This window comes from Bactrocera oleae, chromosome 4 (genome assembly GCF_042242935.1).
Source record: "Bactrocera oleae isolate idBacOlea1 chromosome 4, idBacOlea1, whole genome shotgun sequence".
NCBI lineage: Eukaryota > Metazoa > Arthropoda > Insecta > Diptera > Tephritidae > Bactrocera > Bactrocera oleae.
The window spans coordinates 23,850,032-23,922,120 of NC_091538.1; the positions used below are offsets into that span (position 1 = coordinate 23,850,032).

The 72,089-nt window shown below is 35.3% G+C and overlaps 1 long non-coding RNA gene and 1 pseudogene across 1 annotated transcript; one reads left to right on the forward strand and one right to left on the reverse strand.

Annotated features, from left to right (window-relative positions):
• Positions 1-21,186: 21,186 nt before the first annotated feature.
• On the reverse strand, positions 21,187-30,449 carry LOC138856931 (uncharacterized; annotated as a pseudogene).
• Positions 30,450-39,293: 8,844 nt separating this feature from the next.
• LOC118682116 (uncharacterized) lies at positions 39,294-40,276 on the forward strand. Its single transcript, XR_004977770.2, has 2 exons — positions 39,294-39,478; positions 39,558-40,276. It is a non-coding gene; the product is annotated as an uncharacterized lncRNA (long non-coding RNA).
• The last annotated feature ends 31,813 nt before the right edge of the window (positions 40,277-72,089 follow it).

A 72,089-nucleotide genomic window follows, 5' to 3' on the forward strand; every position in this document is an offset into this window, starting at 1 on the left:
AATTATTCACAGTTTGATTAATATAACCGTATTCCTCCTAATTATCATACGTTTTCCAGCAATCGGAATGAATTTCCGTCTTTTTAGCAACATGTTTCACTAATAACGACATCAGAGTTTTTTGGCAGCGTTTGTTATCCGGACAAACAGCTAAGCGATATTTCTTCTCACCACCTCTTTCAATCATTCCTAAAATTATCACATGTTAAGTACATTCAATTCTATGAGTAATTGAACCACAATAAATCCTGAAAAATTAGGAGACACTGGGATTTAATTACTTATAGAATTGAACCACAATAGAATCAATAACTCACCAAAGATCCAAGAACTTTCTTTCATTCTACCTCGATTATATTTTCTTCTTCCAATTTTTGCTTCATCAATTTCTACTATAATTCCAGGTCCACCAATCAAACCTTCTTATTCGTACTGTTTATCAAACGCTATCCCCCCATTTTCCTGGAAAATGAATATCTGTCAGCAACAGTTTCTGATGAAATTTGTTTATCTGTTAAACCAGAGAACTTAGAAGAATCCATTCAAGTCCAAGTCCATTTACGTTCTCTGGTTAAACTACCTTCTCGGATGGCTTGTAGATACGTGAAATCAAATACAAATGCATATGTTAGTATCATCACTGCACCAGGTGAAATACGTGAAATTTCAAACCAAGTATTTTGAGCAGCCGATATTTCATGACAATTTTTTTTTCTTTTTATATAACGGCATCGAAATGACTTTTGCGTCTTTGCTTTAAAAAACAGCATTTGCCGTTTATGTTTTTACAATACCTTTCTTCTTGTAGTACTTTCAATCTTCGAAGCCACTGTAAACACTCATGACGATTTCCGATATTTTCTCCAATTGTATGCAAATTCAAAACTTCCATTTTAACTAATTTCTATATAATTCTAACACTTCCTTTACAGCTTTATTGACTCGGATAATCAATAAAAATTTAAGGTTGGAATTGCTATCAATAATTTTTAAAAATGAGAGCCATGGCGCCAGTACGTTCAAATTTGGGATTTAATTTATTTTCAAATTTGAAAAATTTCAATGTGATTATAATTATTCTTAATAAAAATATTTTTTTGTGTTTAGATCTTCTATTTGCACTTGCGGCCTTCGGCCGCGCTTGAAAAAAAATAACCCTGGTCTGTCTAACACTGGGGTGTTCATAATTCAATCGCGTCTAACTTCTTTCCGCACCAAAAAAAAAAGTAGTGTTAAAGAAAGCATATCACTCTCTTTAAACATCATTTTCTATAACGGATTATAACGGATATTGTTACAACTAAACAAGGTACCGTTTATTATTTTTCGATTATTTTTTTTTGTTTAACTTTTCCGCCAAAAAACAACCATTGGACATTGTTTATAACCATATATAGAAGCTCTGTGTAAATTTTCAAGTAAATTGGTGGGGTGAGCCAAGTTTAACTAACATATGTACATATGTATGTGGTTTTTAGACAAATTTACAAATATTTTTCTTTCATATTTCTTTACATGTACACATGATAAATGTCGACGACAAAACACTATTCTGTACTTTTGTGACTCTATAATGGTGTCAAGTACATGAATTATTTTAAGAAATATATCAAAATATTTTTAAATTATTACTAATAATTCACAATAAAGTAAACATGAATTAGCATAAAATATTTAAAAGAAAAAAATAAATAATAGTTCAATAAAAGGGAATATATTTCAAATGGCGTATCAATATTCCCAGTTTGGCATACATATTATATTCTCTTCAATATTCGCCGTTTGGTTATGTTAAGAGAGCGTATGTGTACAGATTCACCACTGTTATAAAAGCGAGAAATGTTATTTGTTTCTCCTGCGTGTGAGGTGAACTCCACTATAGAAATTTTACAATTGTTCGCTGTCGCACCTGCACCTTCTCGTACTTCTACGTTCTCTGGTTGAGATGCTTTTACATTTCTCGCCCGATTTGTGTTTTTTGTTTGCTTGAACCCTTTTATATTATTGTTTGTGTTATTGTTAATATGTTTTGGGCTACACGAACTTTTTCTTTATAGAGTATGCATATAAGTATGTATATGTACGAGTATGGATATTTTCCACCACTGCACTGCGCTCTGTTTCTATATATATATTTTTTTTTTGTGTCTTTAAACTCTTCCTGTTTATGTATATTATTTTGTTTACCACTGCACTGTTTTTTGTTTTATTTTGTTGTTTTTCTTATATTTTCCATTTTTTGTCACCACTGTTTATTTATTGTGTCTTAACACAATGTTTTCTAAATATCTGAAGGTGCCTTTCGGTAAGAATCGAAGGAACATGAATAATAAGGGACCCAGTTTATTGAAGAATACATTCAACACCGTACATAAAATATTAATAATGCACCACCCCTCGCAATTAATGTTTAAGTGAAATGTTTATATTTTCTGTTTATTCGTGCACTATTTTACGATATATGTACATTAGTAATTAAATTAACAAATGTATAGTTGACGAGTAAAGCGGCGAGGATCCAAGTATGTATATCGAAATCACTTTAGTGTTTTCCAATATTACCCATTGAGTAAACACGGAAAAGTCGTTGTTTCATCGCATGTACATATATAATGAATGAAAGTAGCGCGCTGGATCAGAGAACTTAAAACAATGAGAAGGTGCAGGTTCGACAGCGAACAAATTGTAGGAATTTATCAAGGATTTCACCACACATGCACGAGAAACAAATAACATTTCTCGCTTTTATAACAGCGGTGAATCTGTAAACATACGCTCTCTTAACTTAGCCAAACGGCGAATATTGAAGAGAATGTAATGTGTATGCCAAACTGGGAATATTGATATGCTATTTGAAACATTCCCTTTTATTGAACTATTATTCATTATTATTTTTAAGTTATTTTATGTTCATTCATTTTTACTTTATTGTGAGTTATTAATAATAATTAAAAAATATTAGAAATTAAATAGAATTGTGTTTTGCCGTCGGCATTTCACATTCATGCTTCAATTTTTCTTTTCAAATGCATGTGTAAAAGTAATTATGTACGTAATATGTACGTATTATGTCGTTTGCACATTTGTATGCATTTGTATGTACATATGTACACTCAATTCTTCATGTGAAATCTCCGTTGACACATTTTTTGCTTTTATGTCAAAGAGTCTATCTGTCGAAGGACTGACGCGACGACAAAGCGTCACAACATTGTGTTAGTGCCGTTTCACATTGGGATGTAAAAGAGTCTGATGTTTTTCAAATTTTCTTTTGGTGTCGCTCTGGGCATTCACACGGTCAAAAATAGTCCAGCAACTCGAGTATAGTTTTTCTGCATTCCTTTTCACAAAATGTTCGTAAATATTTGCGCGGTTCGCCTGCGCAACACCGCGCAACACTGCGTGCTGCGTATTTCATTTGTATGTTGAGATGATGGTCACACATTTTGCTTGCAATGAATTACCATGAATATGGTAGAACAATATGCATAATACAAGTACCTACCCGCTAAATAGTTTCAAAAAAATACTAAAGACGGGAATTCCCTAATCCACAAGAATGTATTGAATATCCGCTACTAATATTTTCAAGGCCAAATTTATAATAGGAATTTCCTAATCTTTAAGTATTAAAAATTCATAATTTCTTTACTCCATAATCTATATCTTAATTTTTTCCTTATTTACAATTTGTCATAATATTTCTATTATTCTATGCATACGTATTTGCATATTACATACAAAAATAGATAACAGAACTCAAATTTGCGATCGAATTCATTTGAAACCGAGCGCTCTTGCAACCATTCAAAGGATTTGAAAGTGAAAAGGAATGCTGAAAAGGGTAGCAGCGAGCTGTTACGAACAAGAACACAAAGCGTCGTCTTTCCTCGTCGTCCCCTCACCCACAATAAACTGGTATGAGACTCTTTTGCGTCCCAATGTGAAACGGCACTTATTGGTAGAAAATCCGAGATGTGCCGAAAAAAAAACGAACGCTCGCCGATTGTCATCATTTCCCTTGCCGCTCTAACAGCTTTGACTACAAATCATTGTAGGTATGTATGTATTTATATGAACATGCATACATATTGACGAAGATTTTTGCGAGCCGCGGAAAAATATTTTAGAATTGTGAAGTATTTTAAATCGACAAAAGCTTTGTTGTCACTTTTGTCATTGATTTCTGTATTTGCAGGGTTGTCACTTTTCTCTTATAGAGGGAACATCAGAAAGATGTTCAATTTATGATTTCTAGCTTTTGCCATCGTCGCGAAAAGACGCTTGTAGACAAGCGCATGCTCGGGGAGATGTGTAAGGCGTATGCTTTTATAAATGAAACGACTTAGCTTATTGCTTGTGCGCCAGCGTTCATGAATGAAAATCTTGTTGGTGTGTGATTTACTACAAATTTAGGATTTGTCAATTTGGCTGCCATATTGATTTCTGCCACTATTTGAGACAATTGTTGTTTTTGTACAACAATGTTTGTATTTTGCCTATTGGCTGACGTACTTACATTTGTACGCTTAAATGTATGTAGATTTGTGTATGTATTACTTATTTTGCGCGATCGTACGCATATTTGTACATACATACTTACATATAGAGCAATGCGCTCTCATGTTTTCATTGATAAATGATAATATATTATTACAAGTATATTATATAATATAACATATTGATGTACATACATAAATTATTAATTCTGTAACAACTGAAATTAGAAAATTATGAAAATAGTAAAATATCATTTCTTGCATAATCTTTCACATTTTATTAATGTAGCATTTGTGCAAAAAAATCATATTTTATCAATTTTTCATCATAAAAATCGTTTATATGGCAAAAACTTATCATGCATATGTGAGGTGGCATTTGTATTTCTTGTTTTCTCATTCATTTCATTTCATTTTTCTACTTATATTGGTAGATACGTATTTTGTCAGAGAACGTTGTTAACATTCTCATTTCTGTTAAATAACAGCAAAACTGTACAGAAAGTGGTGAACTCCTTGATCTCAAATTTTCAGCCAACCAATCGAGCATCATACAAAATTCAATTTGCACCTTCTCATTGTTTTAAGTTCTCTGATTAAACTATATTACTTCTGTTGACATCTCTGTGTCAAGAAAGGCAGATTTCGATCAGGTGATCTCAGCATGTAACACATATTGAAAAACAGCTGATTCTTTTGTTACTTGTAGGATTATATGTACAATGAAGTGAATGGCCAAACGTAAAGTTAGAAAGTTTTAAAACTATCGATATTCAACTTATCCAAAATTTTAACATGTTAAGCGGCCTTTACACGGTCATTCATGTTTGCAAGCATGTGCGGCGTGATGAGAAGAATGAGCGTGTAAACATAATAAATTCGTGTTTGTCATACATGTGCGATGGTTTTTAAAAATTTTTAAAAACATGATGTTGTTATGAACATGTTTTATGGTGTAAACGCTTGCATCATGCACGCAGTATATTTTTTCAGTCGTAAGCAAACATTGAAGCGTAATGACGTCACGGATAAACGAATAACTGTGGAAGGACTTCTTTGAAATTTATCTAAGCGTTCTGGATGGCTGGATTATAAATTTTTAAAAAGATCATATTGTGACGAACATGGATAATAGAACAAAATCGAATCAACGATAAACTGCCAGAAGCAACTAGTTAGCGAATTCGTAGTTGCCAGAATGTTCTAGAAGCAATGTTTTGCTACAGATTTACTATATAAGGGCTGCCGGACTGTGCAGAAAACACAGTTCTAGTTAGAGTGTTGTCGTGATAAGAACAATTGAGACATAAGCAAGAAGTGGTAAGCTCGAATAACGAGCAATAAGTGTTCAGTTGTTGGAATTAGAAATAAAGATAAGTGTGTAGCCATTAAATTGGGACTTTTATTTATCAATCCAGTGATCGAACTCAAGAGTGAGTTACAGGTAGACGATTTATCGAGAAATCCGTTACAATATAATATAAAAAAAAACATATAAATAAAAAAAAATTATAACAAAGAAACAATACAAGTCATAATAAAATATCATGGTTTTATGATGAACGTTTTAAATTAAATTAGCAAATAAAATTTAGTTGCACGTTGTTAAAAAATATTTGTGTCGTTCCCTGAAATTTCGTTTCGCACTGCTTTTGTTAGCTATTTTTAGCGGGTTTATTTCTGGCATCCCGCCTTTTTTGACATCAGCTGCTCGAATTTCCCTGATTTTAATAATCAGGGAAAGATAATAACAGAAAAATCAGCGAAAATGAGAGAGTCTCGCTTCATGTCATCCTTGTCATTTCATCCTTGATGTTGCTTCGTTCACAAATAACAGAGAAATAAAGTATGATTGCATGTTCGACCGTTTAAATGAAAACCAGTTTTTTTCGCATCATACCAGAGAACTTAAAACAATGAGAAGGTGCAGGTTCGACAGCGAACAAATTGTAGGAATTTATCAAGGATTTCACCACACATGCACGAGAAACAAATAACATTTCTCGCTTTTATAACAGCGGTGAATCTGTAAACATACGCTCTCTTAACTTAGCCAAACGGCGAATATTGAAGAGAATGTAATGTGTATGCCAAACTGGGAATATTGATATGCTATTTGAAACATTCCCTTTTATTGAACTATTATTCATTATTATTTTTAAGTTATTTTATGTTCATTCATTTTTACTTTATTGTGAGTTATTAATAATAATTAAAAAATATTAGAAATTAAATAGAATTGTGTTTTGCCGTCGGCATTTCACATTCATGCTTCAATTTTTCTTTTCAAATGCATGTGTAAAAGTAATTATGTACGTAATATGTACGTATTATGTCGTTTGCACATTTGTATGCATTTGTATGTACATATGTACACTCAATTCTTCATGTGAAATCTCCGTTGACACATTTTTTGCTTTTATGTCAAAGAGTCTATCTGTCGAAGGACTGACGCGACGACAAAGCGTCACAACATTGTGTTAGTGCCGTTTCACATTGGGATGTAAAAGAGTCTGATGTTTTTCAAATTTTCTTTTGGTGTCGCTCTGGGCATTCACACGGTCAAAAATAGTCCAGCAACTCGAGTATAGTTTTTCTGCATTCCTTTTCACAAAATGTTCGTAAATATTTGCGCGGTTCGCCTGCGCAACACCGCGCAACACTGCGTGCTGCGTATTTCATTTGTATGTTGAGATGATGGTCACACATTTTGCTTGCAATGAATTACCATGAATATGGTAGAACAATATGCATAATACAAGTACCTACCCGCTAAATAGTTTCAAAAAAATACTAAAGACGGGAATTCCCTAATCCACAAGAATGTATTGAATATCCGCTACTAATATTTTCAAGGCCAAATTTATAATAGGAATTTCCTAATCTTTAAGTATTAAAAATTCATAATTTCTTTACTCCATAATCTATATCTTAATTTTTTCCTTATTTACAATTTGTCATAATATTTCTATTATTCTATGCATACGTATTTGCATATTACATACAAAAATAGATAACAGAACTCAAATTTGCGATCGAATTCATTTGAAACCGAGCGCTCTTGTAACCATTCAAAGGATTTGAAAGTGAAAAGGAATGCTGAAAAGGGTAGCAGCGAGCTGTTACGAACAAGAACACAAAGCGTCGTCTTTCCTCGTCGTCCCCTCACCCACAATAAACTGGTATGAGACTCTTTTGCGTCCCAATGTGAAACGGCACTTATTGGTAGAAAATCCGAGATGTGCCGAAAAATAAACGAACGCTCGCCGATTGTCATCATTTCCCTTGCCGCTCTAACAGCTTTGACTACAAATCATTGTAGGTATGTATGTATTTATATGAACATGTTCATGAATGAAAATGTTGTTGGTGTGTGATTTACTACAAATTTAGGATTTGTCAATTTGGCTGCCATATTGATTTCTGCCACTATTTGAGACAATTGTTGTTTTTGTACAACAATGTTTGTATTTTGCCTATTGGCTGACGTACTTACATTTGTACGCTTAAATGTATGTAGATTTGTGTATGTATTACTTATTTTGCGCGATCGTACGCATTTTGTACATACATACTTACATATAGAGCAATGCGCTCTCATGTTTTCATTGATAAATGATAATATATTATTACAAGTATATTATATAATATAACATATTGATGTACATACATAAATTATTAATTCTGTAACAACTGAAATTAGAAAATTATGAAAATAGTAAAATATCATTTCTTGCATAATCTTTCACATTTTATTAATGTAGCATTTGTGCAAAAAAATCATATTTTATCAATTTTTCATCATAAAAATCGTTTATATGGCAAAAACTTATCATGCATATGTGAGGTGGCATTTGTATTTCTTGTTTTCTCATTCATTTCATTTCATTTTTCTACTTATATTGGTAGATACGTATTTTGTCAGAGAACGTTGTTAACATTCTCATTTCTGTTAAATAACAGCAAAACTGTACAGAAAGTGGTGAACTCCTTGATCTCAAATTTTCAGCCAACCAATCGAGCATCATACAAAATTCAATTTGCACCTTCTCATTGTTTTAAGTTCTCTGGCTGGATCGCGTTCGTATTGAATGAGGTGTAAAAGCTGCGCGGACCACCCCTTTTGTTAGCTGGTGATGTACACGCGCGGTATTGTCAGAGAACTTAAAACAATGAGAAGGTGCAGGTTCGACAGCGAACAAATTGTAGGAATTTATCAAGGATTTCACCACACATGCACGAGAAACAAATAACATTTCTCGCTTTTATAACAGCGGTGAATCTGTAAACATACGCTCTCTTAACTTAGCCAAACGGCGAATATTGAAGAGAATGTAATGTGTATGCCAAACTGGGAATATTGATATGCTATTTGAAACATTCCCTTTTATTGAACTATTATTCATTATTATTTTTAAGTTATTTTATGTTCATTCATTTTTACTTTATTGTGAGTTATTAATAATAATTAAAAAATATTAGAAATTAAATAGAATTGTGTTTTGCCGTCGGCATTTCACATTCATGCTTCAATTTTTCTTTTCAAATGCATGTGTAAAAGTAATTATGTACGTAATATGTACGTATTATGTCGTTTGCACATTTGTATGCATTTGTATGTACATATGTACACTCAATTCTTCATGTGAAATCTCCGTTGACACATTTTTTGCTTTTATGTCAAAGAGTCTATCTGTCGAAGGACTGACGCGACGACAAAGCGTCACAACATTGTGTTAGTGCCGTTTCACATTGGGATGTAAAAGAGTCTGATGTTTTTCAAATTTTCTTTTGGTGTCGCTCTGGGCATTCACACGGTCAAAAATAGTCCAGCAACTCGAGTATAGTTTTTCTGCATTCCTTTTCACAAAATGTTCGTAAATATTTGCGCGGTTCGCCTGCGCAACACCGCGCAACACTGCGTGCTGCGTATTTCATTTGTATGTTGAGATGATGGTCACACATTTTGCTTGCAATGAATTACCATGAATATGGTAGAACAATATGCATAATACAAGTACCTACCCGCTAAATAGTTTCAAAAAAATACTAAAGACGGGAATTCCCTAATCCACAAGAATGTATTGAATATCCGCTACTAATATTTTCAAGGCCAAATTTATAATAGGAATTTCCTAATCTTTAAGTATTAAAAATTCATAATTTCTTTACTCCATAATCTATATCTTAATTTTTTCCTTATTTACAATTTGTCATAATATTTCTATTATTCTATGCATACGTATTTGCATATTACATACAAAAATAGATAACAGAACTCAAATTTGCGATCGAATTCATTTGAAACCGAGCGCTCTTGCAACCATTCAAAGGATTTGAAAGTGAAAAGGAATGCTGAAAAGGGTAGCAGCGAGCTGTTACGAACAAGAACACAAAGCGTCGTCTTTCCTCGTCGTCCCCTCACCCACAATAAACTGGTATGAGACTCTTTTGCGTCCCAATGTGAAACGGCACTTATTGGTAGAAAATCCGAGATGTGCCGAAAAAAAAACGAACGCTCGCCGATTGTCATCATTTCCCTTGCCGCTCTAACAGCTTTGACTACAAATCATTGTAGGTATGTATGTATTTATATGAACATGCATACATATTGACGAAGATTTTTGCGAGCCGCGGAAAAATATTTTAGAATTGTGAAGTATTTTAAATCGACAAAAGCTTTGTTGTCACTTTTGTCATTGATTTCTGTATTTGCAGGGTTGTCACTTTTCTCTTATAGAGGGAACATCAGAAAGATGTTCAATTTATGATTTCTAGCTTTTGCCATCGTCGCGAAAAGACGCTTGTAGACAAGCGCATGCTCGGGGAGATGTGTAAGGCGTATGCTTTTATAAATGAAACGACTTAGCTTATTGCTTGTGCGCCAGCGTTCATGAATGAAAATCTTGTTGGTGTGTGATTTACTACAAATTTAGGATTTGTCAATTTGGCTGCCATATTGATTTCTGCCACTATTTGAGACAATTGTTGTTTTTGTACAACAATGTTTGTATTTTGCCTATTGGCTGACGTACTTACATTTGTACGCTTAAATGTATGTAGATTTGTGTATGTATTACTTATTTTGCGCGATCGTACGCATATTTGTACATACATACTTACATATAGAGCAATGCGCTCTCATGTTTTCATTGATAAATGATAATATATTATTACAAGTATATTATATAATATAACATATTGATGTACATACATAAATTATTAATTCTGTAACAACTGAAATTAGAAAATTATGAAAATAGTAAAATATCATTTCTTGCATAATCTTTCACATTTTATTAATGTAGCATTTGTGCAAAAAAATCATATTTTATCAATTTTTCATCATAAAAATCGTTTATATGGCAAAAACTTATCATGCATATGTGAGGTGGCATTTGTATTTCTTGTTTTCTCATTCATTTCATTTCATTTTTCTACTTATATTGGTAGATACGTATTTTGTCAGAGAACGTTGTTAACATTCTCATTTCTGTTAAATAACAGCAAAACTGTACAGAAAGTGGTGAACTCCTTGATCTCAAATTTTCAGCCAACCAATCGAGCATCATACAAAATTCAATTTGCACCTTCTCATTGTTTTAAGTTCTCTGGTATTGTATTGTCCTGTGTGGTGTCATCTGGTGTGGTGTATTAAGTATGTGGTGGGCATTATTAGAGTGCGCCAGTTTTCGCCGAGTAGAGTGCTGTGGTTATTTACTGAGGCTTAGCTCATTTAAACAGTTAGAAATATACGTAGTACATTATTTTTTTCTATTGGGTCGTTCACTAACCAGAGCTGATCTTTTCAAATTTATTCGCAGGCGACTTCACACTTAACCGCTTTACCGTTATACATATGTTTGAATATCTGATATAATTAGAAGATTTATTTCTAAAAAAAATTCTTAAATTTTTTGGAATAATTTTTATTTGGAGAATATCAAAAATGGAAAATCGAAAAAAGTGAAAATACTCTGATGTGTACGGAGAAGATGTGTTGACTGAACGCCAATGCCAATATTGGTTTGCAAAATTTCGTAATTTTGATATTGAGCATGCACCACGTCCTGGAAGACGTCTTGAAACCGATGTTAATAAAATGAAGTTATTGCTTGATGCAAATCGTTGCATAACAACTCGAGAGATTGTTGAAAGATTAAGTTTGTGTGCGTTCGAGCTACGAGCTTTTATGAAAAAATTACATTCTTCACTTGTCGAACGTCATTTGAGAGGTAGACTTGAACTGCCAATATTGTCTACGTCGCTTTGATCGATTATTGAAAATTATTACTGTTATTATATTGTAAAAAAAAACAAAAATATACGCATTTTGTCCCCCTGCCAAGCGACGAATAACAAAATCATCCTGTGGAAAATGTCAAAAAAGCCTCTGTAGAGAGCATAAAATAGAGTTCTGTGCCTCTTCCACAAAATGAAAACCATTGTTCCTGCAAACATGTTCCTTTTTTAGTTTATAGAATTATTTTTTAGAAAAAAACACATTATTGAATTTTATGTACAATACTACAAGTTTTTTTATTTTTTATGTTTTCAAACTTACCTTTTTACAACAAGCCAAATGAAACAGAACTGTGAAATTTTTATTTATAATTAAAAGACTATAGGAAACCACTGAATATTGTTTTATTTTGAAAAAAATATAAACATGATAATAAAAAAAAATAACTTTTATAGGTTTTGATGCAGAAGTTAGTTTAAACATGCCTTTTAGAATTGGCATAGTCGAATCGACGAAAGATGTCTTTTACGATAACAAAAGAATGAATTTCCAGGGTTAAATGAAATTCTATAGACCAAACTATGTCTTCAATGCTGTTAAGTTTTCCTTGAAATCGAAAGTGCTGTCGCTTGGCATCAAGTAACTGTTAGTTATTGTGAAAAGGTCGCATCTATCCCAAACAAAACCGTTTCTGTTCCATTTACATATAGTGTCGACTTTACTTCCTGGGGGTAGCCATATAACGGCGGCTAAACTGCTATTTTTCAACCAGGTTCCGCCTTCTTCATTTTTGGATTGTTCGTTCCACATCACTATTTGAGAGAGTAGTGCTTCAGCAGTTTTGCAAGTATGCGTACTAGCCTTCTTCTTTTAGATTTACCCTTCTTCGAATGCTCTTTAGGAACTCATCGTAGCTATTGCATTCTGCTGACTTAATGATATCGGCCTCTGATTGTCGCTTTATTTTATTATTTTTTCTCAGATTTTCAGCTGTGGTTTTCATTGTGGTCTTTCTTTTGTATTTTTTGGTGCTTTCAGTACTTTCCTCGATCTGCATGAGGATTCTTCTTTCTATTAGGCAAAACTTTTTGCCAATGGCCATCTTTTTCGTTTTGTGGTCTCACTCATTCTCCAGGTAAGAATTGTTGTGCTTAAATGTTCCCGACTTGGGTCTTTTTCAGCGATAAGCTAATTTCTACTGTAACTCTTGAATATGTCAAAAAGTTCATCTAGCTGTACCGTTCCATTCTTGAAATCCATGCTGACATTCTTATGTTTTGGAATTCTCCATTATTTGCACGATACCCTTGAATTTTTTTAGAGATTCCTCTTCTACCCGTCTCATTCGAGTAATAAACTTTTTCGGTGAGTTTTGAGTAACCCGAGAGAGCAGCTGGGGTGCTCCCCATTTCTGTTTGTTTTGCGGATCCTACTTGTGTAGCATAGTCTCCATTAAGACTGTCTTTTCTCCAGCCTTGTCCGGATATTTTGGTGTGACAGAGAGTATAGATAACCTATAATGTCCTACAACTTCAACGGAAAACGGTGCCGTATTCCTCATTTTGGCCGCCTTGTTTTGAGGTATTTTTAAGTGTTGTTTTTGCTGTTAGGGTTTTTGAGTTTCAGAGCAAGTTTCGGGCACGATTCAGGAATTCGTCTCAACTGAACCTGTACGGCCAAATTTGTGGCGAAATGTATTGCACGTACTTCAATACGTGCCAAGATTTTAACGAGACGTAAATGAGTACAGCATTTGTTTGCCAGTAATTTTGGTCAGATTTCAATTTACGTATGTTACGGTGTGTAATCCCCTATAAGGGGATAGGGTAGCGTAGATCTAGAATTTGTAGTTTTATAAAATTCAGTTTTGTAATAACTCACAAAAAAAGCAGTAAGAACCAAATGGAAATGTGAGTGCTTGTTTAAACTTCAAACTTTTATGTAAAGTAGATGACTAGAGTGTTAACTGACCTATTCAGAACCCAGAAGAACTAACCGAAATGGTTAGGGCAGAAGTAATTCACTGACGGCGCAAAACGTGATTTCGTCTGGAAAATAATCGCATTTCAGGGCCAAGTTATTTTAAAGAAAACGAAAGAATAAAAAGTTGCAAAAGTAGCCGTTAACCCTTTAATAAGTTCCGAAATTACTTTAGACACAATAAAATCTCTTCCTGAATTTTATGACTACTGCACATAAGGCACCTATGTGTCTTGGCGTGAAGCTACCCACAATAGATAAAATTATTATTAAGATAGTGAACGCCAGTATCAGGTAGTCATTGTTTTGAGGTAAAGGAGCTGCCAACGCAGTTCTCGCAGCGTTCAAAACCGTAAGTAGGAAAATAACCTTGTCCACGTAAAATCGGAATATTACGAAATCTCCCTGAGACCACCACTCTTAGGGGCTGCGGTCGTTTTTATGTTCAGTGGGATACTACAGGTTTTTATAAAGGACTTCACTAAGATCTCATATGGTCAAACGTCATTATAGGTGAGAACAGTCGAGTTACTGCGTAGCAGTCCAAAAAATCAGAATTTGTTTGGTTGATAAACTAGAGGTTATATACTCATCACAATGATCTGTTCCGTAGCGAAAGACTTCTTAGTGACATATTTTATTAAATACAGAATCTATGGAATACGAAAACAAATAAAATTAAACAAGTAACGAAAGTCTAAGTTGGGCAAAATTTTATTTTAAAAATGTTGCGAAAGAATTCAACATTCATTGTTCGACGCAATCATGAATGGATTACAATCAAATTTGTATCTTAATAACATATACAGGGTGGCTCACGAATCGTGCCACAAAAATAAACCGTAATAACTTTTTATTGTGTGAGTAATCGACTTACTTTTTTTTAATTGGCAGATTACTATTAAAATATTTTAACAATGAATGCTTGGGATACCGAGAAGCTTTGGATAGTGCAGCGGTACCATGCTTTGCAGGGACTTCATACGGAATTTTGGCGGAGCTCCCCTGAGCAGATGGACCATTATGAGGTTGTTAAACATGTTTGCAATATCGCAAAAAGACCGTATCATCAAGATCCGTATGTTCAGGCCAATCCAAGAGTTTCGACTCGCAACTTATCAGCGTAACTTGGAGTTAGTCCATACAACGGATAATTCATGATTACTTTAACCTGTTTCCGTACAAAGTTCAAATAGCAAGCCGTTTAAACTATCTAGATTTGAAGGAACTTTACCCAGAACGAGACTTGTTTGATGAAGTTCACAAACTGTTTTTCGGTGACTCTTTGAGCGTCGATAAATGTTTAACCATTGTTACCCATTATCTTCGATGGAAAACCGCGTCGTCCGACGAAGCGAGCAAATGCCGTAAGGAAAGCATCCTTTGTCAGATTAGTACAAAGCTCAAGGTGCACTGCTTTTGTCGTAAGACAAAGACATCCTTAGATTAGGAGACATTAACGCCTTTAGCTGTCTTTTCAGCTGTGATAGAGAAAGGCAGAGCGAAGTTGCAGCATACCGGTGAAAGTGCTGCCATAATCTGTGTTCGTATCTTCTGCTTGTACATTGTGTAGATTTTGCACAGCAAAATGCACTTCTTTATTTGTGGCTTAAGTCGGGGAATATACAATTTCTGGCGGACTGATGATAATGTGGTAAGTCGAGACTTTTCGGTACAATTATGAGATGGCGTTCGTTATATTTTAGGCATGAATTGACAAGCCGACAATCACACGAAGAAGACCTTTCGTGTCTAGGAATGGGTTTAGAACTAAGAGGGGACTCCTTTTTTATATCATATAGGTTTTGATTCTCTTAATAGGGATATATCGCGACTGAAGTAGTGCGCATGAGTATCTATGATAAGAGCGCCCTTTGCTTTTTGTAAGGTTAGGTGCGTCACTGTATCGCATTGGGAGTTTGCTGATCTTGCACCATCTTGTACCTAGATCAGCTTGATTGTTCGCACTGGCTACGTGTCGCCAAGTGGCTTATCCTACTAGGTCATGTATTTGAGACGTTCAATTGGAAATATAGGTCTTCCAAGCATATGGTAGTTTTTCTAACCAGGCTAGTACCATTTCCTAATCGGACCAATGATATAATTTGTAATTTGCCATGTTTAAATGCATTTGCACCATGGCTACTAGTTTGGAAAGTAGTAACGCGCCACATAGTTCAAGTCATGGTATTGCTTATAACTTATTGTTTTAATGGAGCTACTTTTGCTTTTACTACTAGTAAGTGGCTTGCAGCGCAGTGTCGCTTTGTGTGCAAACGTATATAGTGGCGCGATACGCTTTTTCAGTGGCGTCACAAGTGCCGTGTAGTTCGACTTTGTGCTCTGGGGCATTATTTACACATCGAGGGATTTGTATCTGTGAGATATCATTTAGACTGTCCGTAAACTGGAACAACTTTTCTAAATGAAGTGGTTTTACTTGTTCGTCCCAGTCGGTTCCATCTAGCCACAATTCTTGTATTAGGATTTTGGCTTGTATGATAATTGGCGAAAGCCATCATGCGGGGTCGAAAAGCTTTTCCACAGAGGATAGAATTAGTCGCTTTGTTATGGCGGATAATGCAGATATTGACTCGGTAATGTATGAAAACTAGTCAGATATCGTATACCATTGGATCCCCAAAGTTTTTCTTGTATTTTCCTTTTCAAATGTAAGGCAATTAGTATCCAACAAATTTTCATTTGGTATTTTTTTGTGAGCTAGTAGATCTTGAGGCATTGAAGACAACTCTTAACGTGTTTTACGTAGGTGTGTTTTACGTAGGTATCTGCTGCCGACAGCCCTCCCCACTGCGCTCAAAAGCACAGCGGATCAAATCAATGCGTTGATCAGCGCCCTAAAAATGCTAGACATTCTTCAGTACCGATTGGTAGTGTGGAATGGACACACTAACCACCTTGGTAGGGTTCGAGGCCTATTTAAAACCTCTGCCGTACCGTGGGTCCGGCACCCGGTTGCAATGCTACTCCACATTCAACTGACAAAACGTTAGTTCTTCTATATTTTTAGAAAATATATAGAAATAAATTTAAAATTCCTCAGTGTCGACCGTTGGCATTCAAGCAATATTTTCGTATATATGAATGTGTGTACGAAACTCTTTAGAGTACATATAGTTTTTTAATTCCGATAAAATTTATTTTAAATTCCGTATTTGTGTATAACCGCGAACTCTTTTGAGTTAATAAGAGTTTTTAATTTGAATTAAGTATCTGAAATACGCGGGTCTAGTTTTTTATAGTTATCGATCGTATTTATTTTTTAATTTATTAACAATCGAACTTTTATTTATTTATGGCTTTTTGTCATTATGTAGGGGTATGTAGGTACACCCTAATGCGTGGACTTGTAGGTACATATGTTTTTATGTACTTGTGCAATTGAGAGTTCGTTAAAGAGATCAATGCACTTTATGTCATGCACGAATTATTTGTGCTGAAATGTTTATGCGCGATCCTGCATGTTTTTGTTTGCTAAAGAACAAACGGTATTGTGGGATATATGCCAAAATGGTCTTTGAGATATATAAGTATGTATATTTGATTCATTTTTATATTAAATCGCGTGATTTGTTTTGGCTTTCTTATAGCAATTTTTTTTTTTTGTTTTTGGAATAAGTTTTATTTCTTGTCATAGTTTAACCTCGTCGTTTAATAAGTTGCAAAATTACCCGTTATTAAAATGATAAAATGAAACAAAAATATGTGATTGTACCGACTGTATATGGGAAGCATAGGCAGATCGTATGCCATATATACAAATGTGTATACATATGAGTGTGAACGCTTAATAATTTCGTCGTGAGAAAAGTGTGTGAAAAAAAGTTTTAATACGCAGATATTTTATATCTTATCTGCGCTTATATCAATATATATTTGATTGCGGTAGCCGCATATGTGCACTTTACGTAGAGATGTCAACGTCTTATATGTGTTGAAAACAGGAGTGACAATCGAAAACCCAATAAATTAAAAATTCCTAGCAACTTCCGCTTTTGTTTTATCGGCTAATAAAGTATGTGGGCCTATAAAGCAATATGTATCACCTAGAAGACACCTCGGGCATTAGTAATCACAATCATATACTCTCCTACCACAAACAGAAGCGTGGCAATTGACCACAAACATTTCAAGTTTACGTGTAACACTTTAGCGCCTAATCAGGGTGACTTAGAAGGATTAAAGTATTTGATTGCGGTAGCCGCACATATGCATTTTACGTAGAGATGTCAACGTCTTATATGTGTTGAACAGAGGAGTGGCAATAGAAAATCGATGTAAGTATATATGTAAATATGTAAATGAATGTTTAGTTAAATGTGTTTGAATTTGGGTTTTTTTTTGTGTGTGTATATGTATATTCACAAATGTAAGCTCAAATGTCAAGGCAAGCAATAATTTGCTAAAATACTGTATACATATATACCATGTAAATATAAGTATTATATATGTAAGTATATATGTATAAAGGTATATACTCACCCGATTATTTTTGTATATCGGTTTTTTGGAATTTTCCGTTAACGCCAGGAAAAATATAAGTATTGTATATATTACTCAACCTTTAGTTCCGTTTCCGCCTCAAGGGGTTTTTGGGAAGAATGTATATAAGTACCTATGTATTGAATGTATGATTTGGGGTGTTTTTTTGATTTCCTTTTCTTCCTAAAAGCCAGCTGATCCGATGCTTGTTATTATGTGTTTGTGTTCAGCTCTTTCCATGTGTTTTTGCTTGTGTAGGTATATTGTTGTTGTTGATATCGCGCCCGATTATTTGGTTTTATGTTTTTGTAGCACATATAATACGTTTAGCCGTTTCCCTTTTCCACATATGTTCGGTCACTCAACTGCCCTCATTTATGAAAGGAGTGCATTTCTTCGAAAATTATCTGTACAGCGAATCGATGAAAAAAAAGGAACGGGATCCTTCGGTGATCCCTTTTATATACAAGATGATGTCTTCATGGGTGGTGTGATTGTGATGGAATATATGGTAAGAAGATGTGGTGATATGGATGTAAATTGATGTGGTGAATGTTGTGTAACAGTGTCTTATGGTGAGGGGGGACTGAGACTCTTTTAGCCAATATGACATACATTTTAGAAGATTAGAACTTTCCAAAAATGGAGAAGCATCAAACTAAATATTACCTTAAGAAAAAACAATAAGTACATGATTACTTTTTGACCTGTATTAAAATATTTTTGAAATTTGCGATATTACAGCACAATAGTGAACTTTACGCCAATAATGTACAAATACTCAATATGCTTTCAGCTACAAAACCATCTTCTGTAACAATAAAAAGTCGATAAATTAAAGTTATGTGCATCCGGTTTACATCTACATCGACTACCCAGCGGTAACAGAGCCGTGGGCGATTCGAAGCTGAATCGAAGAAAAATCCGGCCATTTTGTTAAGTCAACACACAGCTTACACCCCCTCTGTCGCCACTGCCAAATTGGTGAAATTAGGACACGACTGCTAGTCAGTCACTCAATTATCGCCGTTAGGACTAATTAGAAGATCTCCTGAAAACGTACTATTCAAAATTGTGCCGATTCAGTCAAAATTATAAATTTCATCAACTTTTAATTGATCTATTATATGCTAATAACTTATCGGACCGCCCTCGTATTTAAAAGTTCAATATTCCGAAAGCGTTCAAAACGTCGTTTTGGCAAATCCGTTTTCTTTGTGGCTGATTTACAAATTTTAAAAAGAATTCGGGAAAACTTGAGTATACTATCCCACGATTTCACGGTTAAAATAGGTAAAGTTGGATAGAGGAGACTCTCCAAATTAAGAATATAAATAATTATAACCACCGAAAACCTATAGTTTTCGAGGTATTCTTATTTTAAGTTGAAAATTTGACACACTTTATCCTGCAACTCCTCGATTTATAGTTAATTTTTCATTTATATTATGCACTTTTTATTCACTAAAACTTCACTACAATATTTCTGCATATTGATTTTTTTATAAATTACTTTAATATTTGCTTTAAATCTGCTCTATCCAACTATACCCTTTCAACCCTAAAAATCATGGGATGGTATACTAAAGCCTATCCAGGAATTCTATCAGCTTCAATCATTAGCGAATCATCCATTTTTTTTTTCGAGTTCAAAAGTTCAATTGATAATTACAACAACTTTGATTATTGAATATCTATCAAAATTCAGTGCTAAATTGTCCAAGGAATCTGGTTTCCAGATCGCGATAAACATAACTAAAACAATTCTAGCATTCATATTACATTTTCAATTCGCAGATACTATGATATATACTTGTACTATAGGTACATGCAGATTAATGGAATCTCAGGTGACAGCTCAATACTGATAGTTTTGCTTAATCGCAGTGCGCAGAAACCTTATTAACTAAGCAAATTAATTTCAATACAATTAAGTATATATACACATATATCTATTTATATCACGTACATAAGTATGTACACATGTATTTGTGAACGGGCTTCCGCAAACGATATGAAACTTAAAGTTCAAGTTTCCAAATAAGGCACATTGTGCGGACACCTCCTATGTACAAGTATGTACCTACAAATATTTGCGCTCACAAGTTGATTCTGCACCTCTATTTAATACTCAATCGCATTAACACACTTATATAGGTGTATAAAAGGGTTCTCATAGATTTCCGCTTTCTTGGAATATTTACTTTTCTTAATTCTTCAGTAATCCTATATTCAAAACCCCTCTAGTAAATCGAAGGCAAAAGTATTGGATATCCTTTTTTTTAATACACAACTTCGCATATATTTATTGTTTATGCGTATTCTTGAGTTATATATTTAAATTCTTATAATTTCATAGCATATTTTTTCTCTTTTACTCCGGAAATCGTTCTACTCTCATAGAGGAATTACTACTAGTCTTTTTACTTCTCAATTAAGAACAGGAATGGTTCTATCAATATATAATATAAAGTAGCTCTTGATGAGTATTTATAAAAAATGTTTTAAAAAATCACTTATCCAAGGAAAAATATAAATTACATTGCTTTTATTTCGTTCCTTACCAGGATTATATGTATGGTATATGAGTAGAGGGAGAACTATAGGAATTATTATTTTTTGAATAAATGTTCTCTTTCTAGTATCTTAATTCACATTATGTTTTCGTTTCATTTTTGAAATTTTCTATTGTCTACATATGTCGTTACATTTTTAAAATATTATAAAACTCAGATTCGTAAGATTTGTTACGTTATATTACAATTAAAAGGATTATCATCTGTTGATAATAATTTCGTTTCATTTATGATGTTTGTCGTGATTTTGTCTCCATGGATTCGTCCTAGTTCTTTGCACCTCCAGCATATACTTTTATATTTGTTATAAACAATTCACACTGGGTAGCCAATATGAGTAAGCCTGTAATGCATAATAAAAAGACACCGCAAAGCACCAATACTATCAATTATGAAAAATCGAAGCCACATGCGCCTGCATCGCTTGTATGATTGAATGTATACTTATTGGCACATAAATACTCGTAGTTGTTACAGCAGTTGATGATGCTACTCTATCTTCCATTATCGTAGCTACTTTGGTGATGTTGATACCGCCCGGTATGCGGTATGCGGGTAATTTCGAATATTTGCGCAACAGTTGGCGGCTTTTTGCTAAAAGTAGCTGCCTTTTGTTGTCATTAATGTTTGCGGCTGATGCAGCGAAATGTGGCTCAATAGTGTGAGTTTTCTTGTTGGCATAACATACCAATGAATTTGTTGCTGTCGGTATATCTTTATAAAAGCGGATATATGGATTATTACAGAATCCATACGAAGAAATTAGATTGTAGGGATTAACCTTTTTTATCAATCATTTAAAACTTAACAATTGACAAGCTTGGGCGGCGTATATTAGTATCCACAACATCTGCGGGAACAGTAAAGGGGATGTGTTTCAGTTTCTCAATGGCACAAAATGCATAATGAGGTATATTCACATATTTACGTGGTTATCAATTTTAAAGTAGTTTAACACCAAAGGTTAATAGAATCAGCCCAGAACTTCCCTAGGCAATATACCCAATATAGTGATTGCCGCTGACTTCAAACTATTTACTTTGGTCAGTAAGTGTGATATTTAATTGAAATTAAATGGACATGTTTTCTTAAATACAATGTGGTTTCGCTCTGAAAATTTAATCGAAATTTGTCTAGATTTTGGTCTAAACACCATATCCTAATATTTTGATTTCCGATTCTCTAGTTGACTCTTCCTCATATACCTAATATATTAAATTTAGTTTCTTATTGACATTCTTATTTGTTGTTGATTTTAATATAAAGATGTAAGAAGTTTGTTCGAAAAATAACGGAGATATGAAAATAAAAATTTCGTGGGTTTGGAGAATTCAATTGATAATTTTTTATTTAATATGTTGTTATACTCGTACATACCCCTGAAGTACTATCTAATTTTCAGCTGTATTCATTGCTTACTTTGTCTGTAGCAGCCGCTGAGGTTAAATATGCTTTCATGAATTTGCGATTTTTGTTTGTTAAAAGAAATGGATCAAAGAATTTTTCGCCAATTCTTGGCCAAAAACAATGCTGTAACAATGATGGGTCATCTATATTCGCCAGACATGGCTGCGTGTGGATAGGATAAGAAAAAGCTATTTCCAAAAATAAAGAGAACCTTAAATGGTTGTTATTTTACAAGATAGATGAAGATCGCTGAAAGAGCTAACAGCTATCCCAAAATATGTATATGGTATATCGAACACAAAACAAATTGTTCGATGTTTAAGATAGTGATTTGGAATATTGTCGCATATAACTATGTTTATGAGATATATACAAATTTCGTGTCTTGAATTTTTATTCGATTAAATTTTCTTATTTTATTAAATAAACGTATTTAAGTTTGACTTTGCTTGTCCATTAATTCTTTAAAATCTCATTTCTCTATATTATAATTAACATTAGAAAAAGGGTATTAATATTTTCTGATATGAATAAAATAGACAGAGCTGGCATGCCATAATAGTTATTTTTATGTTTGAGTTCTATACCGAATTTCTGAATATGTTACACACGTTGACGTTTACTTCTTCTTTACTGGCGTAGACACCGCTTACGCAGTTATAGCCGAGTTAACAACAGCGCTAGTCGTTTCTTCTCTTCGCTATTTGGCGCCAATTGGAGATGACAAGTGCATCCAGTTAATTTTCCACCTGTTCTCTGCAGCGGAATGGAGTTCTTCGCCTACCTTTGCTTTCACCGGGGAGTAGTAATTCCAATTGGAGATATATATAGAAATTATCTATGACTTTAAAGTTATGACTGCCAACAGTGATGTGTGAGCCAAGTCGCAAATGCGATGACTGTTATTATTATTGATATTTCGTCTACTTCTCGTTCACAACCAGACCCATACGCTTCGCTTACTTATCCAGTCTGTACCTTCTCCATTTAGCTCTGCATCTCGTATTACGTTCTTCAGCAATATATTAAATAAGTCACACATCAGAGAGTCTTCTTGTCTTGTCTAAAACCTCGCTAGGTATCGAATGACTCGAGATGTCCTTTCCGATCCAGACGGAGCTTTTGGTGTTGCTCAATGTCAGCTTACACAGCCGCATTAGTTTTTCGGGAATGCCAAATTCAGACATGGCGGCAGCTCCTTTTCGTACTGTCGAAGATTTGGCGCATGGTGAATATCTGGTTAATAGTAGACTTTCCAGGTCTAAAGCCACACTGATAAGGTTCAATCAGTATGTTGACGGTGGGCTTTAGTCTTTCACACACTACGCTCGATAGGACCTTGTATGCGATATTATGTAGGCTTATCCCACGGTATTTGGCCCAGATTGTGGGGTTCCTATTTTTGTCGGGCAATGGAACATCTATTCCATCGTCTTTGGTTAGGGAATCGTATTCGCCATCTCCTGATATTGAATTTTCACTGCCTTTCAGCAGGCTGTATAAATTTTCTCTCCATAAATTAAATATGCATGTAGGCATCAGCTATCACCTCTTTGCGTCCTACAAGAGTATGATCTTGAATTGAAACCTTTTCTTAGTTGCCGCATCTTTTCGTAGAATTTTCAAGCACTTCCCTTGTCGGCCAGCTTACCAAGCTCTTCATACTCACGCAGTTCGGCCCCTTTTTTTCTGCATATGTCTCTTGCTCTTTCTTCACCTCTCGGTATCTGTCCCACCCCGCTAGTGTTGTGGTCAATCGCAACGTTGCGCAGTAGGCAGTCTGTTTTCTCTTCACTGCAACACGACAGTCCTCTTCGAACCATCTGTTCTTTCGACCTTTTCAAAAACCAATAGTTTTGCTTGCATAATTCCCTTATACCGAATTGCTGATGAGTGCTCTCAGAAAGCAGGAGTGCAACTCGAGTAGAAAACCGTTTAGCTGTCGGTTGTGAAGGTAGCTTCTAGACGTAGTAACTTCCTTGTGTTTGTTGACGAGCATACTTTGCTTCACCGAGGTGGTCCGAGTCGATATTAGGTTCTTGGAGCGTACACACGTCAAGTACACTGGAGACATGTCGTCATTCTATCACAACATGATCGATCTGGTTGAGTTTTTCAATCCGGATACAGCAAAGTATCCGTCATTTATTCATTAATTTTCATGTGCTGGAATCTAGTACTACAGACAACCACATTTCGGGTCCATTGTGCGGATTGTGGCTAGACGCTCATCCACCGAAGTGAATGCCAGGATTTGACGACTGAGTCTTTCTCTCACCACGAATCCCACACCGAATTTGAACTCCTTCATAAGGCTGCTGTAGTAAATTTCACAAGATTCAACTCGTATCTGTCCTTGTCTCGTCCATCGCATATATTGGTCGGAAGTGCGTCAGGCTTTACTCTTACGTGGACATCAACAAGCTTGGCAGCGGCACCTTTCCAATTTAGAGACCGAATATTACATGTACATGCCCTTTAATCATCCTTAATAAGTTTGCAGTGGTCGTCATCAAGAGTGGGGTTTTTCATCCGAAGCTTTTGTCTCTTTTTTATTGGTAATTTCTACATGGTGGGTCCCAAACCCAGCGCACAACATAGCTAGGCGAGTAGTATAAAGTTTTGTACACATTTATGTTGTTTGTATTACCTAAAACTAATCGAGTTAGATATAGTCTTATATACTATATAAATGGTGAGGATGAAGAGACGAGTTGATATCCGGGTGATTGTCTGTCCATCCGTCCGCCCGTCCGTCCGCCCGTCCGTCTGTGCAAGGTGTAACTTGAGTAAAAATGAGATATCTTTATGAAACTTGGTACACATATTTCTTGGTACCGTAAAACGGTTGCTTTGCAGATGGGCGCAATCGGACCACTGCCACGCCCACAAAACGCCATTAATCAAAAACAAATAAATTACCATAACTAAACTCCACAATAAGATACAAGGCTGTGATTTGGTATACAGACATTAAAATTTATCTCTGGATGGTATGAGATGTTTTGGCGTGATTTTGATTGATGGCGTGGCACCGTCCACTTTTAGGTGAAAACCCATATCTTGGGATCTGCTTAATCGATTTCAACTAAATTCGGTACATAATATTCTTCTCATATTTCTATGTTATGGTATACCTATTCCTCATATAACACCATTTTATATTCCATCTGATTATTTCACTTTCCAGTATGCAAATTAAGCAACAATGATTATATTGGCGTAAAACTTTGCGTGAATAATACATTTAAAGTATGCCACCTTGTGACTAAAAATTGTCTCATCAAAACTTTTCAAGCTCCTAGGTACTGAATATGTGCACCCCAGTGCCTATAGTTGACTTTTTACCGAAAATATCGGTCAACATAGAACAAAGCGGCAAGATCCGCAAAGAAATCTAAAACGAGTATACCATTTGACTTTGAGAGAATATAAAATGTTCGGTTACATCCGAACTTAGCACTTCCTTACTTGTTTTTGGTATATCCTCATATCGGCCTTTGCATATATGTGTTCGAAGAAGTGTATGTTTTGGAGACGAATTGTATATATTATTGTTTTCATGCCAGTCCTCATAGCTCATAGCATAATACAAGGTGCGTTCCAAAGTAAACAGCAAAAAAGTAACAAAATTAACTCTAGTGGCGCCATCTATATGTCGACTATCTATTGGAAGTGAAGAACCAACTTTTTTTGTTTTAAAATTGGTAAAACTTTTACCAAAACTCACTCAAATGATGAAACAAGTTTATGGCGATGATTGTCTATCCCGTAGCCGTATTCACGAGTGGTTTCAACGTTTTCAAAGTGGTCGTGAGGACATAAATGAGAAATGAGCCGAAACCCAAAAAATCGCGACTGGAGAAGTCAAAAGTGAAGACAATGCTGATTTGTTTTTATGATTCCAAGGGTATTGTCCACAAAGAATTTGTTCCACCCGGCCAAAACGTTAATAAGGTATTCTACTTTGGAGTTTTGAAGCGTTTGGTGCGCCGTATTCGACGTGTTCGGCCCGAATATCACGAAGATGGAAGTTGGCGTTAGTTGCACGATAATGCGCCGTCTCATCGATCGACGCTTGTGGCCGATTATTTGACCAAAAATCACATTTTAACAATCAACCACTCCCCGTATTTACCTGATATGGCACCGTGCGACTTCTACCTTTCAAAAGGCTTGCACCGGCATACTGGTGGCCATACCGGGCAACGAGCTAAAACACTCGTTCGACATGCTTTTGGACCGTTCAAAAAGCTGTATTAAAGCAGAAGGACACTGATTTGAATAAAATTAATTGATTTTGACGATAAAACCATTTGTTCTGTTATTTTTAAGTCCTGTTTACTTTGGAACGCACCTTGTACTACTTTCCCAAATTGGACACAATAGTAGTAATCTTTAATCCAAATTTTTATATCTATAAATTTAACTGTTTATAGTGGATTCAGATAAAAAAAATCTTTGCTTTGACCAGTTTTGGATCTTGTTTTAAAAATTAATTTATTGTTAAAGTAACTAATTTATAAGCTGTAAGTCTTATATACAGTAGACTTGACAAGCTAAGCAAAGGATGTAACTTTTTTTGGCACTCACATGAGAGAAAAACCATATCAAATAAAATATCTAGCCTGAAAATAAGAGCAGCAAATTTAACAAATTCAAATTCTAATCTGAACCTTGACAAGAAAGTTCAGACATTTAATTGTAGGGTACAACGTGTGCAACCAACATTGACATAATACAGAGTCTCCGGTCAAAATTTCTTGGAGCAATAAAAGGTTCCTCTGGTAATATTTAAAAAGAAAATAATATGAACTCAAATTTCGGTACCATCAGAGAAAAAAATGTTGTAGGTGTCATAAATTCAGATATTGTTGGTTTGATGTTCGAAACAGAATTTGTATCGGTTTTCGGTTTTCGGTGTCACCTATTTTATCGGGTTTGTTATCAGAAAAAAAGCAACAAGTTAGTCGCTGACAGATTTCATATGTAAGTTAAGATATTACTTTATTTTATTTTTACCAATTAACTTATCTTTATTTCTGTAGGAGAAAATATAAGAAAAAACACAAAATGTGTAAAATATTGGTATATAGAAAAAATTCAGATATTTTAAGTGGATTTACAAAACGTGATAAATTTAATTTAACCCCATAACAAATGCTTGTTTATTCGGTCGATAATGAGATATAAATATGTAAAGTAAGAATTTGTTAGATTTTTTGTACGTTTTTCTTTACAAAGTCCAAGCTGAGGACAATAAATTAGTGGATGACCTAAATCCACTTTTAAGGAAAGGAAATTATATATATTTGCCATAGGTAAGTTGATATACATATGTATTTGGAACAATTTTTGAGGAAATGTGAGGTTAGCATATCTGGACCATAATTAAAAGCCGATTTTAAATTATTTAAATGAAGTAAGATGAGAAATAGTTCGATAACTAATTACAAAAACCGTATAGAGCTCGTGTTGATTGAGACAATTTTGAGGAGAATTAGTATAGAAATTTGACTTGAAGAATTCTGCAAACATGTTGGAAATAATGTGACTGTGACGAAACTTAATACGTCTGGTCATCCTGGTCAATTTCATATACCTCTATCTTTAAGCTGATTAGTTTTAGGGGTTACAAACAACTTTTTGATGTACAAAACTATTATCTGTGTAACAAGTTGTAATAATATAAAAATACACATAACTATATAGCAGTCAAGATTTTTACTTGAACTTGTAATTTGCTTTTATCTATTTTCATTTTATATTCAACTGGAGAACGATATGTTTCTTTCCTTCTCAAATCGACAAATACATTTATTTTACGTTAGCTTTAATTAGCATCACATCAGGTTGGTACGTTAATTACTGATAGACAAAAAATGATTCAGTTTCAGGCCACAGCTTATATTAAACACCAAGAGTCGATATATACATAACTTTGAACTAATTTGTACATTTTTTGTTTTATATAATTTCTCTCCATACATAAGTAATTTCATTTGGGCGGATAGAAATTGTTGTTTTTGATTAACGAATACTTATGTTTTAACTTACTTAATTCTCGTACGTTACGAAAGAGTACTTTTAATTGCATGTTATAAATCACAATCAAGCCTGTTTTCATTTTTTACAACAAACTGACAAATACAATACTAAAGGCCTCCCCAAAATTTCCGTTTGGAATACGATCCAAAATCCAATTAAAAAAATCCTGGTGTTATTGACCGTTTGATCCTGTGGAACGAGTTCATGGTAAACCACAGCCCGGCAATTATGCCGATGAGAAGCACCTTTATTTGTGACTGACTTTAACGAGGTTTTTTGGTTTGGGCTCATTTTTGGAACGCCTTTTGCATCATTGTTGAACGATTTCAACGTCAAAATCATAAAACTCTGTCTGGACCTCGACTCGACGTCGTTGGTACAAGTGCGGCATTGACACGGTTCATTTAGAGCGGATCGATTTTTCTTTCTATAAAATCGCATATGCGGAAAATGTTCATTCTGAACAAGTTTGTCTATGAAACTATGGCTCTCTAAGCCCGGTTTCGTGCCAGCGATTTTCAAGGCTAAGTTTAGCTTTTAAGGATTATAAAAACTTCGTAAATTTTTGAGATTACCGAATGAAATTCAATGCAAAGGTGTACTATAACATACATATATCTCACATTTAACTGAACATTCAAATTCTTTATTTTGCCTTATATACTACGTTTAACTAAAAAACTAAGATCACACAACTATGCAGAATTTTCCTCTAATACATATATACTTAACAATGACAACTAAAATTAAGAAAATCGGAGAACTATAACATATATCTTCCATACAACGAATTTCGACTATTTTCGAATTTGCAATATATATTTATAACTTCATGAAATGGAAATTAATTTTTCAAATTCAGCATCAAAAATGGATATAGCATCGTCTCAAATTTCTTTTCCAGATTTTAATGCTTTTGGACCATCACAAAGTTTTAATGGCCTTGACTTGCCGATAAAACGGGATGTATTAAATTATTTTTTCTTAACAAGTCAAAAAAAAGTATGTCATGTAACAATTGCGATACAGAAGATTCTTTAAGAAAAAAATAATAATTTTTACAGCTCTAATTATTTTAGTATGACTGATTTCGATGATGACAATATTTTAACCAAATTTATGTTTCCGTATAGGAAAATAACAATGATCCACCACTTCCTGAATTACAAGTTCCATGCCACATTGTCGAAACTGAAAGATACGATCATGTTTTAACCAACGTTTGTCGGCGCCGTAATGGAAAATAATCGTGAAAGTGTTATGGCTGTTACTAATGTTGGTCGAACAAATACTACATTTTAAAGAAAACAAGATTAATACCTAATTATATAATCTTATTTCTAAACCTAGTAACTAGATATGTTTGCGTCCCTTTTTTATTTGGAACATATATTTAATAATATGGTTCTACATGTTTGCTTATTTACAATGTCTTTGTTAACTATATATCAGAGGACTATTTTGCAAAATTATGTGCTCTTAGGTTTTTCATTAAAGGCAGTAGGTATAAAGGAAAAAAAAACTGAAGAATAGGTTATAGCTGTCCGATCTGAAAATCGCTGGCTTAAAACCAATTTTGGACTCATAGTTTCTTAGGCAAAACTTCTTAGACTGATCCGTAGACCATTATCCGTATATGCGATTTCTCCTTTTTTTCGGTCTCCTACAAATCGACCCGCTTTAGACTTCATACTCAAAACATTAACAAAAATGTGTTGAGTCGATTAATAAGATGTTGAGATCTTCTGCTATTTCTCTAACATCAACAAAACAAAGTAAACACAAAATTTCAAGTAAACTCATTGGTCACTTTTTTTTCATGGCCAAAATCAACACATAAAATTTTCACGTCGCAAACAAACATCTACCACATACACACTGATTGAGTTTGTATCAATTCGGTTTGGGCGAGCAATTTAGATGGACCAGACCAAGTAAAATTTGATCAGATCGTATGTCCACGAGCCTAAAACTGCTAACCTAAAGCTGCTTATAGTAGTTGAAGTTATACCTATATGTACCCCTATTAAAAAGGAATATAATATTATTGCATTAAATTGAAGGTTCTATTTAGAATAGTTAGAATGATCCAATTTAGATCAAAAGTGAATATTCCAACCAAACACATAGCAAAATCTTTTTGACGGTCAATCTTGGCTTACCGTTTGCACCTGGTCGCCTCACTTCGACCATGATTATTTTAACTTAACGTTGTTCATCACCAGTAACTATCCGCTTTAGAAATTGATCGTTTTTGTAGTACTTGTACTTGTACTGGCAAGACAGTATTGATTCACAGATGTAAATTCCGTTCAAGACTTTTTTTCGCATTAACTCATGTGGCACACCTAACTTTCGAAAACAACTTACTGAGAAATTGACTTAGGTCTGGTAGTTCTGACTAGTTCTGATGATAAACTGGTAATTTTCTACCGCTTGTTTGATGCCGCACTATACGGTAGACCTGCGTATCCACAAGTAGGTGTATATGAATAAATGCATACATATCATCACCTAAAATGCAGAATGACATTACATCACTTTTCATAAATTTAAAGGAGAAGGAAAAAATTATATAAAGTAGAAACAATTATATAGCAACCAAATTTAAATTTTTGTTATAACTTAGATGTAAGCAATTAAAGCTTAAAAATTTGTACATACATATGTATACCTATATAGGTCATAGGATATAAGTACTTAAAGATAAGGCTAGAGATGATATGTTATATTAAACTCATTTTCGAATATTTTCATGATACTTGGTTTTGCATTTTAGATGACTATATGTAAATATATATATGTATGTACAGTTTTGTACAACCACTATGATTATTCAATGCTTCTTGCTACCACTTCAGTACTCACTAGATCCTTTTGATTATTCCAAGGGATATGAAATTTGATCTCAACATGAGATAGTAAAGAAAACAATATAACCTTAGTGCCTCTTACTTATTGTTTGCTTTTAGATTTGTATATGCTATCGTGTTCTGCATCAAAATGTATTTGAACATTCTTAATTTTTGCTTTTGTGCATGCGAGTTTGTTATGGATATATACATATAAAGAACCAAGAACATGTCTCTTATGTATTGCATTTATATGGTGAACGTATTATAATTTTCGTTTATTTGTAGTGAATTCCGATTAATTGTTCTCATTATTTTATGAAATCAACAACACAAAGAAAACAGCATTTAGCATCCATCTCCCATCATGTAATGCAATACTTTTCAATGTATTCGAAGATGGGTTAAATACACGCCCAAAACTATTGAAATTAACCCGTGTCATTGCCAAAGTTGTAGTTACCTGCAATACCAATTTGGTGCGAATTGTAGGCGGAGGTGCTATTTGAGAGCAAGCGTCAGCAACTTTTTAATTGATAATAAATAATTATTATTGGTTCGAATTTCGCTTATATTTTTGCCTTTCTGATTCACACCAAAAATTTGAGTGCCTGAATTAAACTGAATTAAACTTTATTTATTAGATGAAATTATGAACCGATTGTTCTTATTTTTAGCAACTTAATCTTTCATATTGTTACTGGACCAAATTAATTTACCACATTAAGATTGAGAAACCAGACCAAATTAATTTACCACATTAACATTGAGAAACCAGTTTTTGCTTATCACACTGCCGGCTACGCGATTAACGGTATGCTCGATTACCGATCTGCAATGCTCTCTGCCCACAAATCGAGAATGGCCACTTACCTGTCCTCAGCCCAAGGCAGCCTCTACTTTTTTATTTTTGGTGCTAAATAAGAAAGCCCCTTTGACTAAGTTTATATCACTTACATATTACCTCATTTGAGTAATTTAGATTATTTAAATATATATATTTCTGATACGAAGCAAAATGGATTATTGAATGAATAAATTTGAAACCGTTTGATAAATTTGAAGCCCTAATAAAGTCTACTAAAATTAACAATAAGTTCGTTTAATTTAGCTTTTATTTTATTGGAAGAAAAATGCTACGAAAAAATTAAGAGATCGCACCAATCCACTTGATACACAATGGGAAGCGTATGTGAAATGCTTACTTTACAGATTTATATCATATTTTCGTCTGAATAAAGACGGATTTGAGTTCTAAATTACGTTTATTACGTTTTGTAAATCCTCTTAGAATATCTTAATTTTTTCCATAAACTCGATAATTATGACATTTTGAATTTTTTTCTTATGTTGTCCTCTATAGAAATAACGATAAATTAAACCGTAACAAAAATATTATTGTAATTATTTTCTTAACTTACATTTCAAATCTGTCAGCGACTATCCTCTTGCTTTGTTTCTGATAACAAAACCGATGACACCCAAAAAAGATACAATTTCTGTTTTACATGTTAATCCAATAATATCTGGATTCATGACACCTACTACATTTTTTATCGGTTTCAATTCTGATTCCGACCACTATCAGATTCTACAACACCACAATATAATACCAAAGTTGATTGCAATCCATTCAGTTTCTTTGAGCAATGCATATTGAATTGAAATGTTGCTACAGAGTATAATAGTTTTCTTCACAGAGCGGTTGTTTAAATCACCTAAAAATAATCGAGTTATATCGAGTAGGGTGTGTCAAAAAAAACAAATGATTTTTGTTACATTCCGTAATCTGATAGACACTTCTAAGAAAAGCTCTCCAAGTATGTATGAGTTCTTAATTGTAACGGGAAGGTCCTACGATTACGCTTTCTTATTATCAGATAGAAAAATTAAAACCTGAAAGCAACGCCCTCTTCTTTTATAAGGCGGATTTTAATACTATTGTATTTATATCCTAAACCATTCAAGTTATAATAACCAAATTCGCTTAGGGCAAATCTTTTTGACATCCCTATCCACCCTGTAAAAATGGTTAAAAACTACTAAAAGTGCGATAAGTCTTTAAATGCGCCAGAGACACAAAATTGTACACCCGAGATGATCCTGACTCCTACATTACAATGAGAAAATAGGCGAAATTAGATAAAAACCACGCTAGGGTTAGGTTAGGTTAGGTTAGGAGGTCGATCCCAAGAAGGATCCCACTTGCACAGCTTAAGACGCCGGTCCGTTGTGATACCTACAAAACTTCTATAATCTGGATCAAAAGACCCTTACAAGTCGACGAAACGCTTTGTGCTTACAACGAACTTGTTAAGACGGCCAATATCGATTTCGGCTAACTATTCAGGTCCGCCAAAAGTGTGATTACCGAGATATTTCAATCTCAGCCTAGCAAAAGCCGGACATTGGTGGAGAAAATGCTGGGATGATTCCACCTCGCCCTCCTCCATGCAATTTTGGCAACTAGCAACGGGTAGTACTCTAAGCCGTACCGCATGAGTTCCCATTGGACGGTGTTCAGTGAGAACTCCTACCATAGCGGCGAGATGCACTTTGCTCAGGGCAAGAAGTTCCCCCGACCTCCTGCGCTCCACTCTTGGCCAGAAGGATCTCGCGGTCGCACAGGAGTTGGTCGTCGACCAGCGTCTGCTGAGTGCACGCGAGGTCCATTGATCCAAAGCTAGAGCGCAAGACGTTAACGGAGATCCAACTCAATCCCATTCCGATGTGAGTGCGGCAAGGGCGCTCCCCCTGGCTAGCTCATCGGCTTTGCAGTTTCCAGCGATACCGCTGTGACCTTGTTCTACAAACGAGGCTGCCCTACGCAGCAGTACTTCAACCGCCACCTTGATAGCAGCCACTTCCGCCTGAAAAACACTACAGTGGTCCAGTAGCCTGAAGCAAAAATTGACGAGAGCTTCTTGCAGAAAACCCCCCCTCCAACCTTCCCTTCTAGCCTCGATCCATCCGCGCCTCTTCTCCAGCGGCTTCTTCCCATCCACATGTTACTCGTTGGAATAAGAGCGGAGAAGGAGCCGCCTCGAGTGGCCTCAGTGACGCAGTGATCTAAATTTTTCGGAATGCAGCTGAAGAAGGAAAGAATTTCAGAGTGTCAAGCTTTTTAGCCAGTGTGGACCTTTCGAGCGCCCTCCAGACGAACACACCATAGAACATTATTGGCTTAACTACGGTTTCGTAGAGCCAGAACACCACCTTAGGTGAGCGTCCCCACCTTTTCCCTATAGCCCCTTTGCAGAAGTATAAGGCGACCGATGCCTTCTTAACTCCCTCCTCAATGTTTGGCCTCCAGCAAAGTTTTCTATCGAGGATAAGCTCTAGGTGTTTCGCTTTATTAACAGGTTGAAGAAGTGAACCTACGAAGGAGGGGAGAGGCACATTTGGGATCTTATACCTCCTAGTAAATAAAACCATTTCGGTTTTACTTGGGTTGACGGCTAGGCCGCTTCTATTCGCCCTCGAGTTCTATAAATGAGGTCGTTTACCACCAATATCCAGAGCAGTGGGGAGAGTAGTCCCCCCTGCGGAGTTCCCCTATTCACTTTTCTGGTTGTCTTGGCACCACCCCACTCCGCTGCGACAGTTCTGTCGCAAATAAGACTAAAAATAAGGTGCTTGAGGTTCGATTCCACCTCAAACTTTTCGAAGGCTTTAACCACTGCCTCTGGTCGCACATTGTTGAAGGCTCCCTCGATGTCGAGAAAGGTACCCACAGCAAATTCCTTGTGCTTGAGAGCTATCTCCAGCCATGACACTACAACATGCAAAGCAGTGTCGATCGACCTGCCTTTGATATAGGCATGCTGCGTAAGGTGACGATCGTCCAGAAGGTCCAAGAAGGCTGTACAGCCGTCCTGCAGCTCCCCCAGTGGCACTTCTTCAGCAGAGTGATTTAGTGGAAAATGAGCATCCAGGAGTAGTTTCAACATTGTCCAACTACTATCTGCATTTTTTAGATATCCCACTGGAGTAGGATTTTGTGCGAAAATGCGCCTGAACCGTGAGGACTCATGACAGCCCTCTATACTATCGCAGAAGGCTCTCCGCGAAGCGCTCTTAGCTTTCTTCAACTCGGACTTGTAAATGGCCAGTCCGGCCTTGTACAACGCCCAGTCGTCACTAGAGCCACTTTTACGGGCTTTGTTGAAAAGCCTTCTGCTCGAAGATCTGATCTTCGTTAGCTCCGAAGTCCACCAAGGGGAAGAGGCAGCGGGCCATCAACCCCGGCTTTAGTTGGGTGAATCCTAAGGACGACCCTCTTGAAGCCATAACTTATGACCCCCTTTGCAATGCTGAGAGGAGCGAGGGACTCCTTGTTTAGGAGTATCAGCGCTCGCCGATATGGCTCCTCGGTCTTCTCCAGCCAAACCAACTTCTAGTCTTGGGTGGGAAGAAATGGATTGCAGTACCGGGGTTGTCTCAGTTACGAGGCCAAGGCGAGGATTGGCGCACGCCCTTATAAGGCAGTGCGTTCAGAGCCGACCAGCGCAAAGAAGGAGTCATCTCAACAAACACCTACCATACCAACTTAATGATGACAGGAGGGGAACGTACTCTGAGGCCTGCCATGGTTTTAACGGTACGGAGCCGGCCTTAGCATTAGCCCATCAGCCATTTCTGCAGGGTGTCACCCCTGCATACTCAGGTGACAGAATACAGAATCAGTGCTTCCCCTAGCCCTCATATACCTAATAGAAAGATTTTCGAACTGACTTTATACCGAATATATCGGAAAATATGTGAAATATCTTAATAAAATTGAGAGAGTGTGTTTGTTTAATAACGATATAATGGATAAAAACTTACCCTAAACCCCATTTAACTAATATCAGATTTTCAAACAACTATTGTAGTTGACTTTACTTCATATATATTGGTGATGATATGAGAGGTACCATAATGAAACTCAGAGAGCATCTTTTTCTGTTAATAATAAGTATTGTAGTAATACTATCCCTATCTCCCATATACCCAAAATAACATTTTCTAACTTCCGGTTGGCTTTTACCGTATATACAAGGTACAATTCAAAAGTTCCAGGACTTTTTAAACAATGCGGCTTCTAGTGGCGCCATCTGTCTGAAATTGCTATCCCTCAATTGTGCATTCTTCAGTGTTGTCGTATAAAATTTATATAACAGCTGAGATATCGCGCTACATGTGACATTACATTTGTAGTGTCGGTCGGAAAATGAGCATCGAACAAAGAGCCAACATTAAGTTTTGTTTCAAAATTGGTAAAACTTTTACCAAAACTCACTCAAATGATGAAACAAGTTTATGGCGATGATTGTCTATCCCGTAGCCGTATTCACGAGTGGTTTCAACGTTTTCAAAGTGGTCGTGAGGACATAAATGAGAAATGAGCCGAAACCCAAAAAATCGCGACTGGAGAAGTCAAAAGTGAAGACAATGCTGATTTGTTTTTATGATTCCAAGGGTATTGTCCACAAAGAATTTGTTCCACCCGGCCAAAACGTTAATAAGGTATTCTACTTTGGAGTTTTGAAGCGTTTGGTGCGCCGTATTCGACGTGTTCGGCCCGAATATCACGAAGATGGAAGTTGGCGTTAGTTGCACGATAATGCGCCGTCTCTTCGATCGACGCTTGTGGCCGATTATTTGGCCAAAAATCACATTTAAACAATCCCCGTATTCACCTGATATGGCACCGTGCGACTTCTACCTTTTCGGAAAAATGCATTTGCCAATGAAAGGAAACCGCTATGCTGACGTTGATGCCATCCTCAACGCTATACCGACAAATGACCTAAAAAAGTCATTCGATAACATTCTTGAACGTGCAAAACGTTGTATTCAGGCGGAAGGGGTCTATTTTGAAGGCGACCAATAAATTTTTCAAAAAAAAAAAACAAATAATATTCGTTTTTTAATAAAAGTCCTGAAACTTTTGAATTGCACGTATTGGCCAATATGTAAAATATCTTATCAAAATTAACTGAGCGTATAATATTGGATATACTATAGTTTACTCCCATATGGTATATACGTATAATAATCCTCGTTATTCTAAGAAACCTTATGCCGAATATGTCGGTAAGTGTATGCGTTATATATTTGTAAAATTGCCTAAAAATATGCTCCCTAATATACCTGAGTAATGTCAAAAGTTTGTGTAATCAGCCCAGACTTTTCCTGCCCCCAATATACCCTATATAGTGATATAATATATATATAATATGTTTAATCAATTCTGATCTTCTGGTTGACGTTTTGCACATCTAACATATGCAATATATTGATTAAATTTAGTCTCTTCGGTTGAGTATGTATATCACAAATTTCTTTTTGAGGATGATTTTAATATAATTTTCGCAGACGGCAAGTAAAATATAGATATTAAAAAGATATTGTTTTTTTTTTATTAAATATGTTATTTTGTTTTATGTTTTCTGATTTTTGTAATGTAAAATTAATATAAGATTTAAAAATAAACAAGAGCAAATCTTACAAAATCATTGATAGTGTCATGAATTGTGCCCACAAATGTATCCAAAACCGATCTTATATCTAAGGCAACAAAACAACTGTACACCAGTGTAATTTACCAAACTTGATTAGAACAAACAAATGTGCGTATACTTACATATAGACATTCCTACTTTCGTATTTACTTACACTTCCAAAAAAAAGTCTGCTATCAATAAAAACTTGCGGGAAATCTGGATACATCAGTTCAAAATAACTATTTATTCAATGGCAATAGTCCTTTTAAAACTTTCATTAGCATTTGAGAAAACTATAACTAAAAAATAAAAAAGGCACAACAATAAGAAAACTCATCAGAAAAAGTCCGCGTACAAAGAGCAATATTAAAATGGTAAATATTGCAAATCATTTGTTTTTTAACTTAATAACTCGTTGGAGCTGCTTTTACTTCTGCTAAACGCCTTGGCATTGATTCGACGAGTTTTGAAGTTTCCATCACTGGAGATTTTGCAGATATGCTAATAGGCTTAAGATCTGGTGATTGGGATGGAGTTCACAACTATTTAGGCACATTGTATAGCAATCAAAGCCTTACAATTTCAGCAGTATACATAGGATCATTGTCCTGCTGGAATTTGTTATCGTTACTTAGACTAATTTCTCGGCACTTTGTTTCAAATTGGCTTTTAAAATGTTAAAATACCAACTCGACCACTTTAAACCAAATTGATAATTAATAATATTACATATCCTTACATTCCTTTGTTACAGTGCGAAAATGGGTGAAATGAAACGAAAACTACGCCTACTTCCCATATAAGACTGATTCTTTTACTTACCAGTATACCAGAGCACAAATGAATATATCGGGATACAACTTTGCACAAATAAAAGGTACTATTTAGGTATTCCATATCGAGTCTAAAAAATGTCAAATCGGATCATAATTGTTCAAGCCCCAGATACCGACGATGTGGACCCCACTGCCAATGGCAGACTTTTCACTAAAAATATAGGTTAAAGTGTGAGATATATAATTGAAATTCGGGGAGAATACTTTCCTGATAAATATTATACTATTATCAGGAAAGTATTCTCCGTATGGTAAGAATGGGTGGAATCGGGTCAGTGCTTCCCTTATCCTCCATAGAAAGATTTTCGAACTTCCGGCTGACTTTATATTGCATATTATGGCCAATATGTGAGTTATCTTAATAAAATCAAGTGCGCTTGTTTTACTAGAAATTGTACGTCTTTATGCCGAAAATGCATAAAATCGGGTGTAAACTTGCCCTCGCCCCTATATAACTAATATCAGGATTTCCAAACATCCGGTTGTCTTTATTCCTTATAGGTATATTGGTTATGGTATCTCAAGCACCTTAATCTAACCTAGTCAAAAATCACGTTTCTGTTAATAATATGTAGTAATGTCAAAAATTCATAAAATCGGGTCCACCCTTATATAATTTTTTAATGAAATTATGTGGACAAGCTTTCTTAAAAATTATGTGGTTTAGCATACTGATATCATAAATGTGTAAGTATGTTTGTTACGCTAAAACCACGTAACCAATCATCACGAAAATTTATTAACATGTTACTAATGGTACTAGAAAGGATACTTATTAAAAAAAGGAGATTTTTTACGAATTAATAAAATATCTTTTTTGGGAGATTTGAATATTGCTAAAGATATTTCAAAAAAATTTTATTATTATGTTGTTTGTTGAAAAATATTCAAATTAATCAAAAGAAAAAATGTCACGAAAAGATAAATCAAATCTATCCAGAAATTCATCACGGGATTATGCAGCAATCAATTAAGGAAGCGATCTTCAATCTGCGTAATAATGGTAGACCCTAAATGAAATACCAACATATCAAGCAGGAAGATTTGTAAGTAGCAATGAAGCAGCGTGGAGGCTTCTTTGATTTCCATTACATAAAAGATATCCAACTGTTTCACATCTTACAGTACATTTATAAAACGGATATCATGTTGAACAAGAATTCATTTAAAGAAAGGATATTATGTTTTCAACACCACACTGATTGCATTTTTTAAACTTTGTCAGAACGATCCTTTCGCAAGCATATTATTGTAAATGCATTCTGTAATTATACGTGGAACATATTAAAAAAAGAATGGCATCGTCGTGTTCTTGGTATACCTGTTCAAAATCATCCTGGCGTTAAAGCATCAGACGCTCTTGGTAGTGTCTACACGAAATATTTTACAAATTTTACTACATCATGTTCGAGGTCCTTAACGCTTTGTAGAGCTTACATTTTTCAATTGTTAAGAATGTAAAACTTATAGAGAAGCATGTAAAACTCGGCGACTGTTAGAAAATGATAATCATTAAAATGAAACTCTGAAAATAAGAGAACTTTACGCAACGCTTTTATCTTCTTGCGGTCTTTCTCATCCTCAAACACATTGCGACCAGTACAAAGAATACATGGCGGAAGATATTTTACATGAATTGCAGCAAGTGCATTCAGATATGACTTTCACTGAACATATATTATATGTATATAAAAAAAATTGTAATTGAAAACAAGGTTTTAACAATGGCCGGAAAAAACCTAGATCACTTTGGAATTCAAATTCTTACACGAGGCAATGGAGATGATTTTAATAATGAAATTGGTTGAAAATTACAACATTAAATTACAGAGTTAATTCCAAAATTACTGAATTAAAATCATGTTTTCAATCAAATTCTAAGTAAAATAGAATCCACAAAGGAGCACTTTTCTTTCTCGACGCACCTGGAGGAACCGGAAAATCGTTTCTACTCAACTTATTATTAATGATGTCAGAAAAGACCAAAACATAGCAATAGCTGTTTTTTTTCCGGTATTGCCGCGACTCTATTGAACGGGGCCGTAAGGCACATATGTTTTAAAATTACCGTTGAATCTTTCTAAGGAGGATTCGTCAATCTGTAATTTTTGAAAAATAGCACGCGGGGTAAGATGCTGCAAGAATGGTAGCTTTTGTGGGATGAAAGTAAAATGTCTTACAAGTGGACTTTAGAAACCTTAAACCGGACCTTTCAAACCTACGAGACTGTACAGATATAATATGAGGAGTGGTAGTTTTATTGGCTGGTGGTCTCCGTCAAACTTTTCCAGTCATTCATAGGCGCACTACGGCACATTAACCTTTACTTATCATTAAGCTTGTGGGCACAAGTTGAAAAATTTAGTTTAAAACAAATATGAGGGTATATCTTCTTAATTAGGGAGATTCCGGCCTTTATGTAGAAATGTTGTTGAAAATCGGTGATGGTTGTCTAGACTTCGACAACAATTATTTTTTAACTTTCAAGAGAATTTTGCAATTTAGTAGAAAACGATGTTGATCTCATTTCTCATGTTTTTCCGGAATTGAAAAAAATTTTTAGTAGTGATCAACTGAAGTGATTAATAGAATCAATACTGAAATTTTGAAGGAAGTGCAGGGGAAAATGAAGGAGTATTTGTCGATGGATACAGTCATAGAAATATAATTAAGTACTTCATTACCTATGAGGGTTTAAATTTATTTGAACTATCAGTGTTATGTCACATAAATTGAAACTAAATGTACCAATAAAGCTTTTGAGTCATCTAGATGCTCCGAGGTTATGTGATGGAACAAGGCTTCGAATTACAAAATTGGAACAAAATATCTTTCAGCCACTATATTAACAGGTGTCGTTAAGGGAAAAAGTGTAAACATTCCTCGGATACCAATTATTCCCTCTTACCTTTCATTTCAATTCAAAAGGGTTCGGTTTCACGTCCAGCTCATCTTTACTGTTGCTATAAACAAAGCACAAAGGCAGACATTGAAGGTAGCAGGGGTGCATCTAGAAAAGCCATGCTTCTCTCACACTCAACTATATGTGGCCTGTTCTAGAGTATCAAATGTCCGAAATTTGCACATTTGTGCACCGGAAGGTAAAACTTACAACATAGTATACAAATATTGTTGAACAATACTCTGTTGTAGTAAATTATTTCAATAAAGCAAGTCTCATTGCTTTTTTTTATTGAATGATTCCTGATATTTATTGAAGAGATTCAGTGTGAGCAAACCCGCGGATAAAGCTAGTTTATTTAGAAGTGAATATATTTTTCAGTTTATCTGTTTTTATTATACATATAATATAGTTTATTAGAAACATTTACGCTTGAATTAATGAATATTCTAATATTTTTTCAAGGGATCGCCATCGATCAAAGGTGAGAAGCGGTCGGATACCATCGCTAGATTTTATTTCGGCATTCTGTATTCAAACCATTATCTGTAAATATAAAAGTTACGTGTTACGGTTTGTCCGGCGTAAACTCTTAAACTATTTTTACTAAAATTTAGCACATTGGGTCCAGTCTAATCCAAATTAAAAAGTAGAATAGTTTATATCTCAATTATGTTGTAAGTCGAAATTGGCAAATATTTGTATCAATCATGTTCAAAATTAAACATCAAGTGCAATCCCTTGCATTCTTGCTGGCAATGCCGTTTGCGTCTTTACCCCGCAATAATATTTGCATTGTACTGAATAGCTTATTATGATATTTGTGAATGTATACGCGTGGCTGGATCTACTAGTATGTGATACAAAATCAAATTAAGTTTTACGAAATTAATTATATTGTATTTTCAACAACACAGGAAAATAAACTAACTTGTATTATAAATATTTAGTAACTTTGTTTGTTTGTTCACCTTAAAGTATTATCTGCGGAGTTCTACATAAGATTTTGATAAAAATAGTTCAATTTCATATCTACAGTAAATATTGCTTTACAATACAGTGTACAGGGTGCAATTTGTATTAATAAAACTAAAATATATCTCTACCGTAAAAACGAAAAAGCTCATCGGGTCTTTATAAACTTTTACATGGGTACTATCCATACAACCTGGGAGATCCGGTTTTTTACTTAGAAAGAAGTAAATTCTTGGTAAAAAACATATGTTTATTTTAGAAGTATATAACATGTGACGTTCTAGAGTCGTTCAGATCTAAAATTGCACCTTTATATAATAGATATTAAACTATGTATAATTACACTCTCGCATCCTGACGGAGATAAAGCGGGTTATTGTGACTCCTTCTATAAGTATAATATAACACGAAAATCATTATTTTTGGTATATGATGATTTTTCTGTGCCAAGAGAATTGGAATGGTATGAAATTTGGTTACAATTTGTTCAGTTGTTTGACTTTTATCTAGAAAATTTTACCTACAAGTGGACGGTACAAGCCGATTACAAAACTTTTTTCACAAAGCTACAAACCTGTTGCGCTATTTAGAATTTCAATTTTACCGTGAATTATCATTTAGACAAATATTTTTTGTTTTGATTTTGACGAATAGGCAGACAAACACCGCAACATCGCAAATTTAAATAGTCCCCTCATACCGTATTTTAAGATATTTGGTATATACAAGTACAGATTGGTTGAAAAGTTTCTACGCTCGAAATGAAAAATTACTGTTTTAGGTATGAAATATATTTTTTTATTAAATATAACTCTCTTAATTTCAATACACTTATTCCAATGATCCTCCAATAATTTTATTCCGTTCTTATAATGACTTTCCGGAAGCTCTGCAAAATACCCGTCTACGGTTGTAATAGCTTCTTCATTCGACGAAAAACGAAGGAATTGTTTCAGGTTTCTAAAGAGGTAGTAGTCGCTCGAAGCCGAATCGGGTGAATACGGTGGATGCTCAAGCAATTCGTACTTCAATACGTTGAATTTGTCATTGTTAAAACACCTTTGTGAGCAAGTACATTACTTCGATGAAAAAATATTTTTTGTGCTGCAAGCCAGGTCTTTTTTCACGAATCTTTTCATCCAGCTGATCCAAAAGGCTGCAATAATATTCAGAGTTGATTGTTTTACCTTTCTGCAGGTAATCAATCAACAAAATTTCTTCAGCATCCCAAAAAACTGGTGCCATAACCTTCTTTGCTGATCGTTTTGACTTCACCTGCTTTGGAGCTGAACAACCAGCTTCAGTCAACTGTAAACGTTCTTGTTTCAATTAAGGATCATTGTGGTAGATCCAAGTCTCATCCATAGTTATAAAAAGATGCTTAAAACGCTCCAAATTATGCTGAGAAATATTTTTCGATCTAATTTTTGTTGAATTGTTAACGTGTGCGGCACTAACTTTCCAAACGGCTTTTTCATATGTAATTCTCCACGTAAAATAATATATGAAGTACTCATTCGTCTCAGAAGCGTATGGCAATAGCAATTTCATGCTTAGTCAAACTTAGATCTTCACTAACAATATTATGAACTTGCTCAATGATTTCTTGTGTGGTTGCAGTTTTTCGTCGTCTTTCACTGTTGAAAGTGTGATGTGCTCGATATTCGAAAAATATGGCACAAGCCATCCCACGCTTTTCTCATAATAATAAAAATATGTTTTGGTCAATATTTCTGTTAGTTTATATAAGGAATTATTTTTCACTTTTTAGTTTGAAGTGGTTTAAAAGAGTGTTTTTTAGTTGTTAAAACTATACTTATTTTTCATTTTTTAGTTTAATGTGCTTTAAAAGTATGTTTTTTAGTACTTTAAACCATACTTATTATTTAGCCACAAGTAGTTTTTCACTTTATTTAAGGATGTGTTTGAGTAAATTTGTTATTCAAATGACAGCATAGATTGTTGATGCTTTTTGCTGCATAGCTTTAGGGGCATTTTTGGAGTACATGCTTGTATTTGGATAGTACCTGCCCTAAGCTTCATAGTTGTATAGTCGTTGTATGATTTCGTCCATTTTCAAAGTGTGTGATAGGAATGGCTGTGTAACCTCACATACCAAATTTGGTTGACATTAGTTCGATAGTTTCTGAGATATAGGATTTCACCAAAAGGTTGGTGGTACCACATCCATTTAGCAATTTTCACACCTCCTCCTATAAAGCTCTTCCCTACCATCTTGTTTGTGAAATTTAATGCTTATGGCGCATTTATTTCGTCAGTTATCGCACTTTTAGTATATTTTAACATAACTGGGGAGTGGGCGTGGTTATTATCTGATTTTGCCCACTTTCACAGCGTATGAAAAAGGGCTAAAAGGACTTCTTCTCAAATTTGGTTGAGTTAGCTTTACCGGTTTGGAAGATATATACATTAAACCATTTAGGGGGCGGGTTTACGCCCACCTTTAAATCAATGGAAAACTGTTATCAAATTATTGCATTGCCATCGGTCCTTTACACGTCTGCAACGTTTCAAGTTGATTAGACCTTTGGAAACTGGTGAGCTCTTGAGCTCTAAGATTCCATTACATACATACAACCTAAGCTAATAAAACCGTATTAAAAAAAGAATTAATTAACAGAATGACTTGTAACTTTCAATGACTACTCAAGACGGATGTACTAACAAAATAAAAAAAATTTTAAGCTAGTAGTACTATTTTTTGGGGAGCTCTACTTACTTTTCAATCAACCTGTATGTATGTACTTGTATATCCCGTAGGTTGGCTAAATTTTACACAAGCAAGCGATTTTTTCGAAACCACGTTATTTTTATAAGAAGCTTTGATTAAACGCCTATCATACGCTTTATGTACTTGTAGATATGTATATGAATACACATAAACGATTTACACGTATATAAATATCCTGTTATGCAGCATAAAATTATGGGAGATAGGAAAAAACTACTTTTCATCATATTTCTGAAATTGTTGTAATCTGAAAATATTAAATTGGAGTCGTAAGGTACCACTTAATGAATAAATAAATACAATTTGATTGAAAAGCTTCTACTCTCACCGAAAAATAGCACTACTAGCTCCAAATTTTTTTTCTCAAGTTGATACATCTGTTGTTCGTGATCTGGAGAATCTCCTCTATCCAACCATACCCCTCTTAACCCTGAAATCATGGGATGGTATACTAAAGCCGACCCGCGGTTTAACACAAACACGAGTAGTAAATTAAAACAAAATACACTATGTAAAACATTTATCTCAAGTAGGATATTGGGAATAATGCACGCAAAAAACCTTCCTCAACTCATAATTCACAAAGCATTTTCCCACAGGAATGAGGGTGAATGCATAACATCAATCAATCTTCATTTGCACATACTCGCATTTTACTCGTTACTCCACAAAACGACAACCTGCATGACATGGTAAATAATGCTTTCAAAAGCGCTCGTAAATTTTAACAAAAATCATCCTTCACAATTTAGTGATATTATCCTTAATAAATAAACAGTAAATTGAGCGCATTGTCAAAAGTCAATTTCCCAGGCAATTTTATACAAGAATTCTCGGAGTATGCGTGTAGTATATACATACAAGACCATAAATACATACAAATGTGCATACCAATACAAATCCTCGTAACCTTCTATAAATTTGCCGGTAGAGAAGTGTGGAAATACAATGCGTTCATGCGCTTTGTTTTAAAGGGTTTAAAATTTTTCCATATTTAATCTTTAATTTTATTCCAATGAACTGGGTCAGCATATTCTATTATTTGGGACCTTTTATATTCTTCTGCGTTCCTTAATAATTTATATTACTACATACAGTTCTCCGCCAGGCAAATCTTAGATTTCTACCATAAAAAATTAGTTGACTAGTGTTCGTCATCTTAGAGATGTCAAAAATTATGCGTATGAGAAGAATTTACTAAAAATGAATTGTTCAAAAGACACACATAAATGAGAGCTTTAAATTGTAGTTTGTTTATATACCATGAAAATACATACATACGTCCATAACAGAATACAGTTGCAAATACTCGTATGTATGGATGTTTATTGCTGCTAAGTTAACCGTATATTCATATAATGAAGTGATTAATGTTAGGGTTCTCTGCCTACATATTAAACGCAAAAAAAGTTAGTTAAGGGAGAAAAATGATTTTCGCATGACTCGCACACATATCCGATTACACCCTCTTATAATGGCATGCATATTACTAAAATGAATTGTAGCTCACATCCTCCGCGTTATCATTCAACATTCCAACCCAAAATGAATAGTTTGAGAGGGCGTTATCCTGATTAACTTGATATACATACAAGTATGTTAAGAGCTTTTATTATCTTTTCACATTTTCACCTAAATGACTTTGACTTAATAAAATTTGTTTAAGCCTGTTGTATGCTACTTAACTTACAGAAAGAGTGAAAACTTTTATGGTTTTACGGTGTACCGGTATGTGAAAATGAAATTCTAATTTTGAATGGGAATGTAAAAAATTTTATTCAACGTATTGACCATTGCTTTTCATACAAATGTTCGTCTTTTGCAGCAAACTAACCAGACACCCAATTTTCGACTTCTAGGAATAGAAGTGCTACTCGGCCAATGCGTGCCCCATCGATGAAAACACATGGTAATCGGAAGGTGCCAAGTCTAGTGAATACGGCGGGTGGAGTAGCAGCTCCTAACAAATTACTTTGATTGCATCCTGAACAGATTTTGTTTTGTGAGCAGGTGCATAGTACTGTAACAAAATTACTTTGTCGTGTTTTCTGGCTCATTCTGGTCGTTTTCGGTGCATGGTTTAAATTGATAATTTGTTGTCTGTAACAATTATTATTAACAGCTTCATTAGGTTTTAGAAGCTCATGATATACCACACCCTTCTAATTTCACCAAACACAGAACATTGCCTTCTTACCGATTCGATCTGTTTTTGCAGTGGATGTTGATGCTTGTCCCAGATTAACCCATGATTTTCTCCAGCGACAATTCGATGCGAAACTGACCATAGCTTTTAAACGATCTGAAATTGTTTGTTGTGCAACATTTAACATAGCTGCCATTTGCTTTTGACTCAAAGTATTAACTCCATCCAATATTGCTTGCTGTTCGGCGTCTTCAAAATTTTTTTGTGGTCTTCCAATTTCTTCATTTCTCACATCAAAATCAATATCTCAGAACCGTTGAAACCATCTTGTGCGTGAGAAGCATTCGATGCGACTCTGCAGCACTTTTCTTCAAATGAAAACAAAAAATTAATGTTTTCCGTCCAAATGTACTTTCCGGTCAAAAATATGAAGTTTTCAACACAAAGAAAAAATATGATGTTGCTTTTTCAATGACCCCAAGGTTATTGAATGTTTGGCAGAGGTCATGCCAACCAAACAAAAAAATTAAGACTCGTTCACAAACAACACATCTGTATCTTAACGCACCCTTCATACCGGTACTAGTTCCTTACATGTTTGGTAAATGATAGCATAAAAAAGTTATATTTGAATTATTTTTATACATTCATAAATTAAAGGCACAATATCACTTCCATTATTTCACTACTTATTATTGAAAATGAACTTTATTAACGCATAGTTAAACTTAAAACACACACACATATAGTAGTATAGTATACACATATATGGAACATACTAAATTTCTTCTAATATCGTCATGATGTACGAGTATGTACTTCAACCATACTTACTTCCGCCTTATAACGCCAGTTTTGCTGTCGTCACCTCATAGCTCTGTTCCCAACAGAAAAATCGAAAAACATATATGCTGATTGATCTGTAGGTAGTACTTCGCTTTACTTCAAACATTTGCTTTGATAGAAAAGTTCGATTGTATTCTTTTGTATGAATTCGTTCTAATCGAGGCGAATCAAACCAAAGTGAAGCAACTCTCATCTTTCTACGCAACAACTGTCGCCAATTTTTTTTAAAGAGAAATATGGAAAGTTAAGATTTCATTCTGACACACCCTTTGCCTGCTTCGCTCCGTTGTTATTGTTGTGTGAATTGTCAAACAAAACGAGGATAGTTGTATGTGAACGAGTCATCACTCTTCCAGTTGGCTTTGTAGCTTATCGATATACACATCATTATATTAATCAAACCACATGTATGAAATTGGGCCTTACGTTACCCCAGCTCGCAATAGCCAATGATTATCAAATTGTCGACTGTTCTTCTTTTTCTGTTTTAAAATAAAGTTTTGTAAAAAAAATATCTATAGTATAAATTAACTATATATTATTGATAAATATAAATTAGTATCTATTTTTTAATATTACGCAATCGGTGATTTGGTGATCGGTGATGGTGTTATGAACTACAAATTGATTAATTCAGAAGTTTTGCTAGAAAAAGTTAGCTTATATAATATTTTCTCCACGACAAGCAATTGTCAGTAATTTTTAACGACTATAATAAGAATTTGCCCTGAAACAAAAACTGAAAAAATTGTTTTAGAACCTAACTCAATATTGACCTAACCAGTGTTGTTAAAAGAATTTTAGTGATCATCGTTTGACAGAGGCAAGAGCCCTTAGAACATTGTAATATGAGGATCAAAATTAGGCTTAGAGTTATGCATCGTTGGTTATTTTATTACTAAAAATATATCCATCCATCCAACCCAAGATGAACTTGGAAAACTTCTGAGTAGAGATATATTAAGGACGATATAATTAAAATAATCACTTACTGTATTCTTTTATTAAAATAAAAAAGTAAATATTTAAAAATTTTTTGTTTAAGCAAAAAAATTAATAATTTTGAACGATAATTAAATTCTTCCTTTTTTTATCGAAATATATTTTATTTTTTGACATCAGTATATACGATTTTAATCATTTTTGACACAAGAACATACTATAAGGTGATCAATTTCGAGGTTTACTCCTTTTTAAAAGAAAAAAACACAGAAAATTCAAATTTAATGAGAATGTTTATTATCATTCGAAAGAACATTATTTGGTATTTATTTTTTGAATACTATCGTTTTCAAATGTTACCCGCGGCTACGTCTCAGATGGTCCATCCGTTGAGTCCAATTTTCGATTACTCGTCCTAGCGTTTCGACTGGTAACTGGCGAATGACACGCCTGGTATTTTGCTCCAAGGCCTGAATCGAAGCGGGATTGTCCGCATAGACTTTGGACTTTACATATCCCCACAGGAAAAAGTCTAACGGTATGCTTTCACACGATCTTGGTGCCCAATTGACTGGCTCAAAACGTGAAATTATCTGCTCATCGAAGTGTTTTTCTCATTAAATCCCTTGATTATTGCGATGTGTGGGAAGTGGCACTGTCTTGTTGAAATCAAATGTAGCGAATATTCGGTTATCATGCCGCGATAACGGTCGCCATTGACGGTTACGTTCTCATCAGCATCATCGCCGAATCGCGATGTCCATGATCTTTGTGTACACTCTTCTATTCGGTCGAATATTATCCAATAATGAATGCTGGGTCTCAAGATGGGTGATGGTGTTGCGAATGGTACGCTCGAAATACATTCTTTACAGAACGTGAATTTTCGTAATAAAGTTAAACGATTTGTAAACGTTGTTCAGACGTAAGTCTTTCCATGATGAAACGCCAAACAAAACTAAACAAAAATAACATGACAGCTTGACACGACTCACGCGAGATCTGGCTGAAAAGCTATTGAAAAAAGTACCTCTTCTTGGATCAAGAAAAGCTTCTCTCCAAAAAAAAGTCAGTCGGTTTCAACTCGTCTAATCGTCCTCATCATTTATAAATATACATGTGTTCCAATAAGGTATTCGAAGCACCTAATAAAACGTTTATTGATAAAAATCAAGAACTTATTGCAAAACTTTTTAATGCATATTTGCTTATTACACGACTTTTTATTTTACGTTTAATGATAGATAAACATAATGCATTAAAAGGTTTAAAATTATAAAATAAAATTGGAATTATCTCAATCATAAACTTCAGTAAAGTCTTCGTACATTTCGCTTTTGCTGGCAACTTCTCCTTCTAAATAATGATAGGCAACCTTCCTTATAACGATACTTTGCTAAAGTGAGCAAGCGCAATATTTCAGTGGTTCATTCTAATCTTAATAGAATTTCAACAAAATATACGTGGAAAATATTTGTCAATTAAAGAACGAGAGCTTATCAAAAATGTACATGTAAAGCAAAATAAATCATACGCGGAATTAGCCCAGATAGTGTAGCGCAGTCGTTTGACAATACAATCCGTTAATGGTCTTTTTCAATATACATGTGGAAAACAAAAGCAACAAAATATAGATGTCCTTCAATTCTCGCGGATGGAAATGCTCAAAAAATTACAACAGAGCTTCAACAATTCAGCGAGAAAAGTTAATCCCGAAACTCTGCGAAAAGCTATCATTAATGCTGGGTTAAAGTCTTGCACGCCTCCCCGCAAACTACTCGTAAACATAATAAACCGCAGAAAGCGTTGGCAACCTCGAAATAATTATAGAAGTTATGGACGACCCTGTGTACATATACATTTGTAAGAGAAATCTGAACCAAGCGTAGAAAAATTGGGCATATCTGAAGCATTTTAATTCCAGCAAGATAACGACACCAAACACATGGCTCATAATAAAAGGATGAACCAGGCGTACAATGTTTCTCGTCTTCTACGGGAAAGTTAATTAGTTCCGTACTACCGAAAAAAATATCAAAATATGCCAAACCTACTACTTTTAAATATTTTAAAAATTATTTAAAAAGAAGAACAAATTCGGCAGTATTAAGGAAAGTTGGAGACTCAGAAATATATAATGCGAACGTTGCACTAGCAACCGTGTTGCTGAAAACCTGTGTAGCTACATGCACATTAATTTTCTTAAAAGTTGTAGGCCTTAAATAAGCCGAAGTTATCTTAGGCACACACCTAATATTTTGTTGGGCGTCTTGCGTCTTGCTTTGGAACTCAAATCGCAAAAAAATATGATTTCCTCTCCATTGACTAAGAAAAATGGCTTATCCTCTGTCACTCCTACAAACCTGGCAAAATGCACAAAATTTTACCCTTGGTCACATATAAAATAACAAGGGTGGAGATCTATCTCCTGAAGTTGTGACACAACTTCAAAAACATATGGTTTTAAAACATCTCGTTTGCATGATTTATGCACAAAAAAATATGCTAATGGTTGAGACCAAGGCACCCCACCTAAGCCTTGAACCATTAGTGTTAAAACACTTGAAGCAATTCTGGAGTTACGATTTTCATCGCCATGATCCTCCAGGCCTACAATTAAATCCCTAATGGGTCTTCAGAGACATTTCATCGCAGCAAATTGACACGTATTTCTGGTCACTCGTAAAGACACGGCTTCGGAGTTCCAGAGTTTTTATGCTTCAATACGTGCAACCAGGACCTCGTGGCCAACGTTGAACAAACTTTGTCAAAGTTCTTGGTGATGGTCAATTAAAATAGGGCTTTAAATATCTGTACGCTAGAGGTGACAAGAAGTGAACCCCCAGAGCTTTGATTTTCAATTCCCTTTCATATCTATTACCGTGAAGATTAGGGTTATTATTTGTCAAATTATTCCTCACACATGAAGCAAGATTTATAAGCGATTTGCTACATAGCTCAACAATTTGTCTATTTTCATTTTTTTCAATAGGCAAACTGGTTTTTTTTTAGAGCCTCAATCTCTCTTTCTTTTTTTTCTAATTGTTTGTTTATTTTTGCACCTCATTTTCTAAAGTAGTATTAGCTCCCGAACTAAGTAAAATTTTGACAACTTACAAATATGAATACAGCGTTCAGGAACAAACGAATTAAAATAACCATTGCATACTTAACAAGTATGTTTGAAAATATGTCATTAATACGTAATTATTCATTTGTTTATGTTATTATTTATTCCATTCAATACTGAATTGATACTCTAATAAGGAAAGTTCTTGACTTCTTTTAAGTTTTTGTTATTTATCCGAAATATTGTAAACTAAAATTAAGATGAAAGAATTAAGTAAAAATAATATTTAAAATAATATTTTTGTAATTGATTAAAAGATCTTAATGTACATGTATTTATGAAGATATAATTTAATCATTGGTTATATGAAGATATAATTATGTATTTACATGTGTGTTCCGCATGCAAGTAGCCTAGCATGTTGCCTAATGTTTTGAATTGTGAAAGTTTTACTTTCCATTTGGCATGGCAAAAGGTAAAATTTGATTACACCATAGGAATTTTTTCCCCTCTATCTCTTCACCAAGGATGACATGATGCGAGGCTTTCTCATTTTTCCTAATTTTTCTGTCTAAACTTTCCCGGATTATGAAGATTAGGGAATTTGAACAGGCGGAATGCCAGAAATAAACCCGCTAAATATAGCTAACAAAAGCAGTGCGAAACAAAATATCAAGGATCGTTCCATAATATTCAATACCTTTGAATAACGTGCAGCTAAAGTTTTTTTGCTAATTTCATTTAAACCATTAATTATAAAATCATGACATATTATTATGACTTATATTGTTTCTTTGTTTTAGGTTTTTTTCGTTAAATATTATTTTTTATGTTAAATGATGTTTTAAACATTTTATAATATGAATACACGTATTTAGCGATGTTATCACGCATATACATAGGCCTACTCGGGAACCATGCACCTAAAATTATTATTGAAATGCAAATACGCAAAAGTTATTTTTAAATACCCAATCAATTTTCTTTCGACAGTGGCATGATTGACAAATGTTATAAAAATGTGGGTTTGTGGCATCCTTGTCAACACAGAGGGCACAGCCTAAAGCGGCCTTTACACGGTCATTTGTGTATGCAAACATGGTATGATGCGAAAAAAACTGGTTTTCATTTAAACGGTCGAACATGCAATCATACTTTATTTCTCTGTTATTTGTGAACGAAGCAACATCAAGGATGAAATGACAAGGATGACATGAAGCGAGACTCTCTCATTTTCGCTGATTTTTCTGTTATTATCTTTCCCTGATTATTAAAATCAGGGAAATTCGAGCAGCTGATGTCAAAAAAGGCGGGATGCCAGAAATAAACCCGCTAAAAATAGCTAACAAAAGCAGTGCGAAACGAAATTTCAGGGAACGACACAAATATTTTTTAACAACGTGCAACTAAATTTTATTTGCTAATTTAATTTAAAACGTTCATCATAAAACCATGATATTTTATTATGACTTGTATTGTTTCTTTGTTATAATTTTTTTTTATTTATATGTTTTTTTTTATATTATATTGTAACGGATTTCTCGATAAATCGTCTACCTGTAACTCACTCTTGAGTTCGATCACTGGATTGATAAATAAAAGTCCCAATTTAATGGCTACACACTTATCTTTATTTCTAATTCCAACAACTGAACACTTATTGCTCGTTATTCGAGCTTACCACTTCTTGCTTATGTCTCAATTGTTCTTATCACGACAACACTCTAACTAGAACTGTGTTTTCTGCACAGTCCGGCAGCCCTTATATAGTAAATCTGTAGCAAAACATTGCTTCTAGAACATTCTGGCAACTACGAATTCGCTAACTAGTTGCTTCTGGCAGTTTATCGTTGATTCGATTTTGTTCTATTATCCATGTTCGTCACAATATGATCTTTTTAAAAATTTATAATCCAGCCATCCAGAACGCTTAGATAAATTTCAAAGAAGTCCTTCCACAGTTATTCGTTTATCCGTGACGTCATTACGCTTCAATGTTTGCTTACGACTGAAAAAATATACTGCGTGCATGATGCAAGCGTTTACACCATAAAACATGTTCATAACAACATCATGTTTTTAAAAATTTTTAAAAACCATCGCACATGTATGACAAACACGAATTTATTATGTTTACACGCTCATTCTTCTCATCACGCCGCACATGCTTGCAAACATGAATGACCGTGTAAAGGCCGCTTAACATGTTAAAATTTTGGATAAGTTGAATATCGATAGTTTTAAAACTTTCTAACTTTACGTTTGGCCATTCACTTCATTGTACATATAATCCTACAAGTAACAAAAGAATCAGCTGTTTTTCAATATGTGTTACATGCTGAGATCACCTGATCGAAATCTGCCTTTCTTGACACAGAGATGTCAACAGAAGTAATATAGTTTAATCAGAGAACTTAAAACAATGAGAAGGTGCAAATTGAATTTTGTATGATGCTCGATTGGTTGGCTGAAAATTTGAGATCAAGGAGTTCACCACTTTCTGTACAGTTTTGCTGTTATTTAACAGAAATGAGAATGTTAACAACGTTCTCTGACAAAATACGTATCTACCAATATAAGTAGAAAAATGAAATGAAATGAATGAGAAAACAAGAAATACAAATGCCACCTCACATATGCATGATAAGTTTTTGCCATATAAACGATTTTTATGATGAAAAATTGATAAAATATGATTTTTTTGCACAAATGCTACATTAATAAAATGTGAAAGATTATGCAAGAAATGATATTTTACTATTTTCATAATTTTCTAATTTCAGTTGTTACAGAATTAATAATTTATGTATGTACATCAATATGTTATATTATATAATATACTTGTAATAATATATTATCATTTATCAATGAAAACATGAGAGCGCATTGCTCTATATGTAAGTATGTATGTACAAATATGCGTACGATCGCGCAAAATAAGTAATACATACACAAATCTACATACATTTAAGCGTACAAATGTAAGTACGTCAGCCAATAGGCAAAATACAAACATTGTTGTACAAAAACAACAATTGTCTCAAATAGTGGCAGAAATCAATATGGCAGCCAAATTGACAAATCCTAAATTTGTAGTAAATCACACACCAACAAGATTTTCATTCATGAACGCTGGCGCACAAGCAATAAGCTAAGTCGTTTCATTTATAAAAGCATACGCCTTACACATCTCCCCGAGCATGCGCTTGTCTACAAGCGTCTTTTCGCGACGATGGCAAAAGCTAGAAATCATAAATTGAACATCTTTCTGATGTTCCCTCTATAAGAGAAAAGTGACAACCCTGCAAATACAGAAATCAATGACAAAAGTGACAACAAAGCTTTTGTCGATTTAAAATACTTCACAATTCTAAAATATTTTTCCGCGGCTCGCAAAAATCTTCGTCAATATGTATGCATGTTCATATAAATACATACATACCTACAATGATTTGTAGTCAAAGCTGTTAGAGCGGCAAGGGAAATGATGACAATCGGCGAGCGTTCGTTTTTTTTTCGGCACATCTCGGATTTTCTACCAATAAGTGCCGTTTCACATTGGGACGCAAAAGAGTCTCATACCAGTTTATTGTGGGTGAGGGGACGACGAGGAAAGACGACGCTTTGTGTTCTTGTTCGTAACAGCTCGCTGCTACCCTTTTCAGCATTCCTTTTCACTTTCAAATCCTTTGAATGGTTGCAAGAGCGCTCGGTTTCAAATGAATTCGATCGCAAATTTGAGTTCTGTTATCTATTTTTGTATGTAATATGCAAATACGTATGCATAGAATAATAGAAATATTATGACAAATTGTAAATAAGGAAAAAATTAAGATATAGATTATGGAGTAAAGAAATTATGAATTTTTAATACTTAAAGATTAGGAAATTCCTATTATAAATTTGGCCTTGAAAATATTAGTAGCGGATATTCAATACATTCTTGTGGATTAGGGAATTCCCGTCTTTAGTATTTTTTTGAAACTATTTAGCGGGTAGGTACTTGTATTATGCATATTGTTCTACCATATTCATGGTAATTCATTGCAAGCAAAATGTGTGACCATCATCTCAACATACAAATGAAATACGCAGCACGCAGTGTTGCGCGGTGTTGCGCAGGCGAACCGCGCAAATATTTACGAACATTTTGTGAAAAGGAATGCAGAAAAACTATACTCGAGTTGCTGGACTATTTTTGACCGTGTGAATGCCCAGAGCGACACCAAAAGAAAATTTGAAAAACATCAGACTCTTTTACATCCCAATGTGAAACGGCACTAACACAATGTTGTGACGCTTTGTCGTCGCGTCAGTCCTTCGACAGATAGACTCTTTGACATAAAAGCAAAAAATGTGTCAACGGAGATTTCACATGAAGAATTGAGTGTACATATGTACATACAAATGCATACAAATGTGCAAACGACATAATACGTACATATTACGTACATAATTACTTTTACACATGCATTTGAAAAGAAAAATTGAAGCATGAATGTGAAATGCCGACGGCAAAACACAATTCTATTTAATTTCTAATATTTTTTAATTATTATTAATAACTCACAATAAAGTAAAAATGAATGAACATAAAATAACTTAAAAATAATAATGAATAATAGTTCAATAAAAGGGAATGTTTCAAATAGCATATCAATATTCCCAGTTTGGCATACACATTACATTCTCTTCAATATTCGCCGTTTGGCTAAGTTAAGAGAGCGTATGTTTACAGATTCACCGCTGTTATAAAAGCGAGAAATGTTATTTGTTTCTCGTGCATGTGTGGTGAAATCCTTGATAAATTCCTACAATTTGTTCGCTGTCGAACCTGCACCTTCTCATTGTTTTAAGTTCTCTGGTTTAATAACGTTTTTGTGAACAGGTATTTGTATTGGCAAACAGTAATGAAAACTTTAAAAAATATTTTTGAAACAGAAGTTTATAGCATATTTATTGCTTTTCCTCACTACCTCTGAGCATGCAATGTAGGCGCGTTACTGATCTTTTTTGGGTGTTCGGTTCCCCAGAAGGCCTATATTCACCCATACAGTTCTAAATCAATATAATTTTCATAGCAAATATAACTATAAAAATATACATATATATAAAATCAGGTATACTTCATGGATAGTAATTAAATTAACAATATAAGTCGAAATTAACACAAAAACCAAAATGAATATATAAAACCAGATACAATTCGATTGTATTAATCTTGTATTAATTTGTACAAAAACAAAAATCTATAAATAAAATCGGGTACATTTCATGAACAACAATAATAATAATCCTCACAATGTACCAATAAGCAAATAATAATAACAAAATATTCTAAATCACTCACAGCGATATACTTATTACATATATATTTAATCTTTAGGAATTTTAATAATCGAAAAATATTTGAATATGTAATAAAAACGTTTTTAAAGTTATATATTTTAAAACATAGCACGGCAGCACACTGTAGCAAATTTGAGACACTTGGACCAGAGAACGTAGAAGAACCAGAGAACTTAAAGCACCGAGAAGGTGCAGGTTCGACAGCGAACAATTTGTAGGAATTTATCAAGGAGTTCACCACACATGCACGAGAAACAAATAACATTTCTCGCTTTTATAACAGCGGTACGCTCTCTTAACTTAACCAAACGGCGAATATTGAAGAGAATGTAATGTGTATGCCAAACTGGGAATATTGATATGCTATTTGAAACATTCCCTTTTATTGAACTATTATTCATTATTATTTTTAAGTTATTTTATGTTCATTCATTTTTACTTTATTGTGAGTTATTAATAATAATTTAAAAATATTAGAAATTAAATAGAATTGTGTTTTGCCGTCGGCATTTCACATTCATGCTTCAATTTTTCTTTTCAAATGCATGTGTAAAAGTAATTATGTACGTAATATGTACGTATTATGTCGTTTGCACATTTGTATGCATTTGTATGTACATATGTACACTCAATTCTTCATGTGAAATCTCCGTTGACACATTTTTTGCTTTTATGTCAAAGAGTCTATCTGTCGAAGGACTGACGCGACGACAAAGCGTCACAACATTGTGTTATTGGTAGAAAATCCGAGATGTGCCGAAAAATAAACGAACGCTCGCCGATTGTCATCATTTCCCTTGCCGCTCTAACAGCTTTGCCAACAAATCATTGTAGGTATGTATGTATTTATATGAACATGTATACATATTGACGAAGATTTTTGCGAGCCGCGGAAAAATATTTTAGAATTGTGAAGTATTTTAAATCGACAAAAGCTTTGTTGCCACTTTTGTCATTGATTTCTGTTTTTGCAGGGTTGTCACTTTTCTCTTATAGAGGGAACATCAGAAAGATGTTCAATTTATGATTTCTAGCTTTTGCCATCGTCGCGAAAAGACGCTTGTAGACAAACGCATGCTCGGGGAGATGTGTAAGGCGTATGCTTTTATAAATGAAACGACTTAGCTTTTTGCTTGTGAGCCAGCGTTCATGAATGAAAATGTTGTTGGTGTGTGATTTACTACAAATTTAGGATTTGTCAATTTGGCTGCCATATTGATTTCTGCCACTATTTGAGACAATTGTTGTTTTTGTACAACAATGTTTGTATTTTGCCTATTGGCTGACGTACTTACATTTGTACGCTTAAATGTATGTAGATTTGTGTATGTATTACTTATTTTGCGCGATCATACGCATATTTGTACATACATACTTACATATAGAGCAATGCGCTCTCATGTTTTCATTGATAAATGATAATATATTATTACAAGTATATTATATAATATAACATATTGATGTACATACATAAATTATTAATTCTGTAACAACTGAAATTAGAAAATTATGAAAATAGTAAAATATTGATGTACATACATATGTACATACATAAATTATTAATTCTGCAACAACTGAAATTAGAAAATTATGAAAATAGTAAAATATCATTTCTTGCATAATCTTTCACATTTTATCAATGTAGCATTTGTGCAAAAAAATCATATTTTATCAATTTTTCATCATAAAAATCGTTTATATGGCAAAAAATAATCATGCATATGTGTAGTGGCATTTGTATTTTTTGTTTTCTCATTCATTTCGCTTAATTTTTCTCTTTATATTGGGAGATACGTAATTTGTCAGAGAACGTTGTTATAAAATCTCATTTCTGTTAAATAACAGCAAATATTACAGAAAATGGTGAACTCCTTGATCTCAATTTTTCAGCCAACCAATCGAGCATCATACAAAATTCAATTTGCACCTTCTCGTTGTTTTAAGTTCTCTGGAAGAACGAGAAGGTGCAGGTTTGACAGCGAACAATTGTAAAATTTCTATAGGGTAGTTCACCTCACACGCAGGAGAAACAAACAACATTTCTCGCTTTTATAACAGTGGGGAGTCTGTACACATACGCTCTCTTAACATAACCAAACGGCGAATATTGAAGAGAATATAATAAGTATGCCAAACCGGAATACTGATACGCCATTTAATATATATTCCCTTTTATTGAACTATTATTTACTTTTTTCCTTTAAATATTTTATGCTCATTCATGTTTATTTTATTGTGAGTTATTAGTATTAATTTAAAAATATTTTGATATATTTCTTAAAATAATTCATGTACTTGACACCATTATAGGGTCACAAAAGTACAGAATAGTGTTTTGTCGTCGGCATTTTCATATCATGTGTACATGTAAAGAAATATGAAAGAAAAATATTTCTAAATTTGTCTACAACCCACATACATATGTGGTGCCCTGTGCCGTGCATTTCGTTCGCAATCCTAAGTAATTAGTTTATAAGTAATTTTAAAAATGCAACTCTGTCACATATGGTAACAAGAATTAATAAAGCTACTGCTCTTTCCTTTTCATCGTCCACACGCAACCGCCTCGGACGTGCCTTTTTTCTTCCATCCTTACATTGGTGACCCGAACGTTTTTTTAAAATCAAGATTTATTTAATCAATTACGCGCACATTTTTTAATGAATCCCAACGATAGCTCGATCGTAACGGATGGAGGAAGCTTAGCGGAAAATATTTCTACGTATAATATTTTGCCACGGCTTCCATGGCCAGCGATGTCCGAGGATAACATCGAGGCCTATTTTTATTCGCTAGACTTCTGGTTCGAAGCATCGCGTATTGTCAGCGACGCAGCGAAATTTAACATCGTGCTTGCAAGCGTTCCTTCAGCGAAGTTGATGGAATTGCGAACACTAATCGAGGATGCGCCCGCTGTTGGAAAATACAACTACATCCGACAGAAATTAGTAGAGAACTTTACAGAAAGCCAGCAGAGACGTCTTCAACGAGTTCTTAAAGAGCTTTTGCTGGGTGATCGCCGTCCCAGTGAATTATACAACGATATGAGACGCACTGCAGGTCCAGCTCTGAGCGAGAGCATCCTGCATGATCTTTGGGTCAGCCGACTGCCACCCTATACACAGGCAGCCATCATCGCAACGAGTGTTCCCATCAACGAGAAACTCAAAATTGCAGATTCAATCACCGAATGTTTGGCCATGAAGCAGGGACAAATTTGTGAGGTTAGCGCGGAATCCCAGTCCTCGTGCAATTTTTCTCGCCTACAAGCCGAAATCGCTGTTTTGTCGAAACGTGTCAGCCGAATTTTAGATAACGACAGCGATAACTTACATCCGCGAGAATTTTTACAATCAACACAACTCATAAGTTTTCAGACATTCTCAGAGAATTTGCCGAAATCACCCGAAAATCACATAACCACGACCGGCCAGTGTACCTGCGCGCGACCACGACGTCTATCGCCAGAGAAGCTAGCAGCTGCTCGTTCGGAATTTGAGCTGTTAATGAAACTCGGTCGTCCTTCCGATAGCAATTGGGCCAGCCCGCTGCATTTAGTACGCAAGGCGGACGGATAATGGAGGCCATGTGGAGATTACAGGGCTTTGAACGCCGTGACTGTGCCAGACAGATATCCGCTGCCGTTCCTGCAAGATTTTTCTACAGTTTTAGCAGGTAAAATTGTATTTTCGAAATTTGATCTGCAAAAGGCTTTCCATCAGGTGCCGATACACTCCAATGACATTTGCAAAACCGCCATAACCACACCCTTTGGGTTGTTTGGGTTCACCCATATGACATTTGGCCTGAGGAACGCGGCCCAAACGTTCCAGCGTCTAATCAACGAGGTCTTTCGCGAACTTGACTTCGCATTCGCATATATGGATGATGTTTGTATCGCTTCGAAATCTATTGAGGAGCATAAAGAACGCCTCCGTTTAGCTTTCAACCGCTTAAAAGAATACAACCTAACCATCAACGTTGTCAAATCGCAGTTTGGAGTAGCAGAACCAGAATTTCTGGGTCATTCGATCACGAAAGATGGCATCCGTCCACTGCCTAGCTGCGTTCAAGCTTTGACGAATTTTGAATTGCCAACCGTCGCAAAACAGCTAAAGCATTTTTTAGCGATGCTCAATTTTTATCGCAGGTTTTTGCCAAACGCTTTAGACAATCAAGGACCACTCTTTGCAATGATACCAGCCAACAAGAAAAACGACAACGCCAAACTGCTGTGGACCGAGAGTGCAATCCACCACTTTAAAACGTGTAAAACCCAGCTCGGGAATAGTGCTATGCTAGCGCCGTTCTGAATCAGATTGTTGACGGTGCTCTGCAGCCACTAAGATTTTTTTCACGCAAGTTTACGCCCGCAGAAACACGCTACAGCACCTATGACCGCGAGTTGACCGCAGTTTACTTCGCGATGCGTCACTTTCGTTACATGGTAGAGGGTCGTGTTTGCCATGTGTACACCAACCACAAACCACTCATCTTTGCCTTTCACCAACACTTGCATAAAGCTTCAGACAGACAAGCCAGACAACTGGACTTCATATCTCAGATTGCAACTGATATTCGGCATGTTCAAGGCGAAGACAATGTAGCAGCCGACCTGCTCTCGCGAATACAATCGCTCACCGCTGTTTCGATCAACTATATGAGCTTGCAGATGACCAAGCTAATGACGAGGAATTAAACTCATACTTAAACAATACGATTTCCCATTCTCTTAAATTAAGAAGTTTTGTTTTACCTTCAGGTTCGAAGAAAGTTGTTTGCGACCTTTCGACAGGCCGTATCCGCCCTTTTATAACAGCGAGGTTCCGTCAAGCCTTTCTTCAATCCACACACAATCTATCACACCCTGGGATGCGCGCCACTGCTAAATTAATGGTTGAACGTTTTGTGTGGCCGGGAATTCAACGCGACAGTAAGTTGTTTGTTAAAAATTGCGCTCAGTGTCAACGCAGCAAAATCATTCTGGCCACTTGCACATAGACATAGTTGGCCCCTTTCCATTGTCGTGCAGAAAGGAGTTTAACGCGATTGAATTATGAACCCCCCTGTGTTGGGCCGACCAGGGTAATTTTTTTGAAGTGCGGCCGAAGGCCCCCAGTTCAGAAAGGAGTTTGAACGTACTAGCGCCATGGCTCTCATTCTTAAAAATTATTGATTGCAATTCTAACCTTAAATTTTTATTGATTATCCGAGTCAATAAAGCTGCAAAGAAAGTGCTAGAATTATATATAAATTAGTTAAAATGGAAGTTTTGAATTTGTATACAATTGGAGAAAAAATCAGAAATCGTCATGAGTGTTTACAGTAGCTTCGAAGATTGAAAGTACTACCAGAAGAAATGTATTGTAAAACACATAAACGGCAAATGCTTTTTTTGAAAGACAAAGACTTTTGCGGATAATTTCGATGCCGTTATAAAAAAAATAAAAAATTCTCATGAAATATCCGCTGCTCAAAATACTTGGTTTGAAATTTCACGTATTTCACCTGGTGCAGTGATGATACTAACATATGCAACCGAATTTGATTTCACGTATCTACAAGCCATCCGAGAAGGTAGTTTAACAAATAAACAAATTTCATCACAAACTGTTGCTGAAAAATATTCATTTTGTCGGGAAATTTGTGGGATAGCGCTTGATAAACAGTACGAAGAAGAAGGTTTGATTAGTGGACCTGGAATTATAGTAGAAATTGATGAAACAAAAATTGGGAGAAGAAAATATAATCGAGGTAGAATGAAAGAAGGATCTTAGATCTTTGGTGAGTTATTGATTTTTATTGTGGTTAAATTCTATAAGTAATTGAATCCCAGTGTCCCCTGATTTATCAGGATTTATTGTGGTTCAATTACTCATAGAATTGAATGTACTTAACATGTGATAATTTCAAGAATGATTGAAAGAGGTGGTGAGAAGATATATCGCTTAGAAGTTTGTCCGGATAACAAACGCGACCAAAAAACTCTGATGTCGTTATTAGTGAAACATGTTGCTAAAGGGACAGAAATTCATTCCGATTGCTGGAAAGCGTATGATAATTTGGAGGAATACGGTTATATTCATCAAACTGTGAATCATTCAGAGAATTAAGTCTGGAGTAGATCCATTCAATAATTTTAAAATTGTTGTGTTAATTTCCCTTTTTGTAAAATTTCGAGTAAAATAAAAAATAAAATAAACAATTTAAATTTTTTAGAAAAACATTTTTTTTTTTAATTTGCGCCAAAAAAAACTCATGCAACTTTCATTCTAATGACCATGCAACTTTCATTCTAATGAGGAAGCTCTTTGTAAATTTTCAAGTAAATCGGTGGGGTGAGCTAATCGGAAGTTTAGCCCATATGTTGATATGTACACAGTCAACCAAGGACCGAAGCTCACGTTTTTTGCTTTCATGTCAAAGAGTCAATCTGTCGAAGGACTGACGCGACGACAAAGCGTCACCACATTGTGTGGTTGGTAGAAATTCCGAGATGTACCGAAAAAATAAACGAACGCCTGCCGATTGTTATCGCTTCCCTTGCCGCTACTAAAAGCTTTGCCTGCAAATCATTGTAAATATGTACATATGTTTAAATATGAACATGCATACATATTGGCGCAGATTTTTGCGAGTCACGGAAAAATACTTTAGAATTGTGAAATATTTTAAATCGACAAATGCTTTGTTGCCACTTTTGTCACTTTTTTCTGTGTTCTGTGGCCTTGTCACTTTTCCCTTCTAGAGGGAACATCAAAAAGTTGTTCAAGTTATGATTTCTAGCTTTTGCCATCGTTGCGAAAAGACCATTGTATAAGCCTACAAGTAGCCAAGTAATCAGTTGTTTTCCTATGTGTGTGAAACAGCCGTGATCACTTGAACGAATATGCCTTTTTTTGACACAGAGTTTTAAATAAAAGGATGTGTTTAACAATTTGTTTATGAACATGTATTTGTAATGGAAATAATAATGTCAACTTTCAAGAATATTTTCGAAACAAAAGATTATTATATATTTATTGCTTTTCCTCACCACCTCTGAGATAGCAATATAGGCCCGTTACCGATCTTTTTTGGGTGTTCGGTTCCCCATATAATATATACAGTTCTAAAACAATCTACTTTTCATAACAATTATAACTCGAAAAGATATATACATAAAATCAGGTACATGAATCAGGTTCATGAATATTAATTACATTAACAATATAAGATGAAATATTCAACTTGATTTAAACAAAAACGAAAATAAATATATAAAAATCAGGTACAATTCAATTGTATTCATGAACAAATATAAGTGAAAACAATCTACTTGTATTAATTTTTGCAAAAACAAAAATAAATATAAAAAAAAGTTAAAGCTTAAAGTTATAAATTTTATAACATAACACGGCAACACACTAAAGCAGATTTCTGTCATTTGGAAGTTTAAGTAGTCAAATATTGGTTGACAACCCGTACCAAGTGTGATTTTAGTACTAGAATTTTCGAGGCAACCCGTACCAAGTGGGATATTTTTGCGTGTGTATTAGTGACAATCTTGGGATTGGTTACTTGTAGATTTATACAATGGAAAAGACGCTTGTAGGCAAACGCATGCTAGGATAGATGTGTAAGACGTTTGCTTTTATGAATGAAACGACTTAGTTTATTGCATGTGCGCCAGCCAAGGATAAAATGATCCGAAACTCTTTGATTTGTGCTGTCAAAGTCCACATTTTTTATAACATTTGGCAGTGGTGCCATTAAGGAAAGAAATAAGTTTGAGATTTTTAAATGTATTTCTTGGGTATTTTTCGGTTTCCATTTAACAGAAAAATATACATAATTAAAATTTGTTTAACATGCTAGATATCCTATATGACTTCTAAATATAAGTACATGTATATTTTAATCACAAAAGATTTTCAAAATTAACGTTTTGTTTATTTTCCAACCTTTTGGAAGTATTACACTCACCACTCACACTTCAATATCGTTTCGCAATAATTTAATGAATATTTTTCGCAGTAATCGAGTAAAACTGAATTTTAATATATCTAACACCCACTTGATACAATGTCACTTGCGACGCAGCGCATTAAAAAAAAGAAAAATGGAAAAATGGATTGATTGTCCGGTTCAGGTTCGATACTTCTACGGGAATCAGCACGGTGACGAGATGTCCACTTCGAATTTTGGTACGCAAAAGCGGCCAGCCGCTACCCGTGTTTTGGTTTTGTTGATGGTTGGTGGGGTGATCGCCGGTGTGTTGGATATCCTGGGTGGTAGTGTCGTTGTGTGAGGTGTATGGTGAATGTTGCGAGAGGTGATGTGGTGAATGTTGCTGATGAGTGATGTAGACTGTGTTAGTTGATGTGTAGATTGTGTTAGGAGTGTTGGCGTGTATGTTTTCGGGACGACGTAGGCTCATTTAGCCATCCCGGCCCCCCTAGGCGAATATTAGCCTAGCAGACGCTGAAGTTGTTGCAGCGTGTATACGACGCTGCTCAGCCCAGTGGCACGGCGGGGTGGTAGCCGAAGCTGGCTACGGCGCGTAATTGCTTCGTTGCGTGGGCGCCAGGAACGCGGCTCCGGAGGGGGGGCCAAACGGCGAGGTCGTGCTGATGTGTGTCTGGGGAGTCGCCTGACGACGCCGCGGCGGTGGGATTCAGTTAGTCGACCACTGTCGCGCCTCGCGGTGCGGTGAAGGAGTGTGTGATGCTGCTCACCGCACATCTGACAATGGCCCCTTGACTCACATGCGGTTGTTGCATGGGTGTGCGCCAGACAATTCAGGCAGTGGCCATGCGCCTGGGCGATTTGCTGTCGTTGGACTGGTGGCATACCTTTAAATATGCCGCAATGTTGCAAGCGGTGTGGGCGACGACATAGCGGGCATCGGAGGCGATGCTGCTCCGCAGACAGCGAGGATGACGGGGTTAGTGGCCGCGTGCCACTACGAGGAGCGATTGGAGGGACTGTGGTAGCCGTAGTTCGGGGTGCAGAATTTGCCCCAGGGCGTGGCACATTAACGGCCGAACGTATTGCTGGCGTTGGTGTTGGTGCATTTCCGTCCATAATGATCTATATGGGAAAAAGTTATTTAGATTATAAGTTTGTCGCATGATTGAGTTGGAAATTTGGGCCACGTTAAGTGGCATAAATGGGTCGTTTTGTCGATCGACCTTTTACCGGATTTAGGTTTTTTTTTTGATTTATTAATTTTAGCGGTTTTTGGTTCTTATCGGGTTATTATTTACGTTTGTTCGGTATTATCGGCGGTGGGTAAAAAGCATAGTTTTACGAGCGGTCTCGTTAATGTTCCGGTTTGCGTACGGAGATCGACTACTCGGATGTGACCATCGGAACCATGGTGAAGGTTTTCTATGCGGCCAAGCCGCCATTCAGTAGGGGGGAGACAATCATCGTGTACTAGCACGCAATCTCCAAGCTTCGGCGCCTTTTCTGGAGCTTTCCAGCGGTACCTCTTGTGGAGGTCCTTTAGATAATCTTCTTTCCAGCGGCGACTAAAATTGTGATGGAGAATTTTGATTCTTTCCCATCGGTTTAATAAGGATAGCGACTCCACGTCTGGCTCAGGTATGGCCAGAATGGGTGCTCCTTTGAGAAAATGCCCAGGAGTTAGGGCGGTGAAATCGGAGGGATCTTGCGAGAGGATTGTGATTGGCCGTGAATTGAGTACGGCTTCGATACGGATTAGTAATGTTGTAAATTCTTCGTAACTGAATTTGTAATTTCCAGCTACTTTTTTGAAGTGGGATTTGAAGCTTTTTACAGCTGATTCCCATAAACCACCCATATGAGGAGCGCTTGGGGGGATGAATTGCCAATTAATGCCTTGGGGCGCGTACTTTTGTACAATCTCAGGTGAGACTTGTTTGATAAAGTCCACAAATTGTTTTTCGGTGGCTCTTTGAGCACCGATAAATGTTTTACCATTATCGCTCATGATCTTCGATGGAAAGCCGCGTCGACCGACGAAGCGGGCAAATGCCGCAAGGAAAGCCTCCTTCGTCAGATTAGTACAAAGCTCAAGGTGTACTGCTTTTGTCGTAAAACAGACAAAAACAGCCACATAGCCTTTCATCAGAGTGGGAGACCTTAACATGGACGCCTTTATTTGAAAAGGCCCAGCAAAGTCGACACCTGTGATGGAGAAAGGCAGAGCGAAGTTGCAGCGTTCCGGGGGAAGTGCTGCCATAATCTGTGTTCTCATCTTTTGCTTGTGCGTGGTACAGATTTTGCACAAGAAAATGCACTTCTTTATTTGGGGCTTAAGTCGGGGAATGTAAAATTAATGGCGGACCATATGTTGCATGAGGCGGTGTTCGGCATGAAGCATTAATATGTGGATATAATTGATGAGTAGTGTGGCAAGTCGAGACTTCTCTGGAACAATTATGGGATGGCGTTCGTTATACGTTAGGCTTGAATTGGCAAGCCGACCATTCACACGAAGAAGACCTTTCGTGTCGAGGAATGGGTTTAGAACTAAGAGGGGACTTCTCTTGTCAATAGGTTTTGATTCTCTCAAAAGTGATATATCGCGGCTGAAGTAGCGCGCTTGCGTAGATGCGATAAGAGCGACCTTTGCTTTTTGTAAGTCTAGGTGCGTCACTGTATCGCATTGGGAGTGTAATGAAGTTACTCCCTGAAGTTTAATTTTGAGTCGCTCTATGAACTTGAGCATGTAAGCGATTACCCTGAGTGCTCGGGGATACGATGAAAATCGTTCGAGGATGTCAGTATCATCCACTGTTGTGTGAAAAGAGTCGATTTTTCGACTTTCTGGGGCAATTATATTGCGCATAGGCGATTGTGGCCACGAATCAGGAGATTCTGTTAACCATCGGGGGCCATTCCACCAGAGGGTGGTGGTGGCAAGATGCAGGGGCTTGCATCCTCTTGTACCTAGATCAGCAGGATTGTCAGCACTGGCTACATGTCGCCAAGTGGCTGATCCTACTAGGTCAAGGATTTGAGACGTTCGATTGGAAATATACGTCTTCCATGCATGTGGTGGTTTTTCTAACCAGGCGAGTACGATTTCAGAATCGGACCACAGATATAGTTTGTATTGTGCCATGTTTTAATGCGTTTGTACGATGGACACGAGTTTGGCTAGTAGTAGCGCTCCACACAATTCAAGTCGTGGCAGACTTATTGTTTTTAAAGGAGCCACTTTTGCTTTTGCTACTAGTAAGTGGCATGTGGTCGCATTGTCGCTTTATGTGCGAACATATATAGTTGCGCAATATGCCTTTTCAGAGGCGTCACAGAAGCCATGTAGTTCGACTTTGTGCTCTGGGGCATAATTTACCCATCGTGGGATTTGTATCTGTGAGATATCATGTAGATTGCTCGCAAACTGGGACCACTTTTCTAAACGCAGTGGTTTTACTTGTTCGTCCCAGTCGGTACCATCTAACCATAATTCTTGTATTAGAATTTTGGCTTGTATCATAACTGGCGAAAGCCATCCTGCGGGGTCGCAAAATTTCGCCACAGAGGATAGAATTTGCCGCTTTGTTATGGCAGATAATGCAGATATTGACTCTGTAGTGTATGAAAACTGGTCAGATATCGCATTCCATTGGATCCCCAGAGTTTTTGTTGTACTTTCCTTTTCGAATTTGAGGAAATTAGTATCTAACAAATTTTCATGTGGTATATTTTTTAGAATATTAGGGTGGTTCGCCGTTATCTTTTTCAACGGAAACCCTGCGGTATTTAGGGCTTGTATCACTTGTGATAGTGACTCGTATGCTTGTGGAAGACTGTGACTTCCAGACAAGATATCGTCTACATACGTTTGTGTTTTTAACACCTGGGTTGCCAGAGGAAACTCCGACTTGGTGTTTTCTGCCAATTCGTGCAGTGTTCGAATGGCTAAATATGGGGCACAGTTGACGCCAAAGGTAACTGTTTTCAATTTATAGTCGCGGAGTGGACTATTGGGAGATTTTCGGAAAATAATTCGCTGAAAATCTTGATCGTCTTTATGTACGACTATTTGTCTATACATTTTTTCGACGTCTCCGTTAAAAACGTATTTGAATATACGCCAATTTAAAATTAGTAGCATTAAATCTGGTTGGAGCGTGGGTCCCGTAAATAGAATATCATTTAGGGAATTCCCCGAGCTGGTGGATCTTGATGCATTAAAGACAACTCCTACTTTAGTTGTTTTTTTGTCTGGCTTTACTACTGCGTGATGAGGCAAGTAAAATGAATAATATTTGCCATTTACGATTTTTTCGCATGGGCTTACTTCCTCCATGTGGTCTAAATGGAGGTATTCTTCCAACACGCCATCGTATTCTGGCTTAAGCTCACCTTTTTTAAGTAAGTTTTTTTCCATACTTAAAAACTGCTGCATAGCAGAGGTGCGAGAGTGACCTAAGGCGATTGTGTTGGGAAATTGTTGTTTTAGTGGTAGTCGTACGACATACCGACCATTATCTGATCTAGTAGTTGTGGCTTTGTAAAAGTCTTCACAATACTGATCTTCAGGGGTTGCGATTGATATGGGGGGGAGCTCTTCTAACTCCCAAAATTTCTTTAATTGTGAATTGAGGTATTCGTTTGAGATTTCCTCAACCTGAGTGGTCATGGTGGTAACTGGTTCCGAAACTAGTCCACTTAGGATCATTTTCTTCGTGATGAGAGCGATTGCTCCCATAGAAGTAATGATTTTTCTGGTAATGCGGCAGTGCATATGTTTACCAGTATAGGGTCCCAGCTGTCTGTGGGAATATTTTGTGTCGATAAAACCGACAAACAATTTGAAACAGTGGATTGAAGGTTGATAAATTCTTCACTTGTTTCCTTCTGAATTTTTTGCAAGTTCATTAATATCGATATTTGTTTATCGACCAATATTCTTTCGTTTTCGAATCTTGATTTAAGAGCTTCCCACGCCAAATTGAAATTATCGTCATTTAGTGCGAACTGTTTTACTATGACGCCTGCTTGACCTTTTGTTTTGTATCGGAGGTGATACAATTTTTGCGCATTTGTTAATTTTGGGTGGTTTATGTAAACGGCTGTAAACATGTCCCGGAAGGACGGCCATTGTTCATAACCACCATGAAATATTTCTGTATCACATGTGGGCACCTTGAGATGTATGCCTGAACTTGCCTCATGACTTTGTACTTGTGGCAGCTCTACTCGCTGATTTGGAGTAGGTGCAATTGCTTTTATTAGCTTAAGTTGATCGAAAATCATTGCTTTAGTTTCTTCGAATTGGTCTAAGCAGTTTTCGTATTTTGCGTAAGCCGAAGATTTGAAATTTTCGGGTAGATCTGAGTCGTCAGATTCTACAATTGCGTCATATGCAGCTTGGAGACGTGACCAAAAATTGTCAAGATTGTCTTTTTTGATTTCTAATACCGATTCAGAATTATCCTGAATCGGCGAAGATGAGAATCTAGTGCAGTATCTTATTAAACTGTCACTTTCCGAACCGAATTTTGTGTAAGAAATGTCTCTACCCCTTTTTTGTTTTGTCGCACCTTGTTTGGAGCGTGTAGCTTCTGCAGGTGTGCATGGACTTTTTTCGTCCGAAATCATTTTTGGTACTTTTAGAGACTGTGTTGTTTTTGAATCTTTTGAGTCTGAGCTCATTTAGAAATTGTATGAAATAAATTAAAAATTCCTCAGTGTCGACTGATGGATAATTCAGAAAATATCTTCGTATATACTCGTATAAATGTGTGAACGAAAGCTATTGTTAGTGAATAGAGTTTTTCACTTCGAACCAAATTAATATTAATTTCCGTATATACTTGTATGTATAACCGAAAAAAATTTTTTTTGTTGATCAGCGTTCTTAATTTCAAATAAATAACTGAAATTCCCGGATTTAGTTGTTATAGATACCGGTTCGTATTTATTTTTAATTTTATTTTATTTACCAATTTATTGAATAAATTTTTTATCTAATTTTTTTTTGTATTTTTTGATGTCCTTATTTAGGGGTATATAGGTATACCCTAATGCACGGACTTGTAGTTATGTATATATGTACTTGTGCAATTGAGAGCTCGTTGAAGAGATCAATGCACTTTGTACCTATGTACTAGTAAGCACGAATTATTTGTGCTGAAAAATTTTGTACGCAATCCTGCTTGCTTGCTGCAAAGGGTATTGCGGGATATATGCCAAAGTGGACTTTGAATATAAATATAAATTTAGTTTGAACCAATATGTATGTATATTGTTCAAAATTTTGTATTATTTATATAATATAGTATGATTTTTATTAAATAATCCGCGTTTTATTTACCGAACCGTATTTACCCTATGTACATATATACGGTATATAAGTATAAGCGTATTGTATATTGGAAGTAATGTAAAAAAGCGAATTATGTATTATCGCATGTAATGGCGCAATTTTCCGTAAGCACTGTAGTATGTATGTAAGGTTTTAATTGCATGTATAAATGATGTATAGGATATATACATATGTATGTAAAATACGATATGTGATATACGATATTAATATTTAATATTTAATGTTTAAAATACATATGTATGTATACGTAATTATGCACTGTATATTATTTTTATATATGTAATTGTTATATATACGTAGAAGTAATTGTAAGTACTCCTTTTTGTACGTATATATATTATATATATATATATATATATATATT